At 41.4% G+C, this 60,948-nt stretch overlaps 1 protein-coding gene and 1 pseudogene across 1 annotated transcript; one reads left to right on the forward strand and one right to left on the reverse strand.

The window, feature by feature from the left end:
• The first annotated feature begins 32,975 nt into the window (after nucleotides 1-32,975).
• Nucleotides 32,976-47,174, forward strand: Gcm1 (glial cells missing transcription factor 1). The gene is made up of 5 exons (XM_027938183.3): nucleotides 32,976-33,050; nucleotides 42,296-42,548; nucleotides 43,626-43,738; nucleotides 44,686-44,814; nucleotides 46,158-47,174. Exons 1-5 carry the CDS (start codon nucleotides 32,976-32,978, stop codon nucleotides 46,896-46,898), a joined length of 1,311 nt encoding a protein of 436 aa, XP_027793984.1. The 3' UTR covers nucleotides 46,899-47,174.
• Nucleotides 47,175-57,283: 10,109 nt separating this feature from the next.
• On the reverse strand, nucleotides 57,284-58,427 carry LOC114095055 (poly(rC)-binding protein 2 pseudogene; annotated as a pseudogene).
• Between the last annotated feature and the right edge of the window lie 2,521 nt (nucleotides 58,428-60,948).

The raw sequence follows: 60,948 nt of genomic DNA on the forward strand, positions 1-60,948 counted from the left end.
CATTTCGCTACTCTCCTGGACAGGAGTGCATTGGTTCTTTTCGCCAGGCACCTGTTTGTCCCCCACAGAAGGAATTCTTTACCAATACCAGAGGACAGTGCAACACTTCACTCCTCTCTCAGACAGGAGTGTGTATGTGCTTCACCAGGCACCTCACCATCTCCAAAAGGGTGCCACTTACCTATGGAGGCCTCCTCCCCTAAATGCTTGCTAATTGTTTTAGTGAGGCAGTTCACTCCAGCAATCCTTGAACCAAAGGCACACCCTGGGGCCTTGCCAACTCCAATTTTTAATCAAATTAAAGCAAGCTTGCATTTGTGTACACAAAGAGAGCTGATCAGTGACTGTTTCCCCCACACGGGTTAGAGACCAGCACCCCAGCTTTCTAGGAACAAGATTTTATAGCACAAAAAGTTGCAAAGGGGGGTGTCTTGACAGCTAACAGGATTTTGACAAGCATAATACAAAGGCAGATAGCAGGTTAATGATCTACATGGCTTAACATTTCAAGGTAGGGAATAAATTTAGATCCCAACATAGAATCTATGAGGTGCCACTGAGGTTTTAGAGAGGGTTGTTATCTGGTGAGGGAAAGCCAGGCATAGGTGAGTTCAAGGCACGGGCAGGAATTCCAAAGAAATTTAGAAATCACAGTAATTGGTTGTAAAACAGAAATTAACTTTTCATGACTTTATGATGAGATGGCTCCCAATCTTGAGATGGAATTAGGCTGGGTTCATCAACAATTAGTAAACAGTAGAGGTGACCATCAACAGAGGCCATCTGACAGGATGGAGTATTGAGAAGCACAGGGCAAAGTTGGGGGAGTGGGAAGATGTTCCATATCCTGATGGAAATGAACTCTATTGGGGTGGTTATATACCCAATACATTTGTCAAAATTCACAGACCTGTAGACCAGAAAAGGGTGACTTTTACTCTACATAAATTTTACATATATATATATATATATATATATATATATATATATATATATATATATAAATTAAGCTGGGGATTGAACCAGGGATTAACCACTGAACCACATACCCAGTCTTATTTTTATTTATTTATTTATTTAGAGACAGGGTCTCACTAAATTGCTGAGGCTGGCTTTGAACTTGTGATCCTCTGCTGAAAGCCACAGCCAAGTCAGAATGACGCATGGCATTTTTGCCAGATGGGAGTGGTTGAGCGGTGACTCAGCAAGCCATTGAGATGATGATGGTTATGTTAAGCTGTGTATTCAATTGTATATTAGACCCCTGCTGTAGGCCTTGGGCACCTGCTACTTTGGAGCTCTACTTTGGAGTTTTCGCGCGGGAATTCCTGGAGAGTTTGCGTTGGTTGGGGAAGTTCCGGAGGAGGGATTTCCGGTTGGTGTTTCTGGAAGGGCCGCATGGGTGGTGTTCGCGGGAGTTCGGAGAATAAAGGAGTTCCTGTTTTGAACCTACAAGTGCCTCGTGGCGGCTTGGTTATTTTGTGCCCAGCCAGACTGCGGCAATCCTCCTGCCTCAGCTTCCCAAATTGCTGGGATTATAGGCACGAGCCATTGTGCCTGGCTTGTAAATTATATTTGAATAAACCTGGCTTTAAAAACTAAACAAAGACATAAACAAACCAGAATGAAGCATAGAAGTAAGAGAGGAAGGGAGGAAGTTTGGGAGGAAGGAAGACAGTAGGATTCTCCACTGAGCAGGCAAGACAGGGGCCTGTGATCCCTAAGTCACTCAGTCACCTTGGGGGCCTGGTCTCCTGAAGCTGTTCTACAGCCCTGGGGAAGAGGCCCACTCAGCCTCTCCTTCCTTTGGGCTTGCTCTGCTGTGCTCACCCTCCTGAGGACTCTTTCATTGACATCTTAGTGCTGACCTCTGACAGCTAAGGCCAAACACTCATCTCATTTTGATTTTTTTTCTTTATTATTTTTTTACATACATCACAATAGAGGAGTGCATTACATTCATAATTTTTTTTTGCATTACAAGTCTTACTACACCTTTATACCACAATTTATCAAATCTCTGTTTATATATAAGGTATGGTGACACCAAATTCACATCTTCATACATGAATTTTGTATAATGATGACCGTCTCCTTCCACTATCCTTGCTATTCCCCTTCTCCCTCCCTTTCCCTCCCACCCCTATTCCCGATCTAACCAGAGCAGCCTGTTCCAGGAATAGGACAGAGAGGAACCCAGAGGTTTGGGGTAAAGATTCTGACTGTATTGATCCAAATAAATGAATAGATTAGAAACTTTACTGTTAGCAGCCTGGTAAGAGTTGTTGAAAAAACACCTGGAGGGGCCAAGTAGAAAAACCACAATGTCCCCTGCCAGCATCTTCCCTGGCCTGTGGAGAAACCTTTACAGACTTCCATTTGGCAGCTGTGTCTCCTGTCTCACCCCAGGCCAGAACCCCTGACCCTCTCAGGACACCCGAGAGACAGGTCATTCCCTCATCACAACCTGTTTATTTCATCCTAAATTAAGGTCCTAAGTCCTTTGCTGAGTTGTCATTTTTCAGATCAAAGTGCATTTGTTAAAGACAAAAAGCTGATTGATTAGAAAAATAATAAACATCTTCCTAAGTACACCTAGATCCCCAATTTCACTTTTCAAGCTAATAACTTGTGATTTGTGCAAGTTAAATTTTTTGAGGGTTGATGGAGGTAAAATGGGGATAATCCATATCTGTCCAACCAACTGAAAAATTAGGTGAAAACACAAAGGTGAAGTCAGTTAGCAAGCAAATATTCAGTTTGCTCAATTAACAAATATTCATTGAGTCAGGCATGGTGATGCACGCCTGTGATCCCTGCGACAAGGGAGGCTGAAGCAGGAGGATCATAAGTTCAAAGCCAGTCTCAGCAACTTAGCAAGCCTTGTCTCAAAATAAAAAAATGAAAAGAGCTGGGAATGTAGCTCAGTGGTAGAGCATCTCTGGGTTCAACCCCCAGTACCAAACTGGTTTATAACAACAACAAAAACCATTTATTGAATACTTTTTTTGCAGTACTAGACACTGAACACAGAGATGCTTTACCACTAAGCTACAAAAAAAAAAAAAAAAAAAAGTTTTTTGAGATAGTCTCACTAAGTTGCTGAGGCTGGCCTCCAATTTGCAATCTTCCTGCCCCAGTCTCCTGAGTTGCTGGGATTGAGCTGCACCTGGCTCATTGAACACTTTTTATTCTGAGCACTTGAAATGAAATAATAAAAGTGAATAAAACAGACAAAAGCATATTGCCTTGTAAAAGTTGTGTGTTAGGTCGGTGATGGCGACTTGGTGGTGACTTGGTGGCGACTTAGTGGCAACGAACAAAGCAGCCCGCGCTGGAAAAGAACATCAATCAGATGCCAGCGGAAATGCCTGTCAATCAGCCAGATCTCGTGACTAACGCCTGTCAATCAGCAGGATCCCCTGGCCAATCCTGGAGTTCAGCCAACTCCCCTGACCAACTCCAAGGGGGCAAGGGACCCTAGAAACACCTTTTCCTGTCCCAAGCCCTCCCCTTCCTGCTGTAAGCCCCATAAAAGTCCAGTCTGGTCAAGCTTCCACGCGGTTTCTCCTCAGACCCTTCCCCTGTCCCCTCTGTGGGTCTGATTGAGTTCCGCCCGGGAGGGAGTGATATCTCAATAAAGCCTGTTCAGCAGCCCTTTTAAATCTACCTCCTTTGGTCGCTGCCTGCCTCATCTGATCTGACATTGTGTTCTATCAAATTGCATAATAAGGACATTGTATATGTCAGAAATTGACTGAGCAAAGTCAAACAGCAGGACAGCCAAGGATTCTGGTGAGGTCACACTGAAAAGGTGACATCTGAGCAGGCTTGAAGGTGACAAGGAGGAGGGCCATGCTGCTCTCTAGGGAAAGGCATTCCAGGTAGAGGGAACAGTCAGTATGAAGGCCCAGGGTGCGGGCAGACCTGTCTTCTTCCAGAGGCAGGGGGGATGCCAGTGTGCTGTCCTAGGCTGGGGCAGGGGGGGAGGATGTGGTTGGTGGGGGGAGGGGATGAAGATGGAGAGGGCTTTGGAAGTCTAAGGGACTTTGGCTTTTGCTCTGAATGGAATGGAAGCCTGGTGGAGGGTTTTGATTTGATTTCTATTTTAAAAGCTGCTTCTCTCCAGGAACAGTGATATGCAGGCTTGTGCTCCTAGTGGCTTGGAGGCTAAGGCAGGAGGCTTGTGAGTTCAAAGCCAGCCTCAGCAACTTAGGGAGGAGGCCCTAAGCAATTCAGTGAGAATCTTTTTCTAAATAAAATATATAAAGGGCTGGGGATGTGGTTCAGTGGTTAAGTGCCTCTGGGTTCAATTTCCAGTACCAAAAAATAAGTATATAAAATAAAAAGATAAAAGGTTCTTCTTGCTGCCGGTAGAGAGGATTATGCCAGACAAGGATAAGAACAGGGAGTTGTTAAGAGGGTATTGAAGTCATCTGGCTGAGATTGATGAAGTGAGGCTCCATCTCATGAGAAATGGTCAGTTGTTAGAGAAATTGTGAACAGAGAGCCAGGACTTCCTGACACAGTCTGGGTGGAATGGGAAAGAGCAGCCAAAGGGGATTGCATGGATTTAGGCCCAGAAGGAGGCATGAGGCTGCCAGGAACTGAAGGAAGGAAGACAGGCTGGGAATGGAGAGATTTCAGTCTGGGCTGAATCTTTTGGATTGGCACAATTGATTTGTGTGACAAGGGGAGGGTGGTTTGAACTTTTATTTTCAATATATATATATTGAAAAGATTCTTCTTGCTGCCGGTAGAGAGGAGTATGCCAGAATTATACATATGTATATTTATATATTATATATATTATAATATATAATTATATTATAATATATATAATATAATATATATATTTTAATTAGAAAGTCAGGTGTATGATGCATGCCAGTATTCCCAGCTATTCAGGAAGCTGAGTTAAAAGGATTATTCCAAGTTTAAGGATAGCCTGAGCAATTTAGCCAGACCCTGTCTCAAAATAAAATTTAAAAGGCTGGGGGTAACTAGAATTTTTCATCATAGAACAAGCCATTGAAATTTTTTGTTGTTTGACAGGAATTTCACATCAGGCTCACCAGGATGTGGGTGTAGTCCAGAGGCCCTACCCTCTCCCACAACCCTCCCTTAAGGTATGTGACACCCAGCAGGAGAGGCACCCTGCTCTCACCAAGACCACTCCCTCACCTGGGTCTGGATGTCCAATTGCCAGAAGCCACGGGGGCTTCCAGTCTGGGAGGGAGGCTCTTAGGACCCCTGCTTGAATTTGCAAGGACTTCCACCTTGACTTCACCAGTAGAGTGAAGAGTCGCCACACCACACCCACCACCAACAGAAGCCCCAAGGGCTCTGCAGCCCCCACAGGGCCCAAGGTCAGCCAGGCTTGATCAGAGGACAAAGGACAAGGACAGAGAGAGCCTGCCTCTCCTTTTCTACCCGAAGACCAGGTGGTGGCTGCTCATTGTTGGGCCTCCTCCCATAGCTCTCCGACACCATTCTGCTGCTCCAGAATGAAGGCCTATTCATCACACTGCACCAAGCCTTCGGCAATTTGGGCAAATGAAGAGGAGACAGGTAAGAATAATGAAAGAACATTCCCAGGGTTAGCATGGAAAATTGGCAGCACGATCTGTGATATGATTTTCCAAAGAGAACTTTGCCTAGAAAAGGAAAAATATATATATTTTTTAAACTGGGGATTGATCCCAGGTGTACCCTACCAGTAAGTTACATCCCCTTTTTATTGGCCTCGAACTTGTGATCTTCCTGTGTTTCTGGGATTACAGGAATGCGCCATCATGCCTGGCTGGGAAAGGAAATCACCAGTAAACACATTGTTGAAATGCACTCACTTTTTCAGGGAAAAGGAGAATGAAGTGTCCTGTGAGAGGGGAGAGCAGTAATCAAGTGCAGATGACCCTGGTTTCTCCTAGGATGCTGATTTTTGAACTGTCTGATGCTCAGGTGAACATACTAGTAGGCAGCTGAATAAGGCAGCCAGGGCCTCAGGAGAGGGTCTGAGCTGGGGATGTGGTATACGTGGGAGGGATTGGAGGAGAGCTGGTCTTAACAGCCCTGAGACTGCAGGAGAGGGCAAAAAGAGTCTAAGAAGTTCTGGGCCCTCCAGTGATAAGAGAAAAAGAGGAAGAGGAAAGCAGGCTAAAAGGAAGCATCCTGCAGGCAGGGAAAAAAATCAAGAGGGTGTGGCGTATGAGAAGCCACTTGGAAAATAAAGTGCTCTGAGGCAGAAAGGGTCACCACTGTGTCACATACTGCCTGCTCCTCGATCAGGTAAGTTGAGATCAAGGATGGCTGCTGGATTTAGTGACGCTGGAGTAGATATGAGAGGTTTGGAGGAGTCTGGGGGTTTGGGCTGTAAATGAGAGCACTGACTGGTGGTGGGAAGGGAACGCAAGGTAGTGTTTAGGTTTAAATGAGTTTTTTCCCTGTAACAAGAGATTGAACCTGGGGTGTTCTACCACTGAGCCACACTCTGCCCTTTTTACTTTTTATTTTGAGACAGGGTGTCTTGCTTACCCTCACTAAATTGTGGAGGCTGGCTTTAAACATGTGATCCTCCCCCCTCAGCCTCCTTAGCCGCTGGGATTATAGGTGTGCACCACTGCGCTCGGCAGCAAAAAATTACTTAATTAATTAATTAAGGTTTAGAGGAATAACATATTTTTGGTAGACTAAAGGGAGGGAATTATTAGGACAAAGAAAAAATAATGATGCAAAATAAGGTAGAATTTGTAGGGCAACATCCTGAAGTAGGGTAGAAGAGACGGATTTAGTGGCCTTGGATTAGAGCATATAGTTTATAGCAGAGGTTAGCAAACCTCTTTTTATTTTCCTGTTACTGGGAATTAAACCCAGGAGCACTATCACTAAGCTACCCCTCTACACACACATACTTTTTAATTTTTATTTTGAGATAATCTAAGTTTCGGAGACCAGCCTTGAACTCAAAAATCTCCCAGCCTCCAGAGTACCTGGCAATAGAAGCATGCACCACCATGCCCAGGTTGAAAACTTTCTATAGTGGACCAGAGAGTAAATATTTTTATATTTGTGCATCATATGATTTCTGTGCAAAATATTCTGCCACTATGACTGTAAAGCAGCCATAGACGATGCACAAACGAACAGGCATGCTATGTTCCACTAGAGCTATATTTAGGATCAATGAAAATTTTTTAAAAATATTATTTTAGTTTTTGATAGACCTTTATTTTATTTATTTATATGTGGTGTTGAGAATCGAACCCAGTGCCTCACACATGCCAGGCAAGTGCGCTACCTCTGAGCCACAGCCACAGCCCTCAATGAAATTAAAAAAAAAAAAAATTAGTGGTAGATGGACACAATGCATTTATTTATTTTTTTTTTAATTTTTTAATATTTATTTCTAAGTTTTCGGCGGACACAACATCTTTGTTTGTATGTGGTGCTGAGGATCGAACCCGGGCCGCACGCATGCCAGGCGAGCGCGCTACCGCTTGAGCCACATCCCCAGCCCGCATTTATTTTATTTACTTATTTTTTATGTGGTGCTGAGCATTGAACCCAGTACCTCTCACATGCTAATCAAGCACTCTATCACTGAGCTACCACCCCAAGGATCACTAAGGGTTAATTTCATATAATGTTCATATGGCAAAATATATTCTTTTGGGTCCCTCTCCCCATTTGAAATTGCAAAAAAAAAAAAAACTCATCCATAGCTGGAAGTCTGTACAAAACCAGGTAGTGAAACTGGATTGGGCCCAGGGCCCATAGTTTGACCCCCTAATCAATGTAACAGACATGTAACAAGTCAACATGTGTAAGTGGATAGATGTGGTGAAGGGAATGTGGGAAATTTGAGTGCTTTGGTATTTTCAATGAAGTAGGATGCTAAGGATGAGGTGAGGGAGAAGCAGAGGAGCACAAGCATAAAACAGAGTGTGAACTGACGAGGAAATGCAGGTGGAGCAAGGTCTGTCATCATGAAGGAAACCCAGTTGTGTCCAGTGGGGGTGCTTTTCTCCAACCACAGGCAGTTGCATGGATGGGGACACAGCTGTCAGAAAGGGGGACCTTAGAGCCAGGCATGATGGCACATGCCTATAATCCCAGCAACTGATGCTGAGGTAGGAGGATTGCAAATTTGAGGCCAGCTTCAGCAACTTAGTGAGGCCCTAACAAAGCAACTTAATGAGATCCTCTCTTAAAACAAAAAATAAAAAGGGATGGGGAGGTACAAGCACCCCTTGGTTCAATGGTTCAATCCCTAGTCCCCTTCCCCCACAAAAAAGGAAAAAAGGGGTCTTCACCTCAGCTGATGTCTTGCCAAGTAAGTTTCAAGTTGGAAAAAGCCAAGAAACTTGAAATTGTGAGCAGCTGCAGAGCTGCTGGTGATGACAAAGGCTAGGGTCCAATTATGAGTGGGGATGAGTGGGTAGCACTGGGTGGAGTACACATCTTGGAGGTAAAGACCTCAAGGAACTGAGAGTTCAGAGGGATCACATGCATGGACGGTATCCTGGCAATTCTGGAAAATGACAAATAATTGCAAGCTTATCATATATCCAACACTGTAGGGACATTAAATGAAGATTTTAAAATTGGCTTCCAGGTTAGGGTGACCTATGGAATCTGCAGAGGTGGGGAAAAGTCATTTTAAATAATGACTTTTTATTATTTATAAATAATGACAGGTCCTTGAATGTTATGCTAAGAAATGTTATACCCCCGCTTCCTGTGAGAAGGTAGCAAAAATCAGTTAAATCAGCATGCCATTCAGCACACCTGAAAAGGGTTTTGAATCCTTGAAACAACCTCTCTCCTAGTCCTTGAGACTTTTTATTCCAGAGTTAGAGGTGAGACAGTCCAGGTAGCTGGTTCTTGGTTTTATTGTTTATGTGCATGTAGGGATGGGGGTTGGGTCATTAACTACATTTTTCTTTTATTGTGTGCTATGATATCATGAATTGGGACTGGATAAGCTGCAGTTAGTTTTTCAGTTGTTAAAAAAAAAAGCTTTCATAATCTTTTAGTTGCTTTTCTTTCTTTCCTCCTCCTCCTTGTTTTTTGGTGCTGGAGATTGAACCCAAGGCTTATGCTAAGCATGCACTCCACCACTGAGCTACACTTGCAGCCTGAGTAGCTTTTCTTTTTAAAGGGGATAGATTTAGAACTTTTTTTTTTTTTTTTTAAGCAAGTGAATAAAATCAGGCTGAATAGGTAAGTCTGAGACCTTTCAAGTAAGCCCTGGATACCTGTGGTTGGTGCTATCCAGTTGGCCTAAGGAGAGGTTAGGGAGGAGTCAAATGACCTGCTCAGGTGGTTGGATCAGGCTGGTTGGTTGGTTCAGAGCTTTCAGGAGAAAAAAGGAGCAAGCACACATTTTGTGCTGAGTGAGGCCTATGCTGCTTAAACCTGTATACACCTCGACCCTTGCTCATTTTACATGCAGGTTGTAACTGAGATTTGGAAACAAAGTGGAAGTCAAAGGATTTGGAAGGGCTTTAGAGTAGTCAGGTTTTCAGATTACAGCTTTAGAGTCGCCTCTGGAAAATGCTGGATAAGATGTATGGCCACCTCTTTAAAAGTAATATTCATTTTGGTGTCTGATCAGAAATTGAAAATGATGACTTCCGGTCTATTTTCATGGGTTATTTGCACAAGTATAAGATATAATAAGTTCAGGAAAATTACTCAGTAGAATCAGTAAGTCAACAGCATCGATGGACATCCGTATGAGGGCTCTTGGGTAAACAGCATAACTGAAAGGGGCCCTCTAGCCTTAACCCTAAGGAACTCAGTTTCCAGGAGCAGAGGTGTTTGTTCACAGGTGTGTCCAGTTTCACTAGAGCTCCTGGAACAGGAGGTCAGTTGGTTTTTTGTTTTGTTTTTGTGGTACCGGGGATTGAACCCAGAGGCACTTTACCATTGAGCTATACTCTCAACACGTTTTATATTATTTTGAAACTGGGTCTCACTTGGTTGCTGAGGCTGGCTTCAAACTTGCTATCCTATGCCTCAGCCTCCTGAATCACTGGAATTACAGGCATGCACCACCATGCCTAGCTAATAAATATTTCCTGAATAAGTCAGAATAGTGTAGGAAAGCCTTTGAGATCTTCTGGGCTAGCTTTGGCCACTTACCCAGTTAATGGCCTAGGCCTAGTCAATTAGCATCTCTGAGTCCCAGTTTCCTCATCTGAATGAGACTAATTTTGGCCAACATCTCCACATATTTTGCAAAGATTAAATGACACCACACCTAACATTTAAGATTAATGGCTCTTTTGGTACTGAAAGAAAAATGAGGAACATTCTTTGTTTGGTGGGAGGCAATTGTTGCAGACATTTTACAATTTTTTTCAAAAAAAGAAAACCTTAAAAAATGTGGAAACCTTGGAGCCTAGGGGAAAATTCTCCAAGTAAAATTCATTATTTACTTTGTTTCTGTCTCTTCCCCCAACCCATACTGGGGATTGAAACCAGGGGTGCTCTACCACTGAGCTGTGTCCCCAACCCTTTTATATTTTTATTTTGAGACTGAGTCTCTCTAAATTGCTGAGGTTGGCTTTGAACTTGTGATCCTCCTGCCTCAGCTTCTGGAGTGGCTGGGCTTACAGCATGCACCATGTAGTCCCAGGATTGAACACAAGGCTCATGCATGCTAGGCAAGTGTCTACCAGTGAACAACATCTCTAGTCCGTTTCATTGTTTTATTTTGAGACAGGGTCTTGCTAAGTTGCTGAAGCTGGCCTGGAACTTGTAACCTCCTGCTTCAGTATCCCTCATAATCAGAATTAAAGATATGTGCCACTGAGCCTGGTTTATTTACTTTCTATCATGTCAACTCAAATGAAAGACAGTTTACCACCCATTATCTCATCTAATCCTGGAAAAAATACTTGCAATAGGCATTATCCTGAAAAAATATACCAGGTATGCAAAAGGCTAAACAGTAGCAGGCTAAATGATGGAACAGGACTTTAGACCCAGGTTGTTTGATATTAAAACCTATGTTATTTCCACTACAGCAAAATGTAGACTATTTTCAGTGGTTTAGTTCAACCTCACACCCAGAGCTAAAATATTCATAGTAATAGTTATTTCTAGAATTAGAGCAATAATGGTGCTGGTTATTCAAAGATTTTTTTTTTTCCTTCTGGGCTGGGAAACTAACTCGGTGGTAGAGCACTTACCTAGCACACAGGAGGCTCTCCAGGACCACAAAGAAAAAAAAATCCCCCCAAACTGAATTCTGTCTCTTATCAATTTCACCCCTGCAAACCTGGGTCTGGCTTCTGGAGCTGCCCAGAGGAAATCCATTGCTCCCTGAAGGTGCAGAGGATGCAGCTGTGTCCTAAGCAATCACCCTGCACACAGCTGGGGGAGCTCCTGACCCTCCACAAGATGGACACTCAGCCCTCACTGCACTGACTCTAGTTTCTCCCTGTCTCAAAATGATTGCTAACAGATGAAACAGCTCCCATTGCAGTCACCACAAGGTCACTGCTGCTGTTGTGTTATGTGAGACAGGCTCTAAGCTCCAACCGGAAAACCTCCTGGGAGATGGATTTGTTCTCTCATTCATACAGTCCAGAAATGTTCAGGAGTGCCTACTCGGTCCCAGGCACGGTCCCAGGCACGGTTGTTCATGCACGATCCCTATCACTGAAGGACAGACACCTGCTTTTGTAGAGTTTATCTTCTAGTCTGAGAAAACAGAGGACACAAAATGAATATGTAAACTTCTAGAAGGTGACAAGTGTTAGGGGGAAAGGAAAGGGGGTGGACCTGGAAATGTCAGAATGGGAACTGTGGTGGTTCCCACTTACCTGGGTTGCCCACATGGCTGAAGGCTATAGAGTGAATAAGCTGGGTGGATAACCAGGGAAAGAGCAGTGGAGGCCCCAAAGCTCAGGCATGCCTGGGGCTGGAACAGCATGAGCAAGGCCTGGGTAGAGGAGCAAGGTCTGACAGATGATCAGAGAGAGATGGTCTGCGCTGCACTCTCCACTGCACATACCTCTAGTCCATGTGGCTGCTGAGCCCTGGAGTGCAGCTAGTGCTGTAGAATTAAATGACACATCAGATTTCAAAGACTTTGATAACAGGGGAGGAATTTCTCATTTTTTTTATATTGATTCCATGTTGCAGTAATACTATTTTTTAGTTATTGGATTTAATAGAACATACTATTAAAATAAATTTCACCTTTAACTTTTTATTCTGAAATGTCATATGTGGCTCAGATTGTGTTTCTGATGAATTATACTGGTCCAGAGTCACCTTTCTAAGGATTTTGTTTTTATTTTGGCTGAGGTGGAAAGCACTGGGGAGTCTTCAGCAGAGAAGTCACATAGATATGTATAAAGCTGTGAATTGAACTCAGTAGTGCTTTACTGCTGAGCTGTATCCCCAGTCCTTTATTTTTTTTTAAAGAGAGAGAGAGAGAGAGAGAGAGAGAGAGAATTTTTTTTAAATCTTTTTTTTAAAGAGAGAACTTTTAATATTTATTTTTTAGTTTTCGGCGGACACAACATCTTCGTATGTGGTGCTGAGGATCGAACCCGGGCCGCACGCATGCCAGGCGAGCGCGCTACCGCTTGAGCCACATCCCCAGCCCCCCAGTTCTTTATTTTTGAGACAGGGTCTTTTCTATGTTGCCCAGGATGGCCTTGAACTTGAACTTGAACTCAGCATCCCTAGTCACCGGGATTATAGGTATGTGCCATCATGCCTAGCATGATCTGGCTTTTTTTTTTTTTTTTTAAAGAAAACAATCACTCTGTGTCATGTGCCTATAATTCTCAGCTATTTGGGAGGCTGAAATAGGAGGATAGCAAGTTTGAGGCCAACCTGGGCAATTAGACCCAGGTTGAATAAAAAGGGCTGGTAGAGTGCTTGCCTAGCATGCATAAAGCCTTGGGTTTGATTCCCAGTAGCACACATACACACAAAGGGATCACTTTGGCTATTGTAATGAGAATAAATTGTAGGAGCTCATACATGGAAGCAGGGAGAGCAGTCTGCAGTCTACCGAGTAATCAGTAATACAGGGAAGAGATGATGGTGGTAGTGGAGGTGATGAGATGTAGTCAGAATTCTGCTCTATTCTGATGGTAGCCCTAAAAGGATCTCCCGTGGGATTAGATGTGGGGTGGGAGAAATGGTTTTGGCCTGAGAAACAAGAATGATGGGGCTGCCACTGACTGATACAGAAAGATTGGGCAGTACAGTGGAATATGAGGATATCGATTTAGGTTAATTAGTGAGATGGAGACATTGAATAGTTGGATGTTAGTGTATAGAGCCAAGGGAAAAGTTTGAGTTGGAGATAAAAATTTGGGAATTCTAATATCAAAGTAGTATTTTTTTTAAGTCAAGAGACTAGAGGAGTTCACTAAAGGAGCATGATAATGTTTAAAAGTAAAGAATGAGGAATGAGCCGTAATAGAGGAGAAATGGATAGTGGAGAAACATAGGAGAGGAAATTCAGAATCCACAAAGAATAAAGGACAGAGAAGGAGCCAGATGATCGTCCCTGGGAGCCAATGAAGAACGAGATTCTGGGACAAGTAAGCTGTCAACTCTAAGGAGAGCTGTTTAAGATGAGAACAAGTTGACAAGTTGGTTTAAGTGATGTGAAGTCCAGGGGATGTCTCTTTGGGTTGATGTGAGTCAAAGTCTGATTGCAGGAGGTGCAACCAAGAACAACAGGAAAGGCTTTGGAGACAGCTGATATCAGCATGTATGGAAAACCCCACAAATTTTACCAGGAAAAGGATGAGAGAATTGGGGCCAACACTGATAGAAAGTTGGGGCTAAAGGACTTAAATAATGATGTGACAGATAACAGAAGATTTGTCTCCTAATAGGAATAACCCAGTAGATAGGAGAAAATTGATGATGGGGGGAGGGGAGGTGGAGTCTTGTTCCCTTGTTGAGAGGGTGTTTCATCTAGGGCCAGAAGGCTTGCCCTCAGGGGCCAGGGAAGTTCACTTACTGTAACCAGCAGGAAAGTTGACCAGGAGGGTGTGTTATGGTGGGGCCATTGTGTAAATTCTGTCCTGTGGCTTCATTTTCTCAATGAAATGGTAAGTAAGGCCTCCAGCAAGATGAGGTGTTGGAGCTCAGTAGAGAGAACTACAAGTGCAACCTAATTATCTGGGAGAGTGAGAGAATGACTGGAAAGGGTGAAATGGCAGCTGGTTTTATGGACATGGTTGTAAAGTGATGACCCACATTGTGTTATCTGCAGGATGTTGAAGGTGTATTCAAGGGAGTGGTGTGTGTGTGTGTACCACAAGGGAATGGACCCAGGGGCACTTAACCACTGAGCCATCCCCCAGCCCTTTTTATCTTTTGAGACAGGGTCTCATGAAGTTGCTTAGGTCCTCACTAAGTTGCTGAGTCTGGCTTTGAACTTGAAATCCTCCTGCCTCAGCCTCCAGAGTCACTGGGATTATAGGTGTGCACAAAGGGAGTGATCTCAATGATTTATCAGAGTTGACTCACTCAAACAAATATTTGCTGAATGCTTACTTTCATCCCAGCAGCATATAATGAAACTGCTTTTTAGGCTCAGAGTTGCTCAGTACCTGCTGCCTCCATTAAAGCCCTGCTTGTTCTTTCACCGCCCTCGATGGCCCTCGCGGGAACTGCGGTCCAGGCAACACACGACACACTGCTGCCACCTCGTGGCCAGTAGCTGCTACTACGAGTACACCACGCTAACACCTAGTACTGGACTTGCCCAGGGGCTTGGGTTGGTCCCTGGCAGAAATTGTGACCTGGCCAAAGATCACAATTCCTTGTAGCCATTGCCTTTGCCTTTCCCCACCGTTCACTTTTCTACTCTTATTCCTTACCAAGGTATGACCGTCTCCTGGGAAGCTTCCATTTTATCAGACAAGTCTGAAAATCAATAAGTCATTGAATTTCAAGCTTTTGTGGAAAACTAGAGCAGGAAATATTTTAGATACCAGGATCTGCACTGTGCCTCCATATCCTACCACTAAGAGGAGGCACCATCTTCAGAGTAATACTGAGCCTGAATTTTGTCCTTTTTTGTCACAATTCACATTAGAATTTGACTGAAAATTCGTGATGCCTGATGCCCCACATAATGTCCTTATTACCCAGTGCTTGATTATTCCCCAGTATTTACATTTATTTCCTGTGTTGTTTAAAAAAATATATATTTTTTTTGTACCAGGGGTTGAACTCAGGGTACTTAATCACTGAGCCACATCCCCAGCCCTTTTTGTAATTTATTTAGAAACAGGATCTCACTTAAGCCTCAGCCTTGCTAAGTTGCTGAGGCTGGCTTTGAACTTGCAATCCTCCTGCCTCAGTCTTCTGAGCCATGGGATAACAGGCATGCAATATCACTCCCAGCTCTTGATTACAAGTTTTACAAGGGCTGTAGATGTAGCTCAGTTAGCATTTTTCTGGCAAGCGTGAGTCTTTGGGCTTGATCCCCAGAACCACAAGAAAGAAAAAATTTACAATAGTCCTTTTAGAAGTAGAGTGATTTAAAGAATAAACAATCTGATTGGCTGAGATAACATATCAGTATTTGTTTTATTAATTTAACAGATTAACTACCTGACAATAAGGCCTAAAAAATATAGTGCTGCAAGTGGGTAAATGTTTTTCAGTTAAATTTTTTTTTTTTTAATACTGGGGATTGGACCCAGTGACACTTTACCAAGCAGCTATACCCTGAGACTTTAAAGAAAAATTTGGAAGCAGGAATTAAACACAGGAGCACTTAACCACTGAGCCACATCCCTAGTTCTTTTCTCTTTTTTATTTGGACACAGGGTCTTACTAAATTGCTTAAGGCCTCCCTAAGTTGCTGAGGCTGACTTTGAATTTGAAATCCTCCTGCCTCAACCTCCTGAGCTACTGGAATTATAGCTACATGCCTATAGCTAAATTTTTTTATTTTCAGGCAGAGTCTCGCTAAGTTGCTGAAGCTGGCCTCAATTGGCGATCCTCTTCCCTCCCTCAGCCTCTCAAGTAGCTGGGATTATAGGCTTCTGCCACTATACCCCCCAGTTAATTTATCAAAGTAATACCTACATAAAAATTGAAGTAGTACATTAGTTGGCTTTCCATTACTGTAACAAATATCTCAAATAGTCAACTTAAAAAGAAGACAGGTTGGGCTGGGGATGTGGCTCAAGCAGTAGCGCGCTTGCCTGGCATGCGTGCGGCGCGGGTTCGACCCTCAGCACCACATACAAACAAAGATGTTGTGTCCGCCGAAAACTAAAAAAAATAAATAAATAATACTAAAAAAAAAAAAAAGAAGACATGTTTATTTTGGATCACTGTTTCAGAGGTTTCAGTCTAATATCAGTTGGCCTTGTTGCTTTTGGGCTTGTGGCCAGGCAGTACACATGTAGGGAGAGTATGGTAGAACAAAGCCATTTACCTCATGGTAATGTAGTGAAAGGGAGACAGAAAGAAGAGACAAAGGGGCACTCCACCATTAAACCACATCCCCAGCCTTATTTTCTATTTTATTTAGAGACAGGATCTCACTGAGTTGCTTAGCGTCTCATTTCTGCTGAGGCTGATTTTGAACTCACAATCCTCCTGCCTCAGCCTCCCAAGCTCTTGGGATTACAGGCGAGCACCAACCTCACCCGACTAGTGGGTTCCCTTTTAAGGAATCAGTGTGCTGCCGTTTTCATTGTTGAGTCCTGCACTGTCCACATTTCTTTTTTGTGTGACCATTCAATTTCTATAGAAAAAGGATAATCCATTTCCTACAGCCAAATGGTATGGAACCAAAAGCTTCACTGCTGATCCTCTGAGGAGAGGATGAAGAAAATGACTGAGGTCCCCACAGTGTCATGCATATGGAAGAAATACTCAACTGCCCAGTTCTTCAGCATTGAAACAATGCTTTTGTTTTGTTCAAGTCTGGCCTTCCTGGTACTTGGTATCTCCAAATACCCAGCTGTGAGCCAGTTGGCTTTCTTTCTCTTCCACTGTGGACTCCTCTCCTCCCCAACCATTTAAAATTCCTTAGGTTGTTCTAGGGAGGTTTGGGGAAAGAGTGGAGGCAGGTGTGTGGAAAGTGTGTGAGAAATCTGCCATTTTTAACTGGAAATTTTAAATAGACCGATTATCATTAAGAATCAGAGGAGCTGGGTATAGTAAAGCAGGCCTGCAATCCCAGCAGCTTGGGAGACTAGGACTCGGGATTACAAATTCAAGGACAATCTTGCCAATTTATTGAAGCCCTAAGCAACTTAGCGAAATCCTGTCTCAAAATAAAAGATAAAAAGGGTTGGGGATGTGGCTCACTGGCTAAACACCCCAGTGTCCAATTCCTGGTGCCAAAAAAAAAAAAAAAAGTTAAAGGCTTTTTCTGGGAGGGAGCTCAGAGGGTACACAGAAGTCTGAGCATGCTGGGCAGCTTTGAGGCGCTCCCTAGGCAGAGCTCAGGATGGTGCAATCCAAGGTCTGTAGAGAGGAGGACACCAGGAAGGCTGGAGCACCCAAATGACAGTCATCCCTTTGCTCTGGGTAGTCCTCCATGAACCAGCCATCATACATAAAATCAATTAATATCCACTTTTTCTAAACTAAGCTTGAGGATCAAAAAGCCATCAAGTCTCTTTCTATCCAACTTGTTCAACATTCTCATCACATTTTGCTGATTTTCTCTCATTATTACGAAGCGTCAGAAGGAACCCCGGGTCACTTCAATTTTTTTCTGAGATCTAGGTTAGTAAGCCAGATCTTGTATAGACACACTTTCTGTATTTATATACACAAATAAATATTTGCTGACATGGCAAAAAAATTTCACCAAAAATATCCCATGGTCAGAAGGACCTGCCACTGTTGTCCAGCGTATATTTCTGGGCCATTACAGTTAGGAAGAGACTTTGAATGTCCTCCCTACCCTGAAAAAAAAAAAAAAAAACTTTGATATGAAAGTTAAAGGCTTAAATATAGTGGAAGCAACTTAAATATCTCATTCACAACTAATGAGAGATGTTTGGGGACAGAGGGACAGAGCTGGAGACCCCTGTTGGTGTCCCTGATCCCACATTGCCTGCCGATAAGCTAATGGCTGAGATCCTCAGCTTGGCTATTAAAATATCTAAATGTTAACCTTGCCCATATTATAAGGCCGTTGTAAATTAAATGAAAATATTTATAAATTGTATACTATGCTGTTGTATTTATGTATAACTTGATGGAATTTGCCAGAAACTTTGTAGGGGGTAATATGGAATGTGAAGTTAAAAGGATTACAGTTCCTGACCTTATGAAACTTAGAATTTAGTAATATCTCTTTAGAGAAGAGGGAAAAACAACAAAGACAAAAATCTGGATTTTTTTTTTTTTTCAAACGCTGGAATTTGTTTTTCAACTTGAAACAACTGAGTGCATTTCTCTCTGATTCCTGTCTATTTCCATTAGCTCTAGTTTGCTTTTTTCCTTTGCCTGTTTTTGAAGCATATCATACTAGATTGTATTTCCAGCAGCATTCAGGAGCTGCTCTTGGTCTGGGGTGTAGCTCAATGGTAGAGTGACATGAGCCCTGCCCTGGGTTCAGTCCTCACCTGTCCTCCCTACTCTGGTGGGGGGGAACCTTTGATATAAAAGTTGAAAGCTTAAATATAGTGGAAGCAACTTAAATGTCTGTTAGTTGTTACATGATAAACCAAATGTGGAATATGCATACAATGGGATATTAGTCTTCAAAAGGGAGGAAGTTCTGGGGCTGGGGAGTGGCTCAAGCGGTAGCGTGCTCGCCAGTCATGCGTGCGGCCCGGTTCGATCCTCAGCAACACATACAAACAAAGATGTTGTGTCCGCCGAGAACTAAAAATAAATAAATAAATATTAAAAAAAAAAAGGGAGGAAGTTCTAATACATGCTGCACTATGGATGATTCTTGAAGACATTATGCCAAGTGAAATAAGGCAGCCACAAAAACACAAATCCTGGAGGATTCTACTTATATGAAACATCTAGAGTAGTCCAATGCATAAAGACAGAAAATACAATGGTGATTGCCAGAGGCTGAAGGGAAGGGGATTTAGTGTCTAATAGGTATGGTTTAGTTTTACAAAGTGGGAAGAGTTCTGGAGATGGAGGATAGTGCTGATAGCTGCATGACAGTGTGAATGTGCTTCCTATTACTGAATTATGCACTTAAAAGTAGTTCAAAGGGTAAATGGTATATTATGTCTATTTTACCACAAAAAAGAAAAGAGAAAAAAAAAACAGTTGAAATGCTATTGTTGGAAGTGTTTAAATTCGGTAGCATCTTTGGAAATAAAATCAGGGGTGCACGCTGCCTTAGAGTTTTCTATGAGAACCACACAGCAGTTGATGATCAGTGTACTTGTGGGACCCACCATGTGTTGGATTGCTGAATTTCTACGTGGCGGCTTTTCAAATGATTTCAAGCCTGAAGTTGTTCTTAGGCTGAGTTTTCTGGACAAAATTTGAAGAAGCTAAAGGAAAGATGACTAAAAACGCTTTCAATAAAAATAAGGTCCACGGGCTGGGGATGTGGCTCAAGCGGTAGCGTGCTCGCCTGGCATGCGTGCGGGCCGGGTTGGATCCTCAACATCACATACAAAAACGAAAGATGTTGTGTCCGCCGAAAACTAAAGGAAATATTAAAAAAATTTCTCTCTTTCTCTCCTCTATCTCTCTCTCTCTTTAAAAATAAATAAATAAATAAATAAATAAATAAATAAATAAAGGTCCATTAGAGAAAAAGCATCATTGTAGGGATTTTACTTTGAAAAGGAAATCCAGAACTGGGTCTACAGCTCAGTGACACAGCATTTGCCTAGTAGGCCTGAGAGACCCTGCCTGTGTTCCAGTCTCAGTATTATAAAAACAAGAAACAAAACAAAAAACATAAAAGAGGGGCTGGGGGCGTAGGCCAGTAGTAGAGCACTTGCCTAGCATGCATAAGGCCCTGTTGGGTTCAATCCCCAATAAAACACCACACACACACACACACACTACAAAAGAAAAGTCTGTTTCAGCCGTGTTGTATTCTTAGCCTTCTAAATGACTGGAATTTTTGGTACATGACAGGCCGCCCCCCACCGCAGAGGTCTTGGGCAATCACCTGGTTCAGTTTATGCCTTCAGGTATGTATGATATCATCCCAAGTTGCAGATGAGGTGACCCTGGTGCCCAGAGAGGTTAAGAAGTTTGCCTCAATTCCACAGCAAGTGGCAGAGTGGTGGCCAGCACTCTGTCTCTGAGGACCTATGTTCTGTATCCTGCTGTGTGCTTTATGGAACTTTGGGGTCACATTTTCTACTAAATTATAGAGTTAAAAATGTTAGATGGCCTAATTATTGTGCAAACATTCTTTGAGTGTCCCAGACAGTTTCTTATCTGGATAAAGGTGTGTGATCAAAAACCTTTCAGGGGGAGATATGCTGTTTATCTGAGATCAAGGCCTGGACTCCAAAGGAATCTGAGCCTTTGATCAGGACAAACTGATGAAGCTCACTAGATCTCAGATTCCTAATCTGTTTAAAAACATGCCCAACTCAAAATGTTTTTGTGAGAGTTCAATGAGGTTGTTTATGAATGCATCATGTATGGTATAAAGTAGTGTCTTGGGGTTCTCTGGGTCTTGGGAGGTTTTTAAGATCAAAATGAGTTCCATCGTAACACAAAGGTTTTACTTACCTTCTTGACTGTCTCTCACAGGTATAATACGGTGGTATGTCCAAAGGCTGTGAGATGTGGGATATTTATAACAGATTGAATGCAGAAAATATGAGATATTCAACTGGCTTCTGATGGGCCAGGTATTCAAGGTTTGCAAAAATATTAAATGAACTCTTCTCATTTATTTTTTGATCGGAAGGTAGCTACTTTTCATAAAACTGTCTTATGTTTAAATGGAATGTGTTGTTAGGTATCTTTTAGGTTAATAAAATTTAAAAATAATGTTTTCAGTTTTTCTGGGTAAGGTAGCACACAACTGTAATTCCAGCAACTCTGGTGGCTTGAGGATGATTTCAAGTTCAAGGTCAACCTCAGCAACTTAGCCAGATCCTGTCAAAAAAAAAAAAAAAAAAAAAGACGGGGTATAGCTTGTTCAGTGGTAGAGTACTCCTGGGTTTAATTCCCAGTACCACCAAAAAAAAAAAAATTCAGTTTGAATTTCCCATGTGATAAATATTGTTAGTTATAAGTACATAAACAAAAGCTCTTTGAGGTTCTTATGAAATTTTCAGAGTATAAGGTCAAAAAGTTTGAAAATTACTGATATAAAATACTGTACAAAATAGCAGATATTTTTACTTTGCATCATTGATTTAAGAAGAAAGTATCACATGATTAAAAGGGATGCAGGCATCTTATAGAACACTTCAAAAATTATAGATATATCCAGTGACTTGGGAAGTCTGAGGCAGGAAGATAGCAAGTTCAAGGCCAGCCTCAGCAACTTAGGGAGACCCTCAACTACTTAGTGAAACTCTGTCTCAAAATAAAAAATAAAAAGGGCTTAGGATGTGGCTCAGTCGCAAAGCAGCCCTGGGTTCAATCTCCACCCCCCCCCCCAAAAAAAAAATAGAAAAAGAAAAAGGAGTAAAATATTATAATACAAAGAATGACTATTGCCTTTGTTGTTGTTGTTTTTTCCCCACATACTGAGGGGTGCTTTACCTCTGAGCCACATCCCCCAGCCCTTTTTATTTTTTATTTTGAGACAGGGTCTCAGTAAATTGCTCAGAGCCTCTAAGTTGCTATGGTTGACTTTGAACTTGTGATCCTCCTACCTCAGCCTTCTGGGCCACTGGGATTACAGACAGCACCACCACACCCAACAACTGTTGCCGTTTTTGATATATTTTTCTCAGTGGTATTTATTGTAAATACAGAGCCTGTGTCTTTTTCAGTCTACAAAGCTATCTTGTGGTAGCATTAGGACTTTTAACTATATTTTGCTGGCCTTTGAACTAGGTGCTGACGTTAACTCTGCTCCAGTTATTTCCGGTTTGTGTAGTCTTTAGATGTTGTCTCATATGTGGTCTTCATGTCTTGTACCATCCGCTCTCTTCTTTTCTTCTCTTCTAGCCCTCCTTGGTGATGTTGGCTGCTAAGGTCTCAATGGCCTGCTGCCCCTGGCAAGCCTTCCCCTTTGGGCTCTGCTGAGTGTTTCCATTACCAATGAGAGGGAGCTCTTGAGGTATGGAAGGGGTATATGCTGGATGTGCTAGAATCAGCCCTGGGTACCCCCAGGCCTTGTTGTGGGCAGGGCCTCCCTCTCCTTGAGTGATGTTTTGCTGTTTTTGAATTTTTTTTAAAGAGAGAGAGAGAGAGGAGAGAAAGAATTTTAATATTTATTTTTTAGTTTTCGGCGGACACAACATTTTTGTTTGTATGTGGTGCTGAGGATCAACCCGGGCTGCACGCATGCCAGGCGAGCGCGCTACCGCTTGAGCCACATCCCCAGCCCATGTTTTTGAGTTTTGATGATACACAATTTTATGAAAATATTTTTTCCTCTCCCCACTCACCCCATTTTGATTCCTACCATCTTTCTAAACCTGAGATATGAGCCTAGGCAGGGTTGGATATATTTATATTCAGAGGGGCTGAATACCATCAGAAACAACCTCTCTGGTGGCCTAGGCTTAGTACCTAATATGGTGGAACCAACCCAAAAGTCCATGGGTAGATGAATGGGTAAAGAAAATGTGTCAGATACATTCAATGGGATAGTTTATTCACTGTTAAAAAGGAGGGAAATTCTGGTACATACTACAATATGGATGAACCTTGAGGATATCATGCTAAGTGAAATAAGCCGGTTATAGATAGACATATACTGTATGGTTCCACTTACATGAAAAACACCTGGAATAGTCAAATCATAAAGACAAAGAGTAGAATGGTGGCTGCCAGGGATGGAGGGAGGGAAGGGGAGGTATTGTTTAGTTTTGCAAGATGAAAAGAGTTCTGGAGATGGATGATAGTGATGGTTGCACAACAGGGTGAATGTAGTTAATATTACTGAACTGTACCAAGTCCAGCAGCAATGCTCAAATATTTTAGTCTTAGGAGTCTCATGACCACTTCAAAGAGTTTTTGTTTATGTGGGTATATTTATTAATATTTATCATATTAGAAGTTAGAACTAAAATATATTTTGAAATATTTATGGATTAACCTAAAGTAATAGTAACATCCCATTACATTTAAACGTTTGTATGAAAAATAACCATGGACCTTACTCCACTGTGGAAGTGGTGGGATCATAAAACCCTTTTTGTTGTTGTTGTTTTGTTTTGGTACTGGGGATTGAACTGAGGGGGCTTTACCACTGAACCACATCCCCAGCCCTTTTTATTTTTTATTTTGAAACAAGGTTTTACTAAGTTGCTTTAGGCTGGCCTCAAACTTACTATCCTCCTGCCTCAGCCTCCTAAGATATGATATGTAGCCCTGGGATATGAGTCTAAGCATGGCTAGAGATGAAACAGTTTATATTCAGAGTATAATCTGAATATTATCAGAAACAGCCCTTCTTTCTGATGGCCTAAGCTTAGTACTTAATACAGTGGAACCAACTCAAATGTCCATGGATAGATAGATGGATAAAGAAAATGTGTTATATACATTCAATGGGATTTATTTATTTTTTTATTTATATTTTTTTGGCACTAGGGATTGAACACAGGTGTTCAACCACTGAACCACATACCCAGCCTTTTTTATTTTTTATTTTGAGCAGGGTCTCATTATGTTGCTTCAGGCTTCAATAAATTTCTGAGGCTGGCTTTGAACTTGTGATTCTCTTGCATCAGCCTCCCAAACTTACAAGTGTGCGTCACCGTGTCCAGCTTCAATAGGATATTTTATTCCGCCTTAAGAAGGAGGGAAATTCTGGCACATGTTACAACATGGATGATCCTTGAGGGCTTTATGCTAAGTGCAATAGGCCACCATGCCTTGCTTCGTAATCCTGATTTGTTTGATCATATTTCACAAATTTAAGAGAAGTTGAAACCGGGCATGGTGGTGCATGCCTGTAATCCCAGCAGCTCACCAGACAGGAGGATGTGAGTTCAAAGCCAGCCTCAGCAAAAGCGAGGCACTAAGCAACCCAGTGAGACCCTGCCTCTAAATAAAATAAAAAATAGGGCTGGGGATGTGGCTCAGTGGTCGAGTGCCCCTGAGTTCAATCCCTGGTACCCCCTGAAAAAGAGAAATTGATGTTGATTTCCCAGTTTGCAAAATTACTTAAAAAGTAGAACGATTTTCTCAAAATTCTGACTTTAGACACACGTTTTATTAACCTATAGGACATGACATCCTGTGGCTTATCTTTTAGCGCAAAATAGAAGGACAGTAAAGTATTTTAGGAAATTGGAAAAAGTCTATAAATGTGAGAGTTTTAAAAAAATTTTTTTTCATTTTTTTAGCAGTTGACAACGGGTCCCTGGTGTTGATTTTGATATTACATATGTTAGTCATTGTGTCTGTTAGTGAAACAGTCTCAAGTCTCATAAGTATATTTGTGTGTGTGGTGCTAAAGACCAAAGCAGGGCTTCACGCATGTCTAGGCAGGTACTCTACCTAACTACATCCCCAACTCTCAAGCCTTAGAATTAAAGTAAGTGTTTTTAAAATGGCATAGAATGTTCCAAAGAGGACCATGACCTTCAGGGGCTTCCCCACTGAACAACCAACCAGGGACATCAGCACTCAATCCAGTTGGTCTCATTTGCTAGAGACTTAGAAGAGAACACAGGCAAGCCTCCTCTTTCTCAGGAGAGAAGCAGCTCAGAATCTAAGTTAAGATGATACAGTTTGGTTTTTAGGACTAAAAGTATATTATATTAACTTTTGAGAAATTCCACATAGAAGCCACAATTGGCTTAGAATTTGAGAAATGAAATTCTAAGGGAAACACCCAAAGTTCAGTTGGAAAAGTGGTCTCTGAGAGGTCTGCTATGGCAAGCTCCTGCTGAATAAGTGTCTAACAGGTGGACAGTGACTGTCCTCTGTGTCCTAGACACCAATTCAGGTGAGACTTTACCAGGCATTTTCTGATTTTAAGGGATGTCCTCTAAGTCACTTTGAGAAGCGTAAATGGAAAAGACAGTAGGTTTACTTTGAAGTATGGGCTAGATTCAGGCTTACCTAGACTAGGGAGATGGGAAATGTGCTAGCAGATCTCTGACTGACAGGGGTGAGTTGAAGACACCCCGTTCCAAGCATTGAAGAAATAAAGGGTATTTGTTGGGTCACCTAGTGGGAGAGGAGCATGTTGGAGCTGGCCTCGGGCCTATGTCCAGGCCTCTCTCCTTCCCCTCCCCCATTGTCCATTCCTTTCCTCTTGCTGGCTTCATACTCTTAGATCCTGCCGGGTGGCAGGAGAGATGACCATCAGCAAGTCTGAGGTCAGGCTGAACATCTGAGATGAAAGCACCATTCCCCCCACCTCTAATTTAAAAAATTCCAAGGAATGACTAGGCAAGCTAGGTCCTATGCCAGAAGGGACAGAAAGTTCCAATGGATAGCTTTGGGGGGGTAAAACAGTTTCCTAAAATAGGTAAGGTAAGGAGGCAGGAGAGCCACGGCCAACCAGAAGGGATCACAATGTTAGACAGGTTTATTCTACCATGAAGGGAATTATTATTGTTGTTGTTGTTAGTGTGATGCTGGGGATTGAACTTGGGGCTCTGCACATGCTAGATAGTCACTCTACCACTCAGCTCCATCCCCAGCAGAGGAAATGTTTTTGACGTGGTTCTTCTTAGTTGATGTTTCTCCTTTGACCAGTGTCAGTTTGCTGATGTGAAAAGGTTGGTCATATACTATATATCTATATATCTATATATCTATATATATATATATATATATATAATCTTTTAAGATCAAGTTATTTAACTCTTCTGTGCCTCAGTTTCCTCTTCCTCATTTCATACTAAAATCATTTAATAATATTGTATTTCATAAGGTGGTTGTGATAATTAAATATTTGGAACAATGCCTAATAAATGATCAGTGTTAAATAAAAGTTTACATCAGAGGGACCAAGCAAATGCAGGGAACTAAGGCCTGGAACATCTCTTGAGATAAAAGAGAAACCAGGAGGATACACTGAGCTGTACGTGTGGAAGTTCTTCCATCAGGTAGAGCTAGGCGTGAGAAGCTATGAGTTGGAATCCACGGGTGGTACTGGAGGCAAACCCCGCAGCATACAGGGTGTGTTGTAGTCATCCTGAACCAGAAGCCATATTCTGCTACCTCCTCCCTAGCCCCTGTGAACATTTGGAATTTGGAGGTAGTGGGTTATGGTTAACACTGACTGGGATGTTGTGGTACCTAGTGCCTGAGGATCCCGGGAATGGGACATTCTACACATAGAAGAATTATCCTGCCTAGAACATCATTACTAAAGGAAGACACTGGAATGATCTGGGGAGGCAGGCCTCCAAGTGACAGGGAATGAAGAGCACAGATACTGAGAAGTTTCAGCATAAGTGATTGAGCTCAGTCACCAAGCATCTGGACCTCTAGCCCCCTAGCTTGTGGCAGGATTCCTATCTCCAGGGAGAGGACAGAGATTGGAAAGAGACACATGGAGCTATGAATATGTAAGAACCAAGACCAAGACTCCAGTGACCAGCACAGGGCTCTCTTTGCAGAACCAAAGTCAGCAAACGAGTCTGAGTTCAACCCCAGTTCTGCCAACCCTGCGATGGTATTTCTCTGATCCTTACTATCAAGTGTGATAACACAAGAGAGACCCTTAGCACCTGACACACTGTGCATATTCAATCAAGGGAAGCTGCTATGACTTCTGTTGTTATCAATAACATTGACAGAGAGCCAATGAGGAGAGCTCAGAATTGAATAAGTCAGGACCTCAGCTTTAAGAAAGCAAAAGGACTATTACCAGCCTGGGACAAAGTGTCACCGCTCAAGAGTGTGGAGAGAGTTCTTGTTCCCTCCTGTGTCAGAGGAGGGTTGGTTCTTGGGACAAGGATACCTCTAATGCTGCAGCTGGAATCCAGCAGGTCTTCCTGTGAGGAGAAAGAGGAACATGGAAGAGGAAACTTCACCATGAAGGAACAGCATTCTAGCTGGGAAGCCAGGACTAACACTCTCTAACAACTAAAAGCAATAACATGTACAGTAGGATTGCTACTATACATATAATGTCTGTTTGATTATGTGTGCAGGAAAAACCAAAACCCTGAAAGGGCATGACCAAAATGTTGATAGTGGGAATCTCCAGGAGATGAGAGTATGTCAGGGAAAAAAAAAAAAAAAAAAAAAAAAAAAAAAATATATATATATATATATATATATATATATATATATGGAAAAAAACCTTAATCCTAAATAATACAAAACAGAATAAAATTCAAAATTCTCTAACACCCCAGAAATGAGAAATCATGTGTTCTAGAAAAAGTATTGGAAGGTCTTATAAGAAGGAAACCAGGTGGGTTAGATAACCTGTAAGATAACCAGGTCTTAAACTAGGCAGGAGAGGATTTTATTCATGAACGGAAATACTAGTAAAAAAATCTCAGCATTGCCAGAGGTCTCTTGATAGCTGCTCAGTACAACTGTGAGGCTTACAGGCATTTTACCTTTTGACTGCACATTCCTTCCCCCACAAGCCTCATTTCTGATAGTCTGGACCTTCCTGACAGGAACTGACCCCTGGTAATGTTGCCCATGATGTAGCCACTACCTGAAACACTTCCATTACTTGATAATACTTATCCTATTTATTCTTCAAAGGGTTGCCTGAACATGCTTTTAGTGAAAAAAGTTTTGATTTTTCTTTTTTTGGTATTGGGAATTGAACCCCAGAATTTTTTTTATCACTGAGTTATATCCTAGCCTCCCAACCCCTTCTTTTTTTGTTTGTTTTTTATTTTAAGACAGGGTCTCACTAAATTGCTGAGGCTGGTAGTCCTCCTACCTCAACCTGCTGAGTCACTGGGATTACAGGTATGCACCACCCCAGGTAGCTAGAGTGAACTTTTTCTTTTTTCTTTTTTTTTTTTTTTAAAGAGAGTGAGAAAGAGAATTTTTTAATATTTATTTTTTTAGTTTTCAATGGACACAACATCTTTATTTTTTTTATTTTTATGTAGTGCTGAAGATCGAACCCAGCACCCCGCGCATACCAGGCGAGCGCGCTACCGCTTAAGCCACATCCCCAGCCCCAAGAGTGAACTTCTTAATGGCTTTATATTATTTTGGCACTGGGGATTGAACCCAGGAGCACTTTACCACTGAGCCACATCCCCTTTTATTTTTTTATTTTAAGACAAGGTCTTGCTAAGTTTCTGAGGCTTGGCTTTGAAATTTCAATCCTCCTGCCTCTGCCTCCCAGATCGCTGGGATTATAGGTGTGCCACCACACCCGATGCTTAATGGCTTTAATTCTCCCTGGTATCTCCAGAGCCTAGTGGACCACCTGGAACATAGCAGATGAACTGAACTTACACAGCTGGTACTCAGGCAACACTCAAGGAAGAACTGCACTGAGGACATCTTGAGAAGAAAGATTTGTATTATTTGGGGGGATTTGAACACTCAGAATTACTGTCATCATTGTTAGGGATAGGATAGCATTTTGTTTAGGAGATGTTGGCTATTTGGATTCTAACCCAATAATTTCTACCACCATAATATCTCTCTACCTGTCTATGTGTCTGTCTTCTGTCTTGTACACAGGCTGGATAAATGATAAGAGAATGAAGATCTACAGTGATTGAATCTGTTTGGGCTTACCCTATGAAACAAGAAGGAAGACATCTGTACTTCTTCACAAGGTTCTTCTCAATGTCCATTTCAGTTACAAGGTCCTCAACATAAAGAAGGGGAAAGTTCAGAAGCACACCATAGAATATTCATTACATTGTTGGCTGCTGAGAAGAAACAGGCTGCTTTTACCTATCCTGAGCTGAGAGCATCTAGATTTTGATTGGATTGTTGCCAGAGCTCATTAGCATAGTGTACCCTGACCTGGAATAGGGAACAGGAAAATGACCAGAACTTACTGGGACCTGAACGGGAGATGAGTTCTTGACAATATTGTCTACACCTGGATAAGAAGTCAGAAGGTAAGGAAGCCAAAACTATTGACAAGAGAGGTAAATGTAAAGGTTGTGGTAATGGCCATCCACTCCTACATGGTTTTATTTGTTCTAGTTCATTCTCTGTAGAAATGATGAACATTGAATATACTTTGGCCAAAGTGCTTTTAAAAAAAAATGAAGTCTTGACAGATTTAGTTTTTTTAACCTGGAAGATGATTTGCATTTACTTGTTTAAGGGCCGAAAAGCAGTCTTTTGTTTTCTTCTTTATATTTTTATTTTATTTAATTTTTAATTTTTTGGTACTGGGGATTGAATCCAGAGGCACTTAACCACTGAGCTACATCCCCAGTCCTTTTTATATTTTATTTTGAGATTAGGGTCTCACGAAGTTACTTAGGGTCTTAACTAAGTTACTGAGGCTAACTTTGAACTTGTAATCCTCCTGCCTCAGCCTCCCAAGCCGCTTGGATTACAGGTGTGCAGCACCATGCCCGGCTAGTCATTTTATCTTTTCTGTTTTGTTCTTAATTTTCAGGGAAATATTAATGTTCATTCATTTAGCAAAAGTTTATATCAGAAAAAATATAAGAAGTAACATAGCTTTCCTGAAGTATGACTTTTAAAAAAAAATTTCTCTTCCCTTAATTTTGTCATGTATTTATTTTTGAGATGGGGGTCTCAATGTGTTGCCCAGGCTGGTCTTGAAGTCCTGAAAGCAAAGGGATCCTCCTGCATGCTGGGACTACAGGTGTGTGCTACTGCACCCAGCTCCCTTCCCTTAGTTTAAAAACTCCCTTCCCTTAATTTAAAAGCAACAATTATATTTATTTTGGAACAAGTGAACATTGGGAATACATGTATGATAGTAAATTATGAACATATTCAAAGAGAATGAAGCATGGGTTTTGTTTGTTTGTTTGTGGTGCTACAGAATGAACCCAGGTCTTTGTGCTTGCTATGCTACCACTGAGCTATAAGCCCAGCTGTTTTTTGAATTGGAAAATATAAATTTTATTTTCCAAAGTTTAAAAAAAATCCATTTATTTTTATTATTCCATTCTGGGAAATGAACCTAAGACCTCATGCATGTACTCTACCACTGAGCTATATATTCCTACTCTAAAAATAAATCTATTCTAATTGTTTATAACAAAACTTGGGCTATCAAAGTTACTATTGCCAACGCCCTAAGCAACTTAGGGAGACCCTGTCTCCAAATAAAAAATATAAAGAGCTTGGGATGTGGCTCAGTGGTGAAGTATCCCTGGGTTCAATCTCTGGTACAAAAAAAAAAAAAAAAAAGTTACTATTGCTACTATTCAAAAGAGGTAAGTACATCAAACCGATGCTTGATACTTGTTATTTAAGTCCTTAGAATTAAAATCTTTTTTTTCAGCAGCAACTTAATGTTTATTTCTTAAATGTAGAATTTTACTTAAAACTTGTGGGCATTGGTCTAGGGTATAGCTCTATGGTAGAGGGTTTGCATTACACACACAAGACCCTGGGTTCCATACCCAGCACTGCGGAAAAAAAATCACAACAGCAACAACAACCCTTCTCCACATTTAGTCTTGTATGTTAATGTTTGAACTGGGGAGTAGGGACCTCGTGTGCTTTGAGTCTGTGGCCACTGGGATGTTCCTAAGTGTGGGAAGAGGGGTAGAGGGGGAACTCACTTTAGTTTGTTATTTAATGGCTAACATTTCATTTATATGTTCAGATTAACATTCCTTATATACATACCTTTTCCTCAGTGGAGTTTGGTGATGGGTGAGTATAAGGAATAAATAAAGATAAATTAAAAAAACAAAGTCTGCAGGAATTGCTAAACTTCATTCTACTATTATAACTTGTATTTTGAGTTTGCTGTTAAGTGGCTCTATATAGCATTGTTATGTCCCTGGATTTTATAAGAGTGCCAACAAATGAGAGTGTTTCATAGATGAACATGTTTCACTTTGGATTTTGTATCCTACTAGCGAGAACATTTTATCTGCAAAACGATTAGCTTTTTTTTTTTTTCTCAGTAGAGAACATTTCAAAATTTCTTTTCCTTTCTTCCCTCCTTCTTCCCATCCTCACTCCTAAATCTTTTTAAACCAAGAAGTTAGACAGCATCTTTTTAAGAAGGTGGGGAGAGAGCTATTGTTGAAGATAGTAAAAAAATCTTTTTAATTGCTTTTTTTTTTTTTTCAGTATTGGAGATTGAACCCAGGGTGCTTTACTACTTTCCCAGCCCTTTTAATTTTTTATTTTGAGATGGGGTCTTGCTAAATTACCAAGGCTGGCCCCCTGAGTGGCTGAGATTATAGGTGTGCCCACCAGGCCTAGCTACAGTCAGAAAATCTTCAAGTGTGCTTTAAACATCTCTCTTCAATACTGGGAATTGAACCCAGGGACGCTCTGCCACTGAGCTATATCACGGCCTTTAAAAAGAATTTTAATTTAGAATCAGTGTGATTGCATATGCCTATCATCTCAGCAACTAGGAAGGTTAATGCAGGAAGATGACAAGTTTGAGAGCAGCCTGGGAAACTTCCTAAGACCTGTCTCAAAATAAGACCTGTCTCAAAAGGGCTGGGGGACTGGGTGTACATCAGTGGTAGAACACACTTGGATTTAATCCCTAGTACCACAAAAAATTTCTTTAAATCTAGAATTGAATTATTATTTACTTTGCTGTATTGGAGATTGAGCTCAGGGGCACTCTGAACTATATCCCCAGCCCTTCTCATTTTGAGGTTGGGCTTGAACTTTCAATCCTCCTGCCTTAGCTCCTGAGTAGGAGAAACACTATGTTATTTTTTGTTATTGTTTGGTACCAGGGATTGAACCTAGGGGCACTTAACTATTGAGCCACATCCTCAGCCCATTTTTTATATTTTATTTTGAGACAGGGTCTTACTGAGTTGCTTGGGGCCTCGCTAACTGAGTTGTTGAGGCTGCCTTTGAACTTGCAATCCTCCTGCCTTAGCCTCCTGAGCCACTGGGATTACAGGCATGCACCACAATGCCCCCAGAAACACTATTTTAAAACAGCACTTCTTGAACAGCCGCCTTTAGCCCCTGTCTCATGAAAATTGGTCTGGAGATATTTTGGGGTATCACAACTGAAAAGGGAGGTGCCCTTAGTATCTAATGGGTAGAGATTAGGAATAATGCTAAACATTCTAAAATGTGCAAGATAGCCCCCACAACAAAGAATTACCTAATCCAAAATGTCCATAGTGCTAAGGTTAAGAAACCATGTTTCAGAGAATATTTGATGATGGTATTTGAACATCCACAGACATATTTGGGAGACCAAAATTAATCTCTATGGCTTCCAGATAAATCCAATGTGATGTTCCCCTTGTGTAACTTCATGGTAACTAATTTGTGAAATTGTTTCTGTGGAAAAAAGTCCAAAGCAGTTATCCTTCCCTGCCCTAACATTTATGAAGAAAAGGGTCCTAACCATTTGCTACACACAACAGTAGTTCTTACTAAGAACTAACTCTATAACCTAGCAATGAGAAAGAAAGCCCAGACCCAAGAGTCAAAATAATGATCTCTGTACTTCTAGTTCCCAATAGACAAGGTTTATTTTAACAAGTTCACTAGTAGCTTCTATATTTTTTTTATTAATATGTTGGTACTTGAAAAAATGTTGGTGAATCAGATATTTCTGGCAGATGAAACTGGTTTTTATCTCTTGAATGGTTGATATTACTTACTATCATTTATTTTTTAGCCTCTGAAAACAATCTTCTGTTTATGTTACTTGAATAGGCTGATCCACCTATATCAAGAACCTTTGAGAGCAAATTCTCAAGTTCAAATTGAAGGAAATTGAATAGAGGAAAACGTGTGGGTGACCTGACTTTATCATGGAACCTGAAGACTTTGATTCTGAAGACAAAGAGGTATTAAACTGGGACATTAATGACATGAAACTGCCACAGGTATGTACTTGCTATAGGACTATCTTCTGCATTTGGCTATGAATCCTTGATTATTATTAACCTGCTAGGACCTAGAAGGAAATTGGTGAGGGTCCCAGCTGTGTGAACTCCCTTAGACCTTCAGTAGACATCTGATGGAGGATTTTGTTGTTGTTTATTTTTCAATACGGGGGATAGAACCCAGGACCTCATGCTTGCTAAACAAGTGCTCTACCACCGAGTCACATCCCAACCCTTTTTACATTTTATTTTGAGACAGGGTTTTACTAAGTTGTCCACGCTGCCCTTGAACTTGCCATCCTCCTGTCTCAGCCTCCTGAGTAACCAGGATTTACACATGTGCGCCACTACAACCAGCTCAACTGAGAAATTTTAAGAGGAGACATGATTTGAGCAGCTCTTTACCTATCAGATCCTCCCAATACTAGACTGAGACAAAGAGTGTGCTAATTCCTTTCTCTTCCTAAGCTGCCCTGCTCAGGTTGTACTCACCCTGGCCAGTTGGTATGATCAAATGCATGACAATTTATTTGTGCTTCATTGTACACAAGATCCCATACCATTTTATCTTATAATAATGGCCTGTAGCTGCAATGTCTGACTGATGGTGTTTTTGTGGAATATGACATGCTCTTGTATGACTTCTGTAAATACCACACAGCCAAACTGGATTGCTTTTTAGATACAGAATGCCTTTTATTTTATATTTTCTTTGACCTCCTATTTGGTAATTGACTTTCTAAGTCTTAATTTGATTGAAAGCACTGGTTGTTTAAAACTGATTTTTCCATGTATATCATTCCTGGATTCCTTGTCCTATCTTTTGGGTGTTTTAATAATGTTTTCCCTGAGGTGGTTTGAAAAGGAGACTAGGAAGACTAGGGGTGGAGACTAACTAGTACCAAGAAATGAAAAGGTCCATCTAGTCTGCCTGATTCTGGGAGCAAGGAATTTGAATTACCCCAAGCAAAGGAGAGGAGACAGAGATTCCAGAGTCTTGATTTATAACCAATTGGTATTTTTACTTTAATAAAGTTGTCCTTTTCGTTTCTCCTTAAAGTCCTCTCGTATTCTCCCTTGGTAGGTCTTAGGAGGGCTGAAGAATGGAAAATGTACCTATTTTCTACTCACCTGAAGGTGGCTAAATGAACCACAGCTAAAACATACCCATGTCTATTTTCAGGAACTTATGTTTATAACTGCTCTTAATTTGTATTACAATTCTTATAGCTGTTTTAGAGATGCTCTAAGGTAAATTTTAATTACTCCTAGCTCTGGGACCCTAATTTTGCCTGTTTCAAATTTTATGATGGCAACTCATAAATAGGAGTTGGAGATACACAAACATCAAGAACTGAAGTTAGCAGATGCATGGAAGATGTTGCAATGTCACATTCTAGAGCAGGGTTGCAGTAGAATCAGAGATCTCCTTGAAGTGGTAGGCAATACTGTGTGTTAACACACACTTTTCTTTTCTTTCTTTCTTTCTTCTTCTTCTTTTTTTTTTTTTTTTTCTGGGACAGAGGATCCATATCACTCATCAGATCCATAAACAAAAAAGGGAAAGAACTACTTCCCTGAAGGGAAACTCGGGCTCATAGAAGCTCATGTTCCAACATGAATTTCCAAAAACAAGGCATTCTTAGTTACCTGAGAGAGTAAACTGAGAAATCTAGTGTGAAAATATAGATTCAGTTTTGGAAACATATCATTTAAAGTTTATAGAAAATGTACCAAGATTATTTAGGGAAATAGTTAAGTGCCTTCAACTTGTTAAATATACCATGGAAATGATTAAAAAGTGCAAATATTTCTTAATTTCTGAGCAGAGACCACATCATTCAGCCACCTCTGAAATTATATCAAGAATCAGTTGCGGGATTGAGGTTGTGACTCAGTGGTAGAGTGCTTGCCTGGCATGTGTGAGGCACTGGTTTTGATTCTCAGCACCGCATAAAAATAAAATAAAGGTAAAGACATTTTTTATTTTTAAGAACCAGTTGAGGTAGAAAGTAAAAAATCTGGGAAAGATTTTCAAACAAAAGGTTTTATTTTTTAGAACATATCTGGAAGCACTGTAGTGCATTATGGAAAACTTAGGACTTAGAGATAGCCCTGGACTTGAGTTCCAGCTAATAATTCTAGAATTCATTGGTGAGTAGCTGCATTGCCTAATGTCTGTGTGACTCTGAACAAAATCATTTTTCTTACGTCTTTGATACCTCCTTACATATCTTGCCTCAATCTCTAAGCTATTTGGAGCAGTGTTTCCCAATTTGTAGAGTACAAATTATAAGGAATTTTAAAAGGTCTTGCTGAGAAAGTAAAGGGGCAATGTTAAGTTCAAAGAAGCTAAACAAATTTCTTTACTGCAGATCTGTATTCTATTATTCCATCCTGTGTGTAATGGCTCTCCTGAGAGAAGGTCATATTAAGAGGTGTTGCCCTAACATATTTTCACCATGGGCCTCTTTTTTTTGCCTGAAGACCCACAGATTATTAGTGTTCCAGCTTGCACAAAAAACTGTGGTTCAAAGAGTCAAATGCAATGTCTTTTTATTATAAATTTCCTCAATTACATTTTCTCTCCCACCTATAAAAATAATTCATGGTTTATTTTTCATAATTTTATATTCTTGCAGGAACAATTTACTTCGGCAACATATGGTACCAATTCTTTATCTGTTCTCAGCTTCTCACATGCTTCCAGTTTCAATCAGTAAATGCTAACTTGGTTATTTTGGATAATCGGTGACCCATTGGCTAATCTTCCAGGCCTAGAATCTCTGCATCCTTTTATATCCCTCAGATATATCAAGATGTGTGGATTAATTTTTGACAACAGTGAGAGTGATGTCCCCTGGATCAGGCAAAGAGATGCTGAGGCCATTCGGCTATGTTGACTTCCATGGAAGGGCTCATGGTCTCTGGTCTAGTGGAACAAATACAGTGTCTACATAAAGAATTAACACCAAGTAGAAAAATGCTAGAGGAACTTGAAAGAGGGACACGTATTCAGCCTGACTCTGGCATGGGAACAAGACAGAGTCTCTAGCAAATGGCTTTGACCATCAAGGGAAAGCATAGGGCACCGAAATCTGAAGGTTCTTAGATGTCTCCACCTGAGGGAGCCATGCAAAGGAATTCAGCAAGAATATTTGGGGTGTTACTGGCTGGACAGGTGGTTTGGAAGCGGGCTATCCCTAGAAGACAGGGCTATATTACAGGTAGTGAGAAGCCATTAGATGGTTGCACAGGAAAACCATCATGTTCAGATCCTGGGTATAGAAAGGCCCCCTCCCTCCAACTCCACTTGCCCTCAGTAACTCTTTCTGGACATCTGGGCATTGAACCCAGGGCCTCGTCAGTCAGGGTGAGCCAAATACACTGGCTCCCTGTATTTGTTCCCTGCATGTTCCCTCCTCCTTCTGCTGTATTATGTCTTTACTAATCTTCATGTCACTGTTTCTATTTGAATTTCATTTCTGCTTAATACAACCATTAGGAAGCCAGCCCAGAAGTGTAGGTACCTGAAGTATAGGCATCATCGATAAAAGTCTCTTTTTTCTAAGCCAACGTAATCCATCAATTTTGTTTTCCCTTTCATTCCCCTTACATTACATATACTGGAAAGTTCAATTCCAATTGCTTTAGTGAGTGCTTGGTTCATACAGTAAATGTTGGGCGTTGGTTTATTTTTACCTTCATTAAAAATGTAGATTATGTTGTCCCAAAGAGTGTCACGCTCTGATTAAAACTGATTATAACATTTATGGAAGAGCCTTGTAGGAAATTTATTTTTTTGTTTGAAAATTAGGAAGAAATTCAGTTTCTTTTTCTACTTTAAAGTACCCATTTCACAGAGGGAGGTTAAGTATTCATTCTGTTTCTAACACCAGCCAGTTCTTCCAAGCAGAAATCTGTTGTTTCAATAACACCACAGCAGAAAACACACTGATTCATTTTGCTCCTAAGCCCTGACTAGTTTTCAGATCAAATCCATGGCCAAAGCCACACTAAGCCATTAACTCACACGATTCCAGGGGTTTCTTGATTGTTTTTATTTTATAATCCTAGGGATTAAAACCATAGCCTAGTGCATACTAAGCATGTACTCTACCAATCAACTACAACTCTAGCCCAACTCCACGTTTTAAGTACTTTGTTTTTGGTAAAGAAAACATTCCCATCTGGGCATGGTGGTGCATGCCTATAATCTCAGCAACAAGTTCAAAGCCAGCCTCAGCAATTTAGTGAGGCAACTTGGAGAGATCCTGTCTCCAAATAAAAAATAAAAAGGGCTGGAGATGGGCTCAGTGGTTAAGTGCCCCCTGGGTTCAATCCCTGCTACCAAAAAAAGAAAGAAAGAAAACATTTCCTAGAATAGACTAGTAGAAAAAAAAAAAAAAAAGGTATGAAAGGACTGTTGCTCCAATTTGTTTGTTCCTGGATTATGATTTTACCTAGCAAAATTTCCTTTAACTCTGCAGAGGATGATCCCAAAATTGTGAGCAAAAGCAACTTGTAAATTTTTCTGCTAATTCATAAGACTCAATGTAATCAGAACAAAGCAACTGTAGGAATCAGATGTGTCTTGATGCTAAGGAGATAACAGAGAAATCAGATTCTGGATTTCTTGTCAATTATAATTTGACTACATGATCAGGTCACATTGTTGGTCTGATGGAGACACCCATGACTTGACCCTCTACCTAGCATTCTCTTGGACCTCAAGGTCATGTGAACGTTCTTGGCACAGCTTCACCTATATGGACTCCCATGATTATTTGGGTTCCTACTATTAGCGCAGGAATTCTGCCACTTTGGGCTGCTGCTGTGATGGGGATAGGAATGTACTTGCCACTGTGGAAGTACAGACGCTCCTCCAGGTGTCCTCCAGTAGGGCCCTTGCTTAGGAGGTGAAGAGGGAAAGGAAGGGCAGAAGAGAAGAGGGAAGTAGGTAACAAAAAATTTTGAAGCTGGAGTAACTTGGCCTCACTTAGTTTTTTTAGAGCAAATAAGGAATTTTATCCTGAGTTGTGGTTCCTGAACTCATGTAGGAAATAGCAAGTTTAATGTAAGGAATCATTCTAAGATGATCAAAGGCATTTTGTTGGAATGAATTTCTCTCCTTGATGATACTTGGAATTTTATTTCCAGTTGGCCCAGAAGATAGAAGTTCCCGGAAAGTTTTATGTAGATCAAATGCTGCTTGATTTTTTTTTTTTTCTCTAAGTCACATCTAATTTTTTCCCTATATTTGATTTGCTTAAAGGCGTTTCTGTTTGCTGTGCCTTCTGTATTCTGGAAATATTTATTATAAGGATTTAATAATCTATTCATATAATTAAGGAAAACCCAGCAAATCATTGCTTTATTTGAGTGCTCTATAAATACCAGTTGTTGTTGTTTTGTTTTGTTTTTTTCAGTCCTGGGGATAGAACCCAGGGCTTCTCACATGCAAGGCAAGTACTCTAACACTAAGCCCCATCCCCAGACCCCCTTTTCATTTTTATTTTGATACAGGGTTTTTCCAAATTGCTGAGGCTGGCCTTAAATTCAATCTTCTTGCTTTAGCCTCCTGAGTAGCTGGGATTACAGGTAGACATCACCATACCCATCTCAATTTTGATAAAATGACCTAATGTAAATCATTTTGATATTTCAAAATTTGTGTCTAAATGTATTACTCTTACATAGCAGTAATATCTAATTCTTAGCTGGGTGTGGTGACATCTCCCTGTAATCCCAACTACTTAGAAGCCTGAGGCAGAAGAATCACAAATTTGAGGCTAATCTAGGCAACTTAGCGAGATCCTGCCTCAAAATAAAAAATACATAGAACTGGGTTTGTAGCTCAGTGATAACGTGCCCCCCATACCACAAAGAAAAAATAATCTCTAATTCTTACAGCACCCTACCAAAATTTCAAGCAGTTAAGTTAAATTAGAATTAAGGGAGTATAAACTGTGCTCTGATTACATAGCACTCGGAAAGCTTTGAGTGAGTTAGAAGATTAAATCTCCTAGTAAAACATTATACAAAGAATTTATGGAAATATCAATTAATTTCCAATGATGTTATCCATGAGATTATAAAATATAAATTAGTTAGATTTGCATTGCGGAAACCTTAGGAATATTCCCTTTCAATTATAAACTACTTAACTAAGAGGAAAAACAAAGAGTTACTCATGAAAAGTTAGAAATTAAGATAAACAAAGGATCTAAAAAGAAGCAAATATTTTATGGGGATTTGCTAAACAAGATTAAGAAATGATTATTCTTTCATTTTAAATTTTACCTCTCCGATGCCTTAGATTTAAATGGCTTTCAAATATTCTTTTCTCATATTCAGGCCTGCAGACATAGCTCAGTGGTAAGGCTTTTAAAAGCCTAGCACATGTGAGGCCTTGAGTTCAATCCCCAGGATTGCAAGAAAGTCTTAGCCTGAGAAAATCAGAGTCTGAGAAATCACTGTCATCCATTTGACTCTTAGGTTGTTTTGCATTATTGGAATCTGAATTTTCTCATAATTTCAAAGTAAAAGATGTCAAAAATCCCACTAAATGTCAGATTAAAAGACTGGGCATAGTTGGGTGCAGTGGAGCTTGTAATCCCAGCTACACAGGAGACTGAAACAGGAGGATTGTGAATTTGAGGGTTAGGCAACTTAGTGAGACCCTGTTTCAAAATAAAATTAAAAAGGTTTAGGGATGTGGCTTAATGATAGAGCGCACCTGGATCCAATCCCCAGTACTGCCAGACTGGGCATAAATAAATAGCCAAGAGAATCATTTGATCACATTTACTCTTAGTGATTTTCTCAATCCATATACTATCAAGTATATGGATTATTATTCATGAATCTGAACTACAGTATTATTCATGAATCCTGAAAACCAGGGTGCCAATGGACGCCCTGCAGAAATAAATAGATTAAATGATGTGGAGATTACTTCTTCCTCCACAGGAAGGGTGTCTTTGCTTTAGTCAGAATATCTAAGACGCTAATAGATTTATTCCTCGTATCCTGGGTCATAGGAGTTATGACCTAGATCAGCCTGAAGAGGACACTTGTCTTTAAAAATCTCAACTTTTTTCTAAGTCCCTCTTTTCCCCTGTCTCTGTTACTCTGCTGTGTGTTATAGTGCAGTAATCCAAACAATTTCAATCTACCAGATTTTCATAGTCCAAATAATTAAAGATAAGTACATATTTCAATGTTTTAATTTGCACTTTTTATCATTTCAAATAATAAAATACTCTGTTACAATTTCTATGGTACAAAACGAGAGCATTATGTAGGTTTTTAGTTAGAACAAAGAGAAGGTAGGTGGAGAAAGCAAGAGGTTGGGGGCTGGCTGGGCAGCTTTTCACCCCAGGCATTAAATTTTATGAAGCTCAGAATTGCCAGGGGACTGGGGAAGAAAGGGAAAGTCCTGGAAAGGACAGAGAGACAAGTCTGGCTGCACCTTCCTCTGGGATGCCTAATGGACCAGCAGGACTTCTCCAGATGCCACTCTGTGTGCTTTACACCCTTCCTCCCTTCTCCTCTGGGGCTGCTTCCTGTTCTTTGGCATATTCTAAACTTGAAGTGTAACTCAGTAAATGCCTATCCATCCTGATGTTGATGTTTGTGTTTTTCTTTCTAAAAATTTTTTGGCTTTATTTTCTCATATTCTAGACTGTGCTTTCCTGTTGGCGAGGTACCCTGATCTCTTCCTCTGAGCCTTCTAGAATTTTCTATTTTGACCTTCCAGAATCTTCTAGAGGAAAAGTGTTCTTGCTAGTTATTTGACAGTTGTGTAAGTCTGACTACTCATTTCATTCTAAGAACTATGCAGGATCTGTCAAATGCAGCATCTGTTACCATTGTTGGGCCTGGGATGTGAACTGTTCTGTCAGTGGCTAACATCTACATAGGGCCCACAGCATGGCAGGCGTCATGCTAAATATTTTACATATGTTATATTTAACCCTCAGAACAACTCTTGAGATTGGCAGGTCTCATTATCCCTGTTATACAGGTGAAGAAAAACAGAAGCACAGAAAGCAAAATAACTAAGGATCTGTATCCCTGAACTTTTATTGTTGTTATTTTGCAGAACTGAGCTTTGAACTCAGGGATGCTACATCCCCAACCCTTTTTAATTTTGTGACAGGGTCTCAATACATTGCTGAGGCTGACCTTGAACTTGCAACCCTCTTGAGTTGCTGGGATTATAGGTGTGTGCCTGTGTGCCAATATGCCAGCCTTATTATTACTTTATGGTACAAATTTGCCAACTTAACTTTTTTTTAGAAAAACAGGAATTGAACCCTGGGGCATTTAACCACTGAGCCACATTTTTATTTTGAGGCAGGGTTTTATTAAGTTGCTGAGGCTGGCCTCAAACCTGGGATTCCTCCTGCCTCAGCCTCCAGAGTCTCTGAGATGACTGGCATGTGCCACTGCACCCAGCCATTTTAACCATTTTTAATTATATGGTATAGTCAATGGTCACCTCATGCACTTTGTTATGTAACCCCTCTCTAGAACATTTTCATCTTGTAAAACTAAAATTCTGTATCCATTGGATAATAGCTACCTCATCTCTGACCTTTCACGGAAGAGTTTAATCAGATGTTCATACACAGGGAATAGCATCTGTCCTGGGCCAGAACACAGCTCCTTCCTGAGTCCTCTGCCATTTGAGGCATACGTATACAGTGATAGAGAAAAAGGGAAAGACTCTCCATGGGGAATAAAGTGACTCTTGGGACCTTTGTGAATCAGGGCCCTCCAGTCTCCCCACTGCTTATCTCTAGTGACTTTGCATAAGCCTGTGGGATTCCCAACAAGGTAACTGCAGTGCGGTATGAGACATTATCTTACTGTCCAGTTACAAAGTTTTCCATAGTTATTGTGAAAGAGGACAGTGATTACTTCACTCTCAAAAATTCTTCCTTAGAAATGGTCATTACTTTTATCACCAAGGACTACAGAAACATCAATCAGATAGAACTCAAAGGGCCTAAATTCCAGCTTATTTTGGTTCAGCGACTGGACAGACACAGCAGTCTCTCTGCAGCTGTTGTGCTGTACAGATATCATCTCCAGGATTCAGTCTAGGCCAGACTTGCCAACGGTCTCATGCTCAGTTCTGGATGGCCGAAACGTCCTTCATGTCTATTGACTCTTCCATGATGAACAGTTGTGTTTTAGGGCTCGAACTCTAATAGTGACCTTTGTGTTTCTATCAGAATGTGAAAAAGACCGACTGGTTCCAGGAGTGGCCAGATTCCTATGTGAAGCACATATACAGCTCAGAAGACAGGAATGCACAGCGGCACTTGAGCAGCTGGGCCATGCGCAACACTAACAACCACAACTCTCGCATCCTCAAGAAGTCCTGTCTGGGTGTGGTGGTGTGCGGCCACAACTGCTCTACCAAGGAGGGGCGCAAGGTCTACCTGAGACCTGCAATCTGTGACAAAGCCCGGCAGAAGCAGCAGAGTGAGTGGGACTTGGTAGTACTGGCAAGGAAACTGGTGTCCATCCTGATGCCCCTGTCCAGATGGGCCAGTATCTCCCAACACATCCCAAAGGCTGTGTTACATCCCAACAAACCCTTCACACTAGAGTGCAGTGGGGAGCAAGGCCGAGTATATTCAGGGGAACCAACCCACTCCCTTGTTCCCCAACCTCACAGATCTACACATCCAGAGCTCCCACCAAGAAACTGCTCCCTTGGGTTAGGCCCCTGATGCAAGCCCCTTGTTAAAAAGAAGATAGATCACATCTTCTATCATGAACTCATCAGTGACCCATGTAAATTTTAGTAGAATTAGAAAGTAAAAGTTTAGTATGAAGTAGTTTATCACACTTGCCATCTAACATCTTGGCAATGAGCCCCTGTGTGACCTTAATGAATGCATTCATCTGGAGGGGCAATCATGGGATTAATTTAATTTAAAGTTAGATTTAGATCTGTCCACTTAGGTTCATATCATTATCACAAGCTGAAATGTTTGTTCTTTTTATTTTCTGTACTCATGGATTGTGAAATAGACACTCTTAGTGTTCTCTGTTCCAAAGACCACTGCAGACCCCAAGTTATTTCACATTCTTTCCTAGTAATTTGTTTTCAAAACTTGCTCTCTGGTCAGAACCTGTTATTAGTCATTCATACCCTAGTAAAAATTTAATGACTGTGTTCTCTCTCCCAGGGGGCTTTTCCCCTTGATCCTTAGTTCAATTGTAAAATGAAAGAAATTTTTTCTCTACTCTAAAAGAATTTTAAATATCAGTAGGGAGACCTTTTTCTGCTCAAAAGAGCTCCTTGTTGACCTGCTATCTACCCATACCCCACTTAGATGGTAGCATCTTGCTCTATCCATGTATAAGACCAATCTAGGCCATTATGGTGGCCAGGTATTCTTTGGTCTGGGGGGATAATACTCAGTAGACAGAAGTCCATAAAACCACCCAGGTATATTTGCTACCATACAGAAGTTGAGTCTGTGCAGGGCTCATAAGTGCCCCGTGTGGCTCAGCCAGCCAGGTACCATCACTTTCTTTTGCTTTTTGTAGAGAAAAGTTGTCCCAACTGTAATGGGCCTTTGAAGCTGATTCCTTGCCGAGGCCATGGGGGCTTCCCCGTCACCAACTTCTGGAGACACGATGGACGCTTCATATTCTTCCAGGTTGGATTTGAGTTAGTTATGTGATTCTGTTTCTCTGTAATTTGACAAATGTTTGCAGAGTTTCTTGGGAAAAGTAGGCTCTTCAGAAGCTAGAGACACTGGAGCGAAGACAACCCTGCACCAATGCTGGGAGTCCCTGCTCAGGGAGAGCAAATATCTGCACCCCACACTTCAGCTGGGAAGCCCTGGGGAGGAAGCTGGCTAAGAGGCCCTAGCTCCTGAGGACAGACAATAGTTAATCAGATCACACCCGGGCTAGCACAGTACTCTGCCCCGCAGCCCACAGCCTTCAATGGCCACCTCTGACTTAACTACCTCTGGAAACTTGAACAAGTTACTTTTCCCCCAAAGCCTCATTTTTTGCTGAAATGTATAAGAAATACAAATGGGGGCAGTGGTATAAACAGTGGACAAATGTACTCTGACATCAGACTGCCTGGGTTCCAATCAGTGCAGAACTAGCTAACCAGATCTCAAAAAAAAAAAAAAAGTAGTCCTGATTTGGAACATTTGCCAGTTTCTGTGATGTGACTGTTCCCTCCGTGACTGATATTAAGCTGCCATCCATTTTTTTAAAAATTTTTTTAGTTGTAGATGGACACAATACCTTTATTTTATTTTTATGTGGTGCCAGCGATTGAACCCAGTTCCTTGCACATGCTAGGCAAGCATTCTACCACTGAGCCACAACCCTGGCCCTTGCCATCCATTTTTAACAATCAGTTCACAAAATTCCTAAATGTTTCACTATTGGCTCTCTGTTTGGCTAGTTCCAGTGAGGGGAATCCCAGCGAGCCCCTGCCCCCAACACACTTCCCCTTACAAGGGGAGGTTACCCAGGTGGTTCAATCTCTCCTTGCCTCAGTTTCCCATTCTGTAACTGGGGGTGGAAATGATGGTGTGAACCTTAAGAGTTCTTTCTTTTTTACTTCCTTGTCTCTTTCAAGTCAAAGGGAGAGCATGATCATCCAAAGCCAGAAACCAAGTTAGAAGCTGAGGCAAGAAGAGCAATGAAGAAAGTACATGGGGCACCTGCCTCTGTCTCCCTAAAGCTGAAGGGGAACCCAGGATCCAAGGTAACCTGACATCAAGTATGCTCAAAACATACAGCAACTTGCCACCCCTGTGGTGTGGATGGGAATGGTCTGGTCTTTTACTGACAAAGAGAGCCAAAAAAACATACCCTGTCAGGCTCATTTACAAATAAGCATCTACTAAAGAAATGGAGTTATTTTTCTCTTTCTTTCTTTTCTTTTATTTTTTTTCCTGAGACAGATCTCTCTAATTTGCCCAAGCTGGTCTTGAACTAGGGATCCTCCTGCCTCTAATCTTAGATATGACTCTTAATTTCTGCCCCCACCACACTGCCCCTTACAAGGGGAGGTTACCCAGGTGGTTCAATCTCTCCTTGCCTCAGTTTCCTATTCTGTAACTGGGGGTGGAAATGATGGTGTGAACCTTAATGGTTGTTCTAGGCGAGATAGGCAGTGTAGCATGCTCTCAACCATAAAATTCTATGTAACTGTCTAGTCATCTTCCCTACTACACTTAAAAAAGAGAAACCTGAATGAGTGCTTTGGCACTCTATAATTAAAATAATCTCCATCAAATAGCCTTGTGCTTTTTTCCCCTCAAAATTTCTATATGCCTCCAGAGTAGATTGTTTCCTTAGCTTCCCTACCAACATGAAATAAAGTTTCTGAAGATAAAGGAATTGCAGGATGTGAGAAAGGGTTAGATGAACTGTGATGTGAAGTCCACAGCTTTATGACATCACAGCTGAGATTTGTGGGTTTGTCTGCCTCATAGTGATTTATTTATATATATATATATTTAAATTTATTTTTATATATAATATAGTACATTATACATTTTTTATATTTGTGTGTATATATGTCTATGTGTATTTATTAGCTAATACTTTGACATAAATAAGAGTATAACTTAATTCTGAACCAGGTTCTGTTCTTATGATTGACTAGTGAGTAATGTAGTTCCTCCATTTATAAAAATAAATTGACTCTCCAGCACTGAAAGAAAAGTGGAGGACAGGAGGGAAGGAGAGAGGAGAGGGGAGTGGTTTGATTTTTCTTAAATTGGCTCTTAAAAGTTTCTCAGAAAGACAGGGTATTAGGTTTATGTTTGAGTGTGAAATATCTTAGGCCTGGCTGTGTGTCCATAGAGAGAAAGGAAATCCAGCTTTTACTCGTTGGAAAGGTTTAAAATGGAAACCGAGGCAGCCTTTACTTCCCCAGTCTGCGGTGGCTGGGAGGGAGCTGCTGTGTGTCCCTGCTTGAAATATGCAAGAAACGAGGGGAATCTGATGAAGCACGTGCTTGTAGAGGAACTGGTGGGTGTCTGTGGTAGTTGTGTGGATTTGCTTAACTTATTAACATGAGCATTTCACTTTCCTTTCCAGTCTCTTCCAGGTGAAACACAAAGTCAGGGAAGTTTACCTTTAACTTGGTCATTCCAGGAAGGTGTCCAATTGCCTGGCAGTTACAGTGGACATTTAATAGCTAACACTCCCCAGCCGAATTCACTGAATGATTGCTTATCCTTCTCCAAGAGTTATGGTTCAGGGGGAACCACTGATCTGGCAGACCCGACTTCCACCTTAGACCCCACTAAGCTGTATGAAAAATGCAGATTTTCCAGTAATAGGATCTACAATAGTGGAGACCTGTTTCAGCCTTCTGCCTCTGGAGTCTACTCAGATTATGACAATCTGCAAGCATGGAATAAAAACGCTGCTTTGGGGAGAAGCCCTCTCAATGACAACTATTGTCCCAATTATCCTTTTCCTCTGACCAGCTGGCCTTGTGACTTCTTTCCTTCCCAGAATTCTTTGGAGAACTTTCCCCAGCAGATTCCCCTGGAACCACCTGCTGCCAAAACTAGCTGCCACCCATTATGGCCAAATCCAGGGGGCGAGCTTTATGAAGAGAAAGTGCCTGTGGATTTCAACAGCTACGTTCCTTCTCTCGCTTACCATCCACCACAGGAAGACCCCTTTCTGTTCACCTACACCCCCCATCCTCACCAGCAATGCTCCCTGCCAGGCAAGAGCACCAAGTGGGATTTTGAGGAAGAAATGACATATATGGGTTTGGATCATTGCAATAATGAAATGCTTCTAAACCTCTGTCCTTTAAGATGACTTAAATTTTTCGACAATCCCTTCCCTCCTGCAAAAAACAAAAAAACCAAAAAAACCCCCCAAAAAACAAAAAAACAAAAACAAAACAAACAAACAAACAAAAACTACTTTGAGAAATGGCTGGAAGAATTTCCTTAGGAAGCAGCTTTTAAAACATAACTACAGATAAATGGGAATCACAACAAGTGGTAGGCAAAACATTTTTCATGCAAATAATCTTTTTGCCTCCTCCACCCTAATGCTTCCATCCTCAGTAAGGACTAGAAATTTACCCAGCCTGCTGTGTGAAATGCCCTCTGATCTCCCCACCCCACACTCATTGTTTGGGGCTTTTAGCACCTCTGCTACCTATTGGGTTTCATTGTCACAGACATATATCAAATGGAGCAAAGATGTGAAGAGTCCACCTGCTTAGGATCTCCTCCATGCCTTCTTTTTCATAACAAAAAATGACAGAACCCAGAAATAGAGGGTAGAAAGAGCTGCAGAAGTATATAAAGATAGTCTAGAATTGATATATTTAATACTTTGTTTAGTAATCAAATTCATTTATAAAATATATATTTTCTAGTTGATTTCTAAGACTTGTCAAGACAAGAAGCATGAACTAACTCCATAAAGGACAGCAAAACTAAATGGACACATGAAGAGAATTCCAGTGTTCTCCTACATTACTCACGTCCTTCTCCCTCCTCCTCGCTGACTACACCTTTTAAAGGGATTCGATTCTGTCCGATTTATGTTTATTCTTTATGGCACCTAGCTCAGTGCCAAGTTCATAATATGTAAGAACTGTTTGCTTAGAAAAGTATCTTTGGGGACTGGGCATGTTGCTCAATGCTGAGGTGTATTTAGAACGCACAAGTCCTTGGGTTCAATCCTCAGTACCGAAGAATAAGAAAGAAAAGTCTGTACAATTAACATGGTCATGATTAGCTAGCCATATTTGAATGCCAGTTCCTCCTCTTTGCTGAAGTGTGTTAATGCAAACAAATAAGTATTTTTAAAAATAGATGATTTTTTTTTATTTGTAACAAACGCACATGATATAAAATTAAAAAGTAAAAAAGAAGTCTTTTGTTCCTTGTCTTCTTGCAACACTGACCAGTTTTTCATCTGTTCTTCTAGAGATTAGAGATATTCTCTCTATATATATGTATACATTATATACTTATATCATACCAGATTCATTTCTAATGTGACTTTTGTTATCCTAGGACACAATTTGAATATAAGGTCCTTGTAAACATAATTTTAAGGGTACATTAATACCTTACTATCACAATTAAATAGTTCCCTTTGATAGACATTTAGATTAGTTAGACCCTACTAAATTTCTTCATCTGAATACATAAAACATTTACTCAATTTAGTAGTTATAAAGCCACTGCTTGTGTTAGTAATGTCCAAGCCAAGAAATAAGAACTTGCCCTTCAAAAGATCCTCTGATTGCAGTCCCCAGTCCCATACTAAACCCTTTTTGTATTTTAAAGTAATCACTAGGCTGGCTCTTTAAATTTTAACTACCTTTGTATGTATTCCTAAACCAAGGTTTACTTTTGCCTTTTGGGGGGGAACCTAGCAAATAGAATCATACACTATAATTAAAAGAATGCCAACATTTAGAAGAATCCACAGGTCATAGGGTCTCAATAAATCATATGAAGACCCCAGTGTGCCTACCATCTAGTTTGTCTTATGGAACCCCACATACTTTGCAGATTAGATAGTCTGATAGCCTCAGCTATCTACAAAGAATGGCCTTTCATTGAGGCTCTATTAAATATTGAAAATGCAGGAGAAAGAACAGGCTCAGGGTCCCCTAGGCTGGGGAAGTGGCACAGGCATGGTGGAGGTTCCCAGATCTGAAAGGCCCCAGCTTCAGGGAGAGAACTAGAGAAATAGTGACTGGGAGGAAACATTATTTCTACTGGTCTGAGACTGCCCAGGTATTTCAAAGAGTGTTCCTCCAGTAGACTAGGTGCCCTTTTATCTCATACATTTTCTCTCTATAATCTTGAGAAACTATAATCTTGATATTTATCAAAGCAAGACCATGTATGTAGCTTAAAAGAATTAAATAGCCAGGTGTGGTGGCGCACGCCTGTAATCCCAGCAGTTCCAGAGACTGAGGCAGGAGGAGGATTGTGAGTTCAAAGCCAGCCATTGCAAAAGTGAGGTGCTAAGCAACTCAGTAAGACCCTGTCTCTAAATAAAATACAAAATAGGGCTGGGGGATGTGGCTCAGTGCTTGAGTGCCCCGAGTTCAATTCCTGGTAGACCCCTCCACCCCCCAAAAAAAGAATTAAATAGTACAACAAGGCTATGGACAAAGCTGACTCTTCTCCCAAGTCGTTCCCAACTCTCCAACAAGCCTCCAATTCTCAACTCAGCAGCTGCTTCTCACACTTACCTCCAGGTTACTCGATCGCAAGTTTATACATCTGCTTTTCCATTTTTATACATCTATGCTGATTTGACCGAAGATTAGGATTCAGGTCACAAATTAATACAAACCCTAATCCCAATAACTCTAAAGAACAGTTTTATTGAAGTACTATTTACATATAATAAAATTTATTATTATTTTGGTGGCACTGGATATTGAACCCAGGGGCACTCTATAACTGAGCTACACCCTCATCCCATTTTTTAAAATTTTGAGACAGGGTGTCACTAAATTATGCAGGGTGTCCTTGAACTTGTGATCCTCCTGTCAGCCTCCCTAGTAGCTGGGATTTTAGGCATGCACTACTGCACCTGGCAAAATGTTACAATTTGACAAGTTTGGCCCACTGTATACATGGTAATTTTATAAAAATGAAACGTTATAGAACATTTCCATGTCTCTAAAAAGTTCTGTTGTGACTCTTTGTAGTCAGTCCCCTTATTGGAAAAAAAAAACTATCCAATAATTGTAAAGTAATATAAAATAATATAAAACTGTAAGTTGCCGAGGCTGGCCTTGAACTTGTGATCTTCCTGTATCGCTGGGATTGCAGGTATGTGCCACTACACTGGCTCTTTTTTCTAGGTTCTTTTTTAGAACTTCTTTCAACTGAGTGTTGTATTTAACAAGTTTTTATTGAGCATCAGCTAATGTACTCGCCCTGGTCATTATCATTGTACTGACTACTCAGCCCTGCAAAAAAATTTTAATTATGTTTCTGAGCACTGGCCAGTTACAAGAACATAGAGAATACTTGGTTATAGAGGCCCAGATCTATTTTGGTGAAGATAAAATACAAAATAAAAATAGAAAAGGCAACTGAAATGGGAATATGGATATTCCATATTATGACAGCATTAACATTTATTATCCTTGATATTGCTGTGATTCATGTGTAACTGGTAAATGTCCTGTTAAGCATGCGGCTCAATGCCAGACCCCTAGAAATGTTCAGTGTGTATAACTGACTTGAAATGGCCCAAATATAATGAAACATTGAAAGCCAATCAAACGAAATTATTGGGCCAGGTGTGGTGGCACACACTTGTAATCCCAGAGGCTTGGGAGGCTGAGGCAGGCAGATCACAGGTTCATAGCCAGCCTCAGCAACTTAGTGAGATCAGTCTCAAAATAAAATATAAAAAGAGATGAGGATGTGGCTCAGTGGTTAAATGCTCCTGGGTTTAATCCCCTGTACCCACCCCCCAAAAAAAAGGTTGGGGCGCTGGGATTGTGGCTCAGTGGTAGAGTGCTGGCCTCAGTGGTAGAGTGCATGTGCATGAGGCACTGGGTTCCATCCTCAGCACAACATAAATGTAAAATAAATACATTGTGTCCACCTAAAACTAAGAAATAAATATTTTTTAAAAAAGAGGTTGGGACTATTATTCTGACTTTAATAAAACTGTAGTATGAATAAAATGTCTAAAGTATGAACTAGTTCCACTGCTTGTCTTGCCTAAAAAGTTGAAGTCAGGGCTGGAGTTATGGCTCAGTGGTAAAGCGCTTGCCTAGCATGTGTGAGGCACTGGGTTTGATTCTGCACCTCATATAAATAAATGAATAAAATAAAGGTCCATCAATATCTTTAAAAATTTTTAAAAAACATTGAAATCATTTATTACTTGGTTTGTGTCAGAATAAATTTATGTCTTTTCTGTCCCTCCACTTTGAGAACTTAAATGTTAGTAATAAAGCATAAAGAAAGAACAAACTCATGAGCCAAGAGAACAGAAAGGAGATAATAAACATATTGGAAATATCAGCAAATTTCTGGGAGATGGGGAAGTGGATGGAGTGCATTGAGGATGCCTGAAGAATTGAAAAAAAAAAAAAAAAGAGAGAGAGAACCCTAGAGGGGCTGTGGATCCCACGTCATTTTGCTGAGGGCAGAAGGAGAGGGATGGGAGCGCTGGAAACAGAGCCAAGCTTAAAGGTACTTCTTCAGGTCAGCTGTTACTGGGGATCTTCTCTCTAAGCAGACATTCATCCAAAACATGCATCCTAGAAATGAAAAAAAAATTTAAATGAAAGAACTTGTCTTAAAAGAAATTGAGTTAATTATTTTCTGAGAACTGAGGCTTCTTCTAGGGTGTTGTTCCCCCAGAATAAAGCACTTTTTATCCTTGCATTTTTAGGGAGTAAGGTGTAAATCCCAGCAACTCAGTAGGATGATGCAGGAGAATTTCAAGTTTGAGGCCAGCTTGAGCAATTAAGGGAAACCTTGTCTCAAAATTAAGAAGGCTGGGGATGTAGCACAGTAGGAAAGTTCCCCTGGGTTCAATTCCAATGCAAAAATAATATCAAAATTTTTAAAGGGCTGGGGACATAGCCCAGTGGTAGAGTACTTGCCTACCTTTTGTGAAACCCTGGGTTCTATCACCAGCAACACACACACACACACACACACACACACACACAAGTTAAGCCAGTTGTTTGACACTTGATCTTGATGCTAGAAACTTTTGACCTACAGACAAAGATAGTTCCATCCCCAGCACCACACACACACACACACACACACACACACACACACACACACACAAGTTAAGCCTGTTGTTTGACACTTGATCTTTTTTTTTTTTTTAAAGGTTTTTTATTTTTAAGAGAGAGTGGGGGAGAGAGAGAGAGAGAGAGAATTTTTTAATATTTATTTTTTAGTTCTCGGCGGACACAACATCTTTGTTTGTATGTGGTGCTGAGGATCGAACCCGGGCCGCACGCACGCCAGGTGAGCGCGCTACCGCTTGAGCCACATCCCCAGCCCTGACACTTGATCTTGATGCTCGAAAATTTTGACTTACATACAGAGAAAGATAGCTCTTGGCTGTTATGTGATTGCAGTGGGCTATTTACATAACCCAGTAACTTAATTCCAACTTTTATAATTAACTTAAAACACAGAAGACCCCATAAAAGTAACAGCACAGGGCATAACTGTCGTTAAAGGTCAGGGTAAAACTGGTAAAGGTAAGAAGTGAAGAGCATTTGGGCAGTGTCGACAGGTCTTTATATTTTGCTGCTGTTGACATGTTGGTGGATCCTGAGGGATCCTGATGATCCTCCACTTAGGGGAGTGCTTTCCTGTTTGCTCATAAGTACGCTTTATTCAGGAGCTGGGTAAATCGAGAAGACTGAGCTCAGAGAGGCAAGTTAGAAGATACTTCAGACCTGGACGGTACAGTAGAGTGGGGAGCGAGGGCAGCTAAGGCATTACCAGGATGAAAGCCACCTTGGTTCCAGACGTCACTTTAACAGCAAGTTCTTGCTCTTGTCACCCTTCCCCCGCCACCGAGTCCACCAGCAGGACCTGGTGTCAGGGCTTGGTTGGAAGGTAGATGTTCTGTCTTGGTCCTTTCGAGCTCATGAGATGAGTAAAGGAAGGTCATTTAAAAACCAGGAGGACTGAGGGGAACAGAGTGAAAATTAAACAATTGCCTCTTGTGATTGAGGCAAAAAAGAATGGGATGAATCTTAAAACCAGAACCATCTCCCAAGTTTTCATTCTCATGTTCAAAACAAAAAGAATAACCTTCCAGTTTCTGACCAGAATCCACCCCTCAAAATGAAAATATTGTCCTGTGACAAGAAGAGAAGTCTCCTGGCCTTGGGGCATTTAGTGGGCTACTCCCTCATCTCACAAATATTTAAAGAGAGGCCACCTCTGCAGCAGTTTTTCTTGGCTAGGAGAGGTGACACGTACCCTATGGGATTCTTTTAGCAGCTATCTTTTGTGCTGCTAAGAAAAATTATTGTGGAAATCGAAGCATCTTCTGCTATGCCTTGGGGTTTTAACTTGTCACAAGAAGCTGAGTTTATTTTCGTATAAAATAAATACAAACTGTGTGTAGTGGCTCACACCTGTAACCCAGCAGCTCGGGAGGCTGAAGCAGGAGGATTGCAAGTTCAAAGCCAGCCTCAGCAACTTACCAAGGCCTAAGCAACTTAGCAAGACACTGTCTCAAAATTTAAAAATAAATAAATACAAAGAGCTGGGGATGTGGCTCGGGAGTTGAATGCCCCTGGGTTCAATCCCTGGTACCAATAAACAAAGAAACAAATAAATATTTGGATGGTATTTTGAAGTAGGAGAGAAGAGGCTTGGGCACCTGAGAAAATTTCAGGAAGCAGGTTTATTGACTGCAGCCTCTGAACCCTATAGTCAATAATCTGACTTCCTGAAAATTCCTCAGGTGTCAGGCCTCTTCTGTCTTACCTCAGTTTGAGGTCTTACACTTAGGTCTTTATCCATGTTTAATTGATTTTTGTACAGGATAAGAGGGATCAAGTTTCAGCCTTCTCATGTGGCTATCCAGTTCTCCAGCATTGTTTGTTGAAGAGGCTGTCCTTTCTTCAGTGTTTCTGACACTTTTGTTATAGCAAATCAGTTGACTATAGACCACAGGGATCTATATTCTGTTTGTGGGATCTATATTCTGTTCCATTGGTATAAATGTCCATTTTCATGTTAATACCATGCTATTTTGGTTACCAGGCCTCTGTAGTATATCATTATATTTTTTATTTATATATTTCTTCTTCTTCTTCTTCTTCTTCTTATTATTATTATTATTATTATTATTATCATCATCATCATTATCATCATCATCATCATCATCATCATCATCATTAGTGGGGTACTGGGGGTTCAACTCAGGGATTTAACCACTAAGCCACATCCCCAGCCCTTTTTATTTTTTTTTTGTTTTGAGATAGGGCCTTGCTAAATTGCTGAGGTTGGCTTTGAACTTGGGATCCTCCTGCCTCAGCCTCCCAAGGCGATGGGATTACAGGCCTGTGCCACCGCACCTGGCTATGTTCTCTTTCAAGATAGACATTTACTGCTCTGGAATTCCCTTTTACTGCTTCTGTGTATCCCACATGTTTTGGTATGTTGTACTTCCATTTTCATTTGTTTTGAGGGATTTAAACATTTCCCTTCCGACTTCCTCAATGATCCACTGTTCATTCAAAAATATGTGGGTTAGCCTTTATGAAGTTGTAAAATTTCTTTTGTGGTTGACTTCTAGTTTGTTGTTGAGACTTTCAGCTGAATTTTTTATTTGATTTATTGTACACTTTGTTCCCAAGATTTGTTATTGATTCTTTTTCAAAAATGATATCTTTCTGCTGAATTTCTCATTCATATCCTGTGTTGTCTTCCAAACTTCACTTAACTATTTATCTGCATTCTCTTGGATTTCTTTGGGATGTTTTATAATCAATCTTTTAGTTCCTTATTGGGCATTTTGTCCATGTCAGTTTTGGGGGGTTCTGTTGTTTTGGAGGCATCATATAAAATTTTTTAAAAATAATTTTTGTGCTCCTATATTGAGATAGATGCATCTGATGGGTTGGATATTGCTACAACTTTTATGGGGTAGTCTTAGTAAGCAGCTATTTCCTGGAGAGTGTCTGGGGGTGTCAGATTGTTATGTAATGTTGACTTTGATCCTAGCTGGCCTCTATTGTATAGTCTCCTCTTGCTTCTTTGTCTGTGATTAATGACTTTAGGCATTAATGGTGGAGTCAGACATCGACTGTCTCTGTGGGTCATGCAAGCACAGGGCCACTCTGGGAGTTCGGGCAGGTGTGGAGTAGCCATCAATGGGTGCAGGAAGCTCATTGTCCACCTCCTCCTACAGTGTGAGTGGTGGCCCCTGTGAGAGAACAGGACCTTCCTGGGGCACTGTTGATGCTAGCTCTACTATTAGCAAGAGCCTCTGGCATGACATGCTTCAACCAGTCAATGATGTGAGCCCAGGTGCTGCATGGGGAGAGGCAGTGGCAGGGACTGCATCACCCTCCCCACTGCTGCTCACATCCAGCAGTGACAGCAGTGCATGCCCTGACGTGGTGCAGGGGCTGCGTGGTTGTGGGAACTGTGTGAGTGAGGTGGCAGCAGGAACCTTGGTGTTCTTCTCTGCCACTTTGGTGACAGTGCCTACTTGGTAGCAGGACCCCAGCTATGGTCAGCAAATTTTCTTTTGGGGGCTCTCTTTGGCCACGTGTGCCAGAAGCAAGGTAACAGCAACAGGGCAGCAGTTAAGACCACAGTGTTCCCTCCCACTGTCTTTAACAGGCCCCTGAGCATAGTGCAGTGGGGAGGGGCTGTGGGAACCTCATGAAAAACTGCTTCCAGTTCTGGCACGGATGTGAGTCCACACGTGGCTGGCCATGCACATGGTGTCACGTGGCAAGTGTCCTAATCTCCTGGTTCTCAAGGGCAGTACCCTCTGTTCTTCTCTCAAGTAAGCTTGGGTCACAGTGAATCATAAGGGCCAAGCTCGGTTTGCAAAGCAGCTGCCTCCCAAGCCAATGCAGTGGAAAGTCTGTGGGGGTCCCAGAGACGGGACTACACAGCAGTTTCTGTCCTCTAGAGTAGTGAAAATTTAGATGGTATCTCCCCTCTCCAGATGGCTCCTGGCTACAGCTCTACAGATGTTTGCAGGCAGTGGATGTGAGATCCTTTTCCAAAGCAAGGCTACTGCACAGATTTCAAGTTAGTTTCTAAGACTGCTGCAAGCTGGTGAGGGTTGTGAAACTTTCCAGTAGCTCTGATGGCCAGCATCTGCACAGATCTGCACTGCTGGAAGTTGCTGGGGCTCTCTCTTTCACCCTTACTCTTGCAGAAGGGAGAATCCTCCTCCCTCACCTATGAATCAGTGTAGTAAATATTAGTATTTTGTTTCTCTTCTTACACTATTGTCCCAGGTTTTGGAATCTTACAGGGTGCCAGTGTTTCTCTTGCTGATTTCCAGTGTTCTGGCATGGTTACTCATCTCAAAACTTTGCTACACACCTGTTATTTTGGTTCTTCTTTGTGGAGGAGGTGATATGTGCTGGGCATTCCTATTCGGCCATCTAGAATCTTCTTGAAGACTTTTTTAAACTCTGAAAAGAATATGCCATGTATGATGCCTTTAAATAACAAAGCCAGAATTCACTACAATAAATACAACTTTAATGTAAGTTTTTTCAAGAAAAGAGAGGCTGGTAGGTAATTCCTATTAGTTCCTATTATTCCTGAATTGGCAGGGTTCAGGCTCAGGGAAAAAAGGAGGCTTGATAAAGTTTCCAGAGTGCGTCAATCATCAGGCTGAGAACAAAATAAATCATAGCCACTGTTTAAACAGACACGCCAGCATTCAGGTTTATGTGACACTCTTCAGTAACCTAAGGACTATAGATGGTGAGTGAAAATGTTGCTAAACTGACACAAGTCACCTCAATTCTATGAAAAAAAAATATTTTTTTACTATATTCTAATATTTCTGAAATATGGAGATACATCTCCTTATTTATGTATATATTTAATCTAGTGTTCTTTCTTTTTTAAAAGTTCCCATAAAAACTGTTATTAAATCAGTGACTCATTTTACCATAATGGCACCTAGGTATTAAGAAATCTGAGTAATCTCAGTTCTCAGGAGCTGAGAAGCCCATCCCACTTAGAATGAATGCAATGCTGAGTGCAATTCTTCTCCCTTGGGGCTTGAGGAGCCCCAAGCACTGTGTGACAGGTAGAGCCCAGGCGTACCTTAGGTTCACCTGCTTGGGTGGCAGTGTGCCCTGGAGTTTGTCCTACCTGCTTTGTGGCAGTCCAATTTCCTGATGTTTCTGGATCCAGGGAGTCCTTAAGGTGGGTGAGGAAGATGTGTCTGTTGGCAGCTCCCAGAGCACCTCTCTGGCTGCCACTGTGCTGCTCTGCTGTGTGCCATCGGCGCCCACTCACTGATGCTGCCTCCACCAGTCTGCTCCAGCACCCCCGAGGCCATGTCCACACCTCTGCATCCTTCATTGGCCTGTGAGAACTCGTTACAGCCCAGGGATTCTCACCTGCCTGAACTCTGAAGTTGCTGGGTTAACATCCTCACTACTTGCGCTTTTTTTTTTTTTTTTTTGAGAAAGGAATTAAAATGCTTTAATTTAAAAATCACAAGTGGATGATAAAGAACATAGAAACTGAAAATTTACAAAATGCGTCATGGATCATGGACAGTGCGGAACAGCAGAAAGGAATGATGGATGAATCTGCATTGTTCTGGCTGCTCCTCCTGCCACCTGTCTCCAAGGAAAGCCTGACGTTGATTAGGTACTGAGCCAGGCTAATGCTGGCAGCAGATCCAGTGATGGTAGCCTGCCTATCAGTAGATCCTTCCACTGGGTTTAAAATTTCGATCTGTGCCCCAGACATTTGATGGATCTCATTGATTTTGGCACCTCTATGCCCAATTATACAGCCAGTCAAGTCATTTGGAACAGTGAGTTCCTGAGAAATAGTCTGAGCAGATGCTTCAAACCTGCACTGAATCCAGTATTGCCATGTGTCATAAGAAAATGAGACTGATGCAACTTGGTCAAATCTGGCTGTAGAGTGGCCTACTGTCCTTGAATGGCATAGGCCTCTAGAGGTGGTCCCTCTAGGTCAGGGTTTAGGCACATGAATGGGGTGGTTTGGGGAAAGCTCGCACTGTCATGCCTGTGTCCTGACCACTTGCAAAGATGATTGGAGACCTTGATGGCTTGGGTCTATATGGGATGGTCACGCCTTCCGGGGGAACCCCAACATGACCACGTGGATCTGTTTGACATACTCAGTGATGGATTGGGGAGTGATGGCCTACTCAGGTGAATTGGGGAGAATTTCCCCTGCTACTTGGATTTGAGCACCTGTACGCTCTGTATTTCTTAATCTTGCAACCATCTTTTCCAATGAGAAAGTCACACTGACTAGCAGGCACCACCAGCCTCAGAGTGACCAGGGGTCTACTGGCAGCTGTGCTATTGGTCATACAGCTGTCCTCTTCCAGTTTGTCAATGATCATAGCAAAGGCTTTGAAGATGGTATTAGCGGGCTCAGTCAAAGTGATGATTCCCTCAGGACAATTCCCTTCTGAGATGTCCATACGTGCACTACTCTCCTCCCGCATCTTCTTAACTGATCCTCCTTTCTTTCCAAGGATACTGCCAACTTCCTTTCCATGCATAAGTAGCTGGATGACACAGGTGAGAGTGACATTTAGTCCACTTTTAATTACACCAGTGTCCATGTTGAGGATTGTTATGGGGAGCTGTATTTTGAGTGTTCCAGTCTTTGATCACTGGTGGGGGTGAAAGTCAAAAACTGCAGGCACTACATGATGAAGGGGGAAAGGGGGAGCAGAGGGGAAGAGAAAGGCAGGGAGATTGGAACCGAACAATGGGGGCAGGCCAGAGGGTGAGTGCCTTCCCACCCCCTGAGGTCAGAGTGCAGAGGGGAAAGGGGGTGAAGGGATGGAGGAGAAAGAGAAAGGGGAAAAGCAACCCGGAGCAGGTGGAGGGCGGCTGGGCGGGAGGGGGTACAGCTGCAGCTGCTGCCTCTGCTGGCCTCCCCTCACCACTTGCTCTTGATCACCAGTTCATCTCTCCTAGAATAGGGCAGGCCCCCTCCTTCTCACACACAGCCCTTCCCAGGTAAGCTCCACTGTAGAGGTGTTCAGGACCGGGTCACAGCCACTCTGGGATGGAAGGCCAGGTTGGTGGGAGGAATGGTGGCTGGGATATGCTATCTTTTGAAGACCCAGGTCTTGAGTCTGGCCATTTTGCCTATTCCTTAGTAGTCACCAAGCTTTGTCCCTCAGATCTCCATTCTCCTCCCTACAGCTTCACTTACAACCAACCTTCCTATCCTCCTCAAGTCCCTAAGAATATCTGTACACACCTGTATCCCAGCCAGGGATGAAAGTTCTAGTTCACTCTCATAGAACGCCTCACCCCAAGAGTTTCAAAAAGCTGAAGAAAGATGGACCACCACTTTACAGGTGGAATAGACTTTGGGACAAACTGCTCAAGTGACCAAACATACCTGACATCCAAGCACGTGAGCCTAAGCCATACCTGGATTATATCTGTCACCCAGTGCTTAGGGACCTGAAAGATAGAACTGGGCTCTTAGCTTCCAGCAATATTTGTTGAGCCTCCAACATTAGGGTGTGGCAAAGCCCTCTCAGCAATACTTAGAAGAATTCTTCAAATTTCATTGTTTCCCCAACATTCCAAGAAACACACAAACACTTTGGCATTACAGTTGTCATTCTGTCTCTAACATCCATTTTAATCATAGTAGTAGTTTCTATTGGTCCTCTGATAGCAAAAGCTTAGGATAGAGACATAGCCCTATGAACTAAGGTGAATTCTGGGCCTAAGCTGGAGGCCATGGCCCATGCCTGTAATCCCAGCTATGTGGGAGACTGAGGCAAGAGGATAACAAGTTTGAGACTGGTCTGGGCAACTTAGGAGAGAACTTGTCTCAAGATAAAAAGGGTTAGGGATGTAGCTCAGTGGTATAATGCTTGCCTAGCATTCTTGAGCCCTGGGTTCAATCCCCAGTACTGGGAAGAAAATAAAAAATCTGCACCTGAATGTGCTGAATATGGAAACATACCCTGGATGAACAGAGCTTAAAAAGCTGACTTTAAAACTGGGCTCGGTGTTGCATGCCTGTAATCCCAGGGTTTGGAGGCTAAGGCAGGAGGATCAAGAGTTCAAACCCAGCCTCAGCAAAAGTGAGGCATTAAGCAACTCAATGAGACCCTGTTTCTAAATAAAATACAAATGTGTGTGTGTGTGTGTGTGTGTGTGTGTGTGTGTGTGTGTGTGTGACCGGGAATGTGGCTCAGTAGCCGTGTGCCCCTGAATTCAATCTGTGGTAACCCCTTCCCCCTAACAAAGTGACAACCTCCTTTAGAGATATTTGTCATTTCCCAGAAATCATCAAACCTTGGCACTGTCTGCATCATGAAGTAATTGTATTATAAGCAAAACACTCTTTAAAACTGTCTCTCCCTCTGGCTTCTTTGGTTGAGTCACATTAGCACAACATTATGAAATGCAAACACTGGGCAGCTGCTTTGGGCTAATGACCCTGAAAGATGTTGCCAAGAAGCCTGCAAAATACTTACCAGGAAGATTGAGATCTCTAACCTCATCTCACAAAATAAAGCAGGTGGGGTGATGACAAATCAGGTGAAAGGAGCAGATAAGGATTGGGAGTGGAGCCCAGATCTGGGGAACCTCATTTGCCACCCACTCAGGAGTTGTGTTATCATCTCAATGAAGCAGAAAGGGATGGGACCAAGTGCCGGAAGACATTGAAGAGAAGGGAGAAAAACTCTTTCCTCTATCCTCAAGTTCTGTAACTTGGGCCCTGGAAATTAAACTGACGAAATAAATATTAACAGGGGGAAAAAAAAGAAGGTACATATGGCACACTTCAAGGAAATGAAATGAAATGGAACCCCAAAGAGTTGGTCAGAACTGGAGGCCTATATACCATTTTAACAAAGGGAGATAAATTTGTGGAAAAGTGACAAGGCAAAGAAACAGGGTTTTGAGCTTCTGGGAGCAGTACATTGTAAGAGGGTAAATATTTGAGGGAAGCTAAAGGAAGATAAGAGTGATGTTACTAAGGTTTGCTGTATAGACATCCCTAGTAACTAAGGGTCATTCTTCCCTTCTTAGAAGAAGAGAGGGAAAGGAGAATCCTTCACAAAGGGATTTGTATGCCCTGTTTTTAAGCAAATAAGGGACAGGAAGAGTGCTTTTTTTCTGTAGTCTGCT

This window comes from Marmota flaviventris, chromosome 6 (genome assembly GCF_047511675.1).
Source record: "Marmota flaviventris isolate mMarFla1 chromosome 6, mMarFla1.hap1, whole genome shotgun sequence".
Classification (NCBI taxonomy): domain Eukaryota; kingdom Metazoa; phylum Chordata; class Mammalia; order Rodentia; family Sciuridae; genus Marmota; species Marmota flaviventris.

Bases quoted from the DNA above. Each gene is read 5' to 3' on its own strand.
- Gcm1 (XM_027938183.3), top strand. From the start codon at position 32,976: ATGGAACCTGAAGACTTTGATTCTGAAGACAAAGAGGTATTAAACTGG. The intron at 33,051-42,295 runs GTATGTACTTGC...TGTTTCTATCAG, and splicing joins ATGACATGAAACTGCCACAG to AATGTGAAAAAGACCGACTG. The intron at 43,739-44,685 runs GTTGGATTTGAG...GTCTCTTTCAAG, and splicing joins GACGCTTCATATTCTTCCAG to TCAAAGGGAGAGCATGATCA.